Genomic DNA, 72089 nt, shown 5'->3' on the forward strand with positions numbered 1-72089 from the left:
CAACCTATCCACAATGAATGGCCCCTCCCAATTTTCAGAAAACTTACCCGAGCTCGGGTTATCAAAATTCTTGGCTTTTCTGAGGATCCATCCGCCGGTTTGAAGACCGTTCTCGAGTTTTTCTATCATGATTGCGCTTCATGTTTTCTGGATATTTGACCAATTCTTTGAAGAGCTATATCCCGGCGTTCATCAATAAGAGCTTTGTCGTAAGCTAAGACTTCATCTTCAACCCGAATTTTATTGCTTGATTCTAATTAGCTGGTGCCATGATCTCTGTTAGAATCGCTTCTGCACCATATGCTAAAGAGTATGGTGAAAAGCCTGTGGACCTTCTAGGAGTAGTCCTATATGCCCATAGGACCAGGCGGCTGGACGAACCCAGTTGCCTTTAGCTCCAGTAAGCCTTTTCTTAAGGGTATCCAGGATTACCCTATTAGTAGCCTCTGCTTGGCGTTTGCTTCGGGATGGTAAGGAGCAGAAAAATTGTGCTTTATGCTCATAGACCCACAGAAATTGTTACATCTCGTGGAGCCAAATTGGGAACCGTTATCTGATACTAATTCTGAAGGTACTCCGAACCTGCAGATAATATCACGCCACAGAAATCGTTTTACATCAGCAGTAGTTATTGAAGCCAAAGCTGTGGCTTCGACCCACTTTGTAAAGTAGTCGGTAGCCACCAACAAAAAACGAACTCTTCCAGGTGCCCTAGGCAAAGGTCCCACGATGTCGAGTCCCCATTTTGAGAAAGGCCAAGGGCTGAAATTAGGTGCGATTCGTGGTTCGTGGTAGTTTTCCAACTTTAAGCGTGTTTACGCACGGCACACAAATTTGAGTGATTCGTTTTATGCCTCTTTGCATATCTGACCACCAATAACCCCGTGTTAAAGCCTTGTGGGCAAGACTGCGACCACCGGTGATTTCCACAAACACCGCATGAATTTCTTTAAGTATCATTTCGCCTTTGCGGGGTAAAGACATCTTAATCGCGGGGCCCGAACCCCATTGGTCTTTTGTAAAGTCGAGCAACTCTTTCTTTAGTAAACAATACTGCGAATTTCCATGCTTCTCGCTTAACCTTCTGAGATAAAGCTTTCTCTATGGGGAGATTTCCCGAGTTCAGATACTCGATGAAGGGAAGCCTCCAATCAGATTTTTCTAGTGCCAAGATTTCTAAGTCCCTTATCTCCAAATCATCAAGAGTTTCCTCTTCAGATTCTGCTTCAGATTCAAACTTTTCGCTTTTCGATTGGGGATTATGTAAGCCCCGATATCTTCACGGTTAAGCCCCAATCTTGCTAAGGTTACGAGGGTTCATTCCTTGATCTGAATCATTTAATGTGGGATGCTTTCTTTTGAGTTGTTTGCGCAAGGATGCCAAAGTCTGATGATCCTCAGCATCAACTGGATCTATAGATTCTGAAGATGCCCGATCCGCCTGTTCTCTTTTTCTTCGTCGAGTGTTAACAACAAAGACTTGCAATGCGTTACACTGTATAACATATGCCTCATGAAGTTTCATTGGTTTTACATTGATGCTCGGCTCTTGCTGGAAATCAATCTGGATTTCTCTTGGTTCATCTAACTAGACAGCTGCAGAGAGGTAAGCTAGTGCATCAGCGTGCCTGATTTCATTCCTTGGCCTTTGACTGATGGAGACTTTGGCAAATTGCACAGCCAATTGGTGAATGACTGTTAAATATGCTGCCATCCTTTCATCTTTTGCTTGGAAAGTACCACCAAATTGATTAGCCACCAAGCGAGAATCTGTTAGCATTTGAATGTTCTTTGCTCCCAGCTTAAGTGCGGCATTCATACCATAGATAACAGCTTCATATTCGGCTTCATTATTAGAATCCGAAAAGCCTAGTCTGACTGACCTTTCAATTTTGTGTCCTTCGGGGATAATAAGTTACACAACCTAGACCCGGATCCGGATGCATTTTTGAACCGTCGGTGAAGATGGTCGAGAGCTTGATTACCGTCAAGAATTAAGCTCGCCCCCCCGAATCGGATGTCTTGGGTGAGAATTCCTCGGTTTGTTCAGGGAACCGAGCGTAATGATCGAGAAGTTGTTCTATTTCTGGCTAATTTGGGACTCGGTTGGATGTCATCCACAGGAAAATCTGCCATAAGAGAGGCCAGAGCATGCCCCCTTTTCTGCAGTCCTTGGCTCATAAACAATATCATATGCGCTAAGGTAACTCGACCATTCAATCAGCCTATTTGATTCCTCCTGTTTGCCGAGGGTCTTTCGTAGAGGATACTCAGTATAAACCCTCACCGTTCTCCCCTGAAAATATGGCTTCAACCGCCGAGCTGCATGTACTAAGGCCAACGCGACTTTCTCAATTTTGGAGTAACGACTTTCTGCTACGGTTAGTGTTTTGCTAACAAAATGAACCGGCTTTTCTTCAAAATCATCAACAAAATGATCGCGACCGCTGAGTCGATTCTTGACAAGATAAAAATTCCCTCTGAGGTTCTCCAGCCTTTGGACTAACCAAAATTGGGGGAGAAGTAAGGTAGGCTTTGACTTCAGAGAAAGCCTTTTCACAGTCTTCATTCCAGGTGGATGCACCTTTCAGAGTCTGAAAGAACGGCCTACATTTATCAGAGTATCGAGATATGAAACGACCAAGAGCCGCAAGACGACCTAAGAGCCTCTGTACTTCCTTTCTGCAGGTAGGGGGTGGCATGTCGAGAATAGCTCGAATTTGCTCCGGGTTAGCTTCAATTCCCCTGTGGGTCATCATGAACCCTAAGAATTTTCCTGAAGATAGGCCAAATGAACATTTGGCGGGGTTAAGCCTCATTTTGTATTTCTCTAGTCGATCAAATACTTTCTGCAGGTCAGCAAGATGATCGCATTCTTCGCTTGACTTCACAACCATGTCGTCAATATAAACCTCCATAATAACCCCAATGAGATCAGCAAAGATAGTATTAACCAGCTTTTGGTATGTGGCCCCAGCATTCTTTAGGCCGAATGGCATAACAACATAGCAATATAGGCCTCTGTCTGTTATGAATGATGTATACTCCTGGTCATCATAGTGCAGTACAATTTGATAATATCCTGAGCTTGCATCCATAAAAGATAGTTTATTGAAGCCGTATGTCGCATCCACCATATCTGAAATTCTGGGTATAGGATAAGGATGCAGTGGGCAAGCTTCATTCATGTCTGTGAAGTCGACACAAATTCTGAGCTTCCCATTCTTCTTTGGTACTGCTACAATGTTGGAAACCCAAGTTGGGTATTCAACTGGTCGAATAAATCCAGCCTCCAATAACTTGTCAATCTCCTTATTCACTAAGAGTTTCCTGTCTGGGGCCATTCTCCGCGATTTCTGCCTTACCGGTTTGACTTTTGAGTCGATGTCTAATCTGTGACAAGCGACGCTGGGGTCAATTCCGGGCATATCTTTTGGATCCCAAGCAAAGATAACTCTGTTACTTTTCAATAAGGCCACCAAAGCTTCTTTCTCTGTTTCAGAAAGTTCTTCAGAGATGAAAGTGGTCTGACTCTCTTCTTTTCCTATCTGCACTTCTTTCAGCTTATCGACTGTCGGAGGTCCCTTAGTTGGTGCCTCCCGAGGTGCTTTGGCTACCCTCATTGGTGCTCTGGTCCAACCCTGCTGTAATTGCTATTTCTGCTCAGTGTTGAGAATGGTGTGTCCTCTGACCTCAGACTTTTTATAATCATCCATCGCATGCTCATGGCATTCAGGGATGCAATCTGGTCACTTCGGATCTTACAAGTTCCCTCTGCTGTTGGAAACTTAACAGCTTGGTGATAAGTGGACACCACCGCATGCATTGCATGAAGCCAATCTCTGCCTAGAATGACATTATATGTGGATGGGCAGTCTACCAGAACAAAGTCGATTCCTACAACCTTGGGACCTACCGTGACTGGCAAATTAATTTTACCAACCTTTTTAGCTGGAACCCCATTAAAGCCGATAATTGGAGTATCATCTTCCTGAATAAGATCATCGCCGAGATTCATGACAGAATAGCATCCAGAGAATAGGATACAGGCAGAGCTGCCAGTGTCTATCAGAATTCTTTGGACTCTGCGGATGCCAACCCATGCTGTAATCACCACAGCATCATTGTGAGGATAGTAGACTCCTCGCTCATCTTCTTCGGTAAAAGTTAGTCCTCCTTCTACCATAGTCTCAGCATAGAACCCAGATTTAAAGTTGATACTGTTTATGTGATTCCAATTACCAATTTTTTGAATCTTGCGCTTCATGCTCCATTTTCTTTCACGGTTGGATGAGCAAACTGCCGCCTAAGCATGACATACAGCTATCACATCGTGCTCGATCAGATTTACATGAGCTATCTTTTGAGTACCCTTGCTACTTGTACTTTGAATCTTCCTGAACAGTAGCATACCTTTCTGCTCGCACCAGCAAATCCTGAACTGTTTCTGGAGGCTTCAGAGTGAGTGAGTTGTATAGACCAGACTTATCAAAAGGAAGAGCATTTTTGAAAGCTTGCGCAACAACGTTATCTGGGACATTGCTTTGACCTCCTTGAGCAAGACTCGAGTTTTCTCGACAAGGTCTCGAATGCTTTCTCCTTTCTCCATGTGGAGGTTGAAAAGAGTTCCAGAACCTTTTATGGTCTTCCTGTTGTAGCGATAATGTTTTGAGAACTTGTCGGTGAGCTGCGGAAATGTATGGATTGAACGAGGATGGAGCTCGTTAAACCATGTCAAAGCTTCTCCGCTAAGGGTAGCTTGGAACATTATGCACATCAACGCATCATTGTTATTAAAAAGAGCCATAGACGATCTGTATTTCATCAAGTGCTCATCTGGACAACCATCTACATCATCGTAGGTTGGGACTGAAGGTTGTTTGAAAGAACCAGGGGAAATATAATCTCTGATTTCATCTGTAAAAGGAGATTCTTCAGGTCCTTTGATTGCCAATTTGTGTCGTTTATCTTCCCGAGTAGCTTTGGAATCCATAGCAGTTTTAATGAGCTCTTGGACTCGCTGCTCATTCAAGCTGTCGCTATTTTCCTGCAGAGCGACATTGTTCGTGCCGACTCTGTAGGTATGATTTCTCCTTCCAGGGCTCCAGCCAGGCTCAACAGAGTCTTGCCTATGTTGCCTGAAATTTACTTCCGCCCTGCGGGGGTTTAGCTCTCTGGTTTGAGCGTAACCACCCACAGAATTGTGGAGGGCTCCCATTCTGTGGCTTCTGGCCCAATGTTGGCTACCTCTTCTATCTCCAGCTCTCTGATAACCTCCATTAGTCCTCCGGTGAGTGTTCCTCGAACCATTGTGTCCTGATTCTGAGGACTCTGAACCTCCAGGACTACGATCAAATCTTCTGTTGCCTCGAGTTGGTCCGTGTTGTCCTCTTTGTAGTACCGGACTGCGAGAGCGTTGCACGTCCCGCTCTAGATTGATTTGAGCCGCAGAGGAATATCCGGAAACTGACATTGATTGTTCCTTGGGGTACTGGGAATATCTTGACACTGATCTGCTTCGGTGACGCTGTGGGCTACGAACCCGTCCTAGTATAGCGTTAGCTCCACCTAAACGCTCCACAATTGGAGTTCTGTGGTTTTGGGTGCTGCTGGAGGCATGGCTCCTTGGATGATACCTCATCTTTTGAGACCTGCTATCCTTTGGTACAGAAGATTCCTGCTGAGAGTTTTCTTCCCTAGGCCTTTTGTCGTCATTTCTCCTAAGCTGATTGTTTTCTCTGGTCAGCTTAAGCAACATAGACATTAGAGTTTCTTCATCAGATGGGTGAGCATTGTGGCTTGGATCCTGAGGGCCCGATCCATGCCCTAGGCGGCCTTGCAAACGCCTAGGCAATATGGACGGTCCAGATTGGGTGGAAATAGTACCTGACCTAGGCCCAAGGCGTTGCTGCAGACGCTGAGGCAGCATTGACGGTCTTTCCCCAGCAGATGCAAATCCGTCTCTATGTGTGACAACTCGAGTACCTCTAGTTGCATCTTGTTCCCCTGCTGGAACAGTAATTCGCAGGGTCTCCACCAAATCTTCTTCTTCATGCTGGGCGTCTAGATTTTGTGAGGGAATCTGACGTGTATATTTCTTCTGAGCATGAACCTCGTCAACAACTATGTGTTGTGCTGTCTCAGCATTAGGAGGCAGGTTTTGTGCAATTTCTGGAACTTGACTAGTGTCAGCCACCTTTTGATTTCTTTTTGGTCTACCAGCAGCCATTGATCGTGATATTCAATATAATAAAAGAGAAGAACGTAGTCGTGGGTTGATTTTCCCCACAGATGGCGCCAAAAGATGTCGGGGCAAAAACTAAAACAACACGGATCTACCCAGACACTCTTAAAACAAAAACTGACCTTATGAATATCACCACCTTCTGAAGGTCACCACCTACGAGAGTATCACCGCTACTACCAAACAATTCCAGAACTCGCGCACCTTGTTGAACTTGTTGCATGAGAAAGAATGTTCTTGTTGTTGAGACCAACCACTGTTTAGTTCGCTGGTCTGCCTACATACCCCCCGGAGGGATCAAGTCTCCTGAAAAATCTCCGGAGTATAGAGTTTTTCCAATGTAGTTCTGTTGCCCCAAAACTTTCCAATATGTAACCATCCCAAAAACTAGGGAATATCTGGATATGGATCCTTATCCCTTGTTTTCAGTTACATTGGATAGAGTCAAAATCTATCCCTAGTTTGGAGCTGATTATGGGCTTATAGTGAGGCTTGGCCCACATGCCATGTTGGGCCCTGGCTACGAACCAGGGCAAGGCCTGTAGATATGTAGGGTCCAGGGTGTCATGTCCAGAGATCATGCCCAACTGGTCCCTAGCAGCATTGTGCTGCTGAGCATTCCGTCGAGTTGGATGTCTCACTGCATAAGTCGATCCAACGAGGCCACAAAAGAAGAAGATCAGGTAATGCCATGTGGACCATTTATGAGGGTCCACACATTTAGAACATCTTGGATTATGGAATTTAAATTATGTGCTAGGCTTCAAAGTATTGGGACATTGTTGGTTTTGCATGCAATTTGTAAGTTGAGGTAGAATTTTCTTTCTAAATAGTCAAATCTTGTGTGGATTTTTTAGTTTGGTTGTCTACTTAATTGTATGCCTTATATTGTATGGTGTGTATCACAACTCCCCATGGTGTTGTTTGGATTGTTTCCAGATTGTATGTTGATGAGGCAGAGGATGCAGTGCCCAACAAACAAGAATCAACGAGCACCAACATGCATTAAATTTCCTCTTGTTGAAGTTTTAGGGTATGTAGTCTTTGATTAGTATGATTAATTCATAGTTCATTTGATTTTTCATTTTGTTGCTCACTATATGAAGGGCATGCACGTGTGTAAAATTTCACTTTTCAATTGGTAGGTAGCTTTCACAGTGGAGATACTAACCAAGGAATGTATAAAATAATGCATTGCTAGAATATACATGAACAGTTTAAAATCAGCAGAGAACTAGTTTTGATGTCCAAAGACCTGGAAATTAATTATTTGGGAGTGGAAAGCTAATATTTGACTTTGATTTACTACATATATCAACACTTGTGAGTGTAACTTGCTTGTTACTACATACATTATTTGTTCTTTGCAACATGTTTCATTCACAAGCAGATGAAATGTATTTGCTTAAGATAGTTTGATCTACTTGATTTTTTAAACTTGAATTTCATAAATACCTTTGGGAATTGTTTTGTTTGGTGCTAGTATTCATTATCTAGTGGCTAGCTAACATTATAAGCTTTGGAAGCTTTAATATTGTATTCCATTGCAGTTGCTTGTACATTGCTTTCTCCTATTCTTTACACAAATGGTTCTTATCCTTTTAATAAATTGTTATTGTGCAGGCTTGATTGAAATGAATTCCCATCCTCACTTATAATTGCATGTTTTTGTCCTTTACATCCATATTACTCCTTGTTACACATGCACCATCAGCCCTCCGTTTACATACTGTTTAATTTTTGAGTGGGCATGCATGATGGACTTACAAGTTCTTAGTTTGTATTACTTTGGACCGGTTCTTAATACCGGCTGTTATTTTTTTGTCTTTAGCCATACTATATTGCTCTTAATAACTCTACTTCCATTCTATAGAAACTAAAGTCATTTAGCATATACTATTTTGTCTTCTTAATTAGTTGACTGTTGGAAATAGTACAACGAGTTGATCACCTGATTTATGACGGATAAAATTTTCATTATAGGTGAATTGGAAAACATTATGGGATGGTTTTAGTCTGACCCAAAAAGTCTTCTTGTTTATTTTATTGTTATAAAACATGAAACTATTGAATCAACTTGGTTTGGCACTTCATTTTGAATGTTGTTCGGATTGTTTACCAATATTATTTCCCTTAGCATACATATTTGAGAAGAGTTGGTCATAGTGTTGCTCCTCGCTCACTAAAAAAGTTGATTGCCTTGACCAAGTTGATGTGGTAAATTAAGCTAATTTTGCTACCATGCTAAAGGGTAGGAAATCTGTTTATGTATAAGCTAATCTTGCTGCCAAACTTCAAATACTAAGAGCCTGACTTTGGCTTTATGCTTTTTGAGGTGCTTCTGGGAATGGGGTTAATCAAGTGTTGATTAGTATTCCGTCACAGTGGATGGAAGCCTCGGTTACGTTCTATTGCAACATCGAATTCATGATATATCCTCGCAAATGATGTAGCAAATTGAGATTGAGTGATGGGCTTAGCTTAGAAGTAGATCACAGATTTGGAAAGGCGTAAGCTTGAATAACCAGATTAATCAACAGGTAAATGCTTCTACCACTAGAATATGGTAATAACAAATTTGAAAGGGTATAGTAATATACCATCCTTATGTGGCAATAGGAAAAAGCGAACAGGCTATACATGAGTCAGAGCTGAAAAGGAAAGACTTTCAAGCAATCAAAACTGGCAGGGAAGCAATCTAGGCAGCATGCTTGTTTTGGATTGTCTTTCCACTTACTTTCATGATTTTTCTCATATTTGGTTAAGCTTCTTGGTCGGGTGGTCTAAACTTTATCTTGAATTTGAGTTTTTTTTTTCTTTACTTAATGTTGTGGCAGACTTGCCCTAAGGACTTAATAAAGGAACAAAACAAGGAGTTACTAACCTATAGGTATGTTGATTCACACAAAGTGCTTAAGTATGTATTATTTTCAAAACTTTCATTAAATGAAAGAGATTAAGAGTTTAGAGTGTGTAATGTGATTAAACTAAGAGTGACTAGTGTGGGTCATCTTGTATTAATCTTGCTGCTATTTGTTTGTATTATAGTTTGTCATAATGCCTAAACTCTTTGAGGGTTGACCTTGTCATGCCCTGTCCATTTGACACTTTCTAGTGAAGATGGTAGTGCTCGTGGGATACTAATTGGATGTTCTGGTTGTGGTTCAATTTTCTAAAGCTGAATTACTCAGTTCTGTAGAATTAGTTCCTTGGTGATGACATTGTGCAGGTATGATTGAAATGAATTTCCCTGCTCATTTATAATTGCTTTTATTTAGCCTTTATATCTATATTATTCCTTGTTGCACGTGCATGATCAGCTTTCTATTTATGCACTATATAATTTATGTATGATGGACTTACAAGCTCTTAGTTTGTATTATTCTTTATTGGTTCTTAATATTTGGTTGTTATTTTTTTGTCTTTGGCACCAAACTATATTAAAGTATGTAAAGAAATATGTTTTTTATTTTTGTTTTTTGTTTTTTTTTGCAGATGAACTTGTAAAATTGCTGAAGGTTGGTTTGGCTATTATAAGAGACGGTTGCGGTTGTTCAATCTGGGCATTGATGTGACGTTCTACTGTTTTATTGAAGCGATTTAGATTAAATAAAATTACTTGGAGGATGTTAGAGTATTTTCCTATGTTTTGACCATGACAAAACTTTTATACAGACTAATGTAAATTTTCCTTTTTATATTTAATAAATGTTTTTGTCTTGTTTGATATTTGATCGATGTTTTTTTGTGTTTCAATTGAATATTAGCAAAAAATAAAAATGATACATGGATGTGACAAAATGTTAGTAAAAATGGTTTGCATTTGGACACGATAATCACGATATTAGTGCTGAAAAAATCAAAAAAATCAAATAGTTTAGATAATAGAAACGTTGTTTATTTTTTTTAAAAAAATTAATTATTTTATCTTTAGTGACGCTAAAAACGTTGCTAATAACACCTATTTTTTTTTAAAAAAAATTAGATTTGTAGCGATGATTATAGCGTCGCTAATAACACTAAAATTTTCGAATTTTTTTTTACCTTTACTGACAATATAAACGTTGCTAATAAGGTTTTGATAGCGACGATTTTGAAGACGTCGCCAAAAAAACCATCTTTTGCGATGTTATTGTATAAAGAATGAGAAAATGATTTAGCGACGAAATTAAAACTTTGGCAACAATTATTATCGTCGGTGAAGATATCCTATTTTGCGACGTTGTAAAATCGTCGTTTTGTATCTTTGCCGACTATAGCTTTAGCAACGATCGAGTGACACTCCAAAAAACGTCACGAAATCTAATTAACGACATTTTTGCAATATTTAGCGACGTTATTTTTTGTCACCAAAAACCCTATTTCTTGTAGTGGAAGGGGTAGAGCGACCTCTGGGGTCTGGACTTCTGGAGGGACTTTTTTTACCGAGCCCCCAGTGTTCTCCTTTGCATGTTTGCTGCGGGGGGTCTTGGTCAAGGTCTTGACCTCAGAGATGAAGTCTTTTGCCAACTTGGTTTTGGCGATCTCTCCCTTGTTTATAAGTGAAGCCCCAGTGGGCTTGCTGACTGAGAGGATCTGATTACAGTTGTGAGCATCAAGCTGGTTGCTTTGGAGCTCCATCAAGCCTCTGGGGCCGGGGAAACGCAACACTTGATGAAGTGTTGATGGAACTGCTTGCATTTTGTGGATCCAACGGCGTCCTAGTATAACAGTATAAGATGAGTTGAGATCCAGAACGCTGAAGCGCGTGTTGATGTTGACCTTGTCTTCATGCGACCCCACTGAGATAGGTAGAATGATGTTTCCTATTGGGTCGACTCGTGATCCGTTGAAGCCATAGAGGGGGGATATTGGGCATGTTCATCTCCTTCAGAGTTCGATAGAATAGGATATCGCACGAATTGCCTGAGTTGATCAGGACGCGTTTGACAGTCCATTCGCTGATTTTGACGTGGACTACCAAGGCGTCATTATGTGGGAGGCACACCTTGTTGAGGTCGGCCTCAGTGAAGGTGATGTTTCCTGAGCTGCGGCCATTTGTGCGTGGGATGGGGGCCGCTTGTGAGGAGAACTGGTAGACTTCTTGGAAGGCGCCTACTCGTCTTGGAAGGTAATCATGTTGATGGTTTTGTTGTTGTCTCTGTTAGAGGAGTGCTGGCAACGCTCGTGAAGAGATCGCTCACTTGAATGTCCTCTAGCATGAAAGCGAGCTCTGTTGTTGGGGTGAGGTGGAGTTCGGCTTCACTCTCTGCAAGCCATGAGTTTGTGATGCAGATCGCCATCGGGTATATCAGTATAGTGTTTGATATGCCCTGACTCAATGAGGTCTTGAAGGTAGTGCTTGAGCCCCCAGCATTCGTTGGTCTCATGGCACTTTGCTTTATGGAAAGCGCAGTATGACTTCCTTGGTGTGTCTTCTAGCTGTTTTACCTCAGGTCGGTAATAGGCCGTGTTTTTTATTATCTCCAGTATGTAACTTGGAGATCTTGTAAGCACAGTGAACTTTCTTTTGATTTGGGTTCGAGTGTTGGATTGCTGACCCTGTTGCCTGGGTCGCTTCTTGGAAGACGGGGCGCTATCTGAGATCACAGCGACCTCGCCTGCTACCTTCAGTCTTTCTTTCTCGAGGCCTTCAGCAAGCTTGATGTACTTCTCAATGCGTGCGTACAGTTTAGCCAGTGTTTTAAGGTGCTCTTTCATGAGCGACCTGGACATGTCAGTGTTCTTTATGATCGCGTTGGTGAAGGCCACTATGGCGAACGACTCCTTGAGGCCACTCTCCATGGACAGTAGCTCTGTCTTGAAATGTCCCAGGAAGGTGCGAATTGGTTCGTCACTCTTCTGAGACAATTGGAAGAGTGAATTGAGGTCGACTGTCTTACGTCTGTTGTGGATGTACTGGCTGGCGAACTGGTCAATGAGCTTTTCGAAGCTGGCGATTGAGTTCGGTCCTAACGAGTAGAACCAATCGAGAACTCCATCTTTTAAGCTTGCTGGGAACAAACCACACTGCAGGTGGTCGAACTCCTGCACACTATAGAGTGCAAGGCTCTGAATGTAGCGAGCTACGTGCTGACCAGGGCACGTGTTGCCGTCGTACATTGCGAACCGAAGTTGAATGAAATATTAGGGGGAGGGTTTATTGAGTACCTCGAGCATGAAATGTGACGCACGGTACGTCTTCAGCATATTTTGGACGACCTGAGTGGCAACCTTCTTGCCAGTGCTTTGTTCGGTCCGTTGGGAGAGGCTGTTGATCTGCTGGTTGACCTCATTGATCCCGTCCTCAGTGGTAACTCCATTCGGGTTCTGGGACTCGACCTAGGTTTTGAGAGTTGCATTCTCCTGTCAGAGCTGGGTGATGCTACCGTTTCTGGCTTCCATATGGGTAGCCATAATCTTCAGTTGATCCTGGAGGCTTCTTATGCTTCGTGGGCTTGAAAATTGACGATTCTATGAAGATGGTTGGAAGAAATGGAAATTTGAATAGATAAATTTTCAAGTAATTCGACCCACAGATGGCGCCAATGTAAAAGGTCTGTTTTGGATTAACCTTACAGACGTAGGCAATCAGAGAGAGATGTGATAGTTGGGTTGGATTTGACCGAGTTCGTATGGATGAAATGCCTACGTATCAAGTTCTCTCTGCTGGGGGGGAGACTTGAATTAGGTTAGACGTAGTTCCTCCTCTTCTTTATATAGGTGAGGGTGCTCGCGCCTCCCCCTCTCCCGCGTCTAGTCAAGTTCTGGATTTGATGACACTTAAAGAGCCATAAAGGCGTCCTGCGGTGGAGTGATGGCGAGCGCATTTGCAGCTCCGGTCTTTAAGGTGACAGCCAGGCCATACGTTACTAGCCGTTGGGTGATGGCCAATATGAGCGTTTTGGATGCGGACGATCTGAGGGAATAGCGTTCAGGGTGCTGATTAGGTCGCTTGACTTGTGTGAACTGATTCTTAGTGACCTGGACGCTTAGATGAGTGTTACCATCCTGTTGTGCTGGACACGTGCTTAATATTTACTGAAAGTGTATATTACTCTCTCACACTGAAATTGTGGGGCAACTAACAGTGGGGAGTGGAGTACCAGTTTCACCTGTTCTCTAACAAGGTTTGGTTAGAGAAAGTGGATTCGATCGTGCTTTTCCTTGATTGTACTAATTACTACTTGGGAGGATATTATTTCCCAAGTTGCCGCTCTTTGAATTGTTCCCCGCTAAGAAAGCAAGCCCGACTTTTCATTGAATCTTAGTTCGGAAATCAATTACGGCCAAAATGTTGCTACCATCGCGATTTTTGTACGCAAAATCAAACGCAAGGTCTTCCGCAAAGACGTAAATGAATATAGCGAGAAAGATTGCACATTGCCGTGTTTATATATATTAAGAACTAAAGTATCTTTTATTTTTTAACTTAAAATAAGGGACCATATGTATCTCTAGGTGGTGGTGGTATACTGGTATCAAGTTCTCTCTGCTGGGGGGGAGACTTGAATTAGGTTAGACGTAGTTCCTCCTCTTCTTTATATAGGTGAGGGTGCTCACGCCTCCCCCTCTCCCGCGTCTAGTCAAGTTCTGGATTTGATGACACTTAAAGAGACATAAAGGTGTCCTGCGGTGGAGTGATGGCGAGCGCATTTGCAGCTCCGGTCTTTAAGGTGACAGCCAAGCCATACGTTACTAGCCGTTGGGTGATGGCCAATATGAGCGTTCTGGATGCGGACGATCTGAGGGAATAGCGTTCAGGGTGCTGATTAGGTCGCTTGACTTGTGTGAACTGATTCTTAGTGACCTGGACGCTTAGATGAGTGTTACCGTCCTGTTGTGCAGGACACGTGCTTAATATTTACTGAAAGTGTATATTACTCTCTCACACTGAAATTGTGGGGCAACTAACAGTGGGGAGTGGAGTATCAGTTTCACCTGTTCTACTGCGTTTGGTTAGAGAAAGTGGATTCCGATCGTGCTTTTCCTTGATTGTACTACTTACTACTTGGGAGGATATTATTTCCCAAGTTGCCGCTCTTTGAATTGTTCCCCGTTCTGGAAAGCAAGCCCGACTTTTCATTGAATCTTAGTTCTGGAAATCAATTACGGCCAAAATGTTGCTACCACTGTGATTTTTATACGCAAATCAAACGCAAAGTCTTCACAGCGCGTAAATGAATATAGCGAGAAAGATTGCACATTGCCGTGTTTATATATATTAAGAACTAAAGTATCTTTTATTTTTTTACTTAAAATAAGGGACCATATGTATCTCTAGGTGGTGGTGGTATACTGGTATCACCTTGCAGATTCTAAAAAATAAATCTGACCAATTCTCCATGTCCCCCCCCCCCCATAAAAATAAATTACAAAAAAACAAAAGCGTGGTATTGACACCCCATTTTATTAGACTGACACCTTTTGACAAAAAGTAAAAAATTTCCTCAAAATCTGACCAACTCTCAATGTCGCCCAAGTTCAAAAAAATAAAAATAAATAAAAAATAAAAAAATAAAGAAGAAGAAAGTATGGTATTGACACCCCGCTTTATAGGATTGGCACTGTTTTGGCAAAAAGTAGAACAATAATAGTTATTCCTTATATGTCTTTTTACACCTCACATGCCCGATAGTTTTATGATATCGGATTGCTGCGAGATTCCATATCCCATGGTAGGCGAGAGATCACACAATCCATGACATCGGATTACCGCAAGATCCCATATCCCATATTAGGGAGTTGCCGCAGAGAATTTTTTTGAGTTTTTGTTTTTTTTTTTTCACTTCAAATTTTGCATATTTAACACATGACAAATGGATACCTCATTTTCTTCTTTAGAATTTCTTTATACACTCCAAAAACAATACCAAAATCATGAAAAAAAAAAATATACAATCGAGACATAATTTTACTGCCTCGCAGCAAATATTTTCATATGTTATAAAAAAAAATTTGTGATCAAATTAATAAATAAGAATTTTGATAATTAACACAAGCTAAGACTCTATTTTAGTGAACACAATCATCTAGCGGTAACTAACTTATTTTGCAGTGGGTATTAAAAAAAATTTAAACCAAAAAAGACCAACGGTAATAGCCTTCCATGGGATTAATGGAGAGGTGTCAATACCTTGGAATTGATCAAAAGAGTGCTAATCCCATAAAGTGAGGTGTCAATACCCCAAACCAAAAAAAAACCCACGCGACGTTCCCACTGTTGTGTAAATGTCGCACTAAATTGAAAAAATAAAAAAAAAACAAAAAACTCACGTGACATTTGCAATGGCGCCATTACCACTGTCACGCCGCATCCGCATCCGAAATCGCAAATTTACATCCAGAGATGCAGCTAGACAGGTGATGCGGCCAGTGATGCGGAATCCACCGAAATTCCGAGAATTGGAAGCAAATCTGCAGGTGATGCGGTCACCTAGAGATGCTCTAAGTACAGTATCTGTATTTGTTACTAGATTTAATGGCATTCTTATCACTTGGGATCAATCACATTTCTCATTTGCAAAATGCATGCAAATCAACCTGGTCATTGATCCCCAAAATCCTAACTGAAACACATAGCTAAACAGATCCGCTTATCAAAAAACTCAATTGACTTGAATCCATCTACCACTGAACTAGTCGAGTATGCTACTTGACTGTGAGTAATGAAAAGGAATTAACAGTAGGTTTGCAATATAAATCCATTTACTGAAGCTTCTTTATCCCCGGAAAAGATGGAAGAATTTCCAGAAGAGCATCACCGTATCCAACCGGTTCTGTCAAGTAAAATACAGCAAATGAGAATATCCCACCATACACATTATTCATTTTGTTTATTGGAAGGCAAATGATGTAGTAGTAAGTGTAGAAACATGAGTGAAACTGTCTGAAACTTACCGCCATCTTTCCTGAGAATCTTGACTACTTCCCCGGATACATCAGACTGAAAGAATGAGAAAAGTCAGTATCAATCACCAGAGAAAATCATTAATTTCACAACATAACTTGGGCAACAATAGAGTATTAGACCAACTCCCGGTCTCCCCTTAGTTGTATTTTCTTCCTAAGGGGCTACAACTGAAGTAGTTTAACTTTTCACTAAAACCATTGCAAGTTTCAACTCCTGAGACACCATGGACAGGAGAGAAGTTCCAAAATATATGAAGTAAAATGAACCAAAAATAAACTGAAAAAAGTAGCAACTTCCGGGGGATTGTTTGTAAAGGCAGCCTAAAACGAAAAAGCAAGGGGGGGGGGGGGGCACCTATAAGGGTGGAATTTGAGCCGAGCGGCTTAGGCTTGTTCATTTAATAAAGCTCGTGTAATAAATGAGCATGACAAAGCTCGGCTCAACAAGCTCAAATACCATCTCCACAGTGTAAAATTTAGCTCACTAAAAGCTCAGCTCGGGCTCGCTTAATAAACAAGCCGAGCTTGAGCATAGTGAAGCTCGGCTCGAATTCCACCCCTAGCCAGTAGCCACCAAGAGGAATCAAGAGTTGTTCATATCATTCAAAATACATAATTGCCCATGTAAGTGCTCAAGTGATGACCCAAACCTCTATTGGGATCTCGCCTCCAAGTTGTTCAATGTAGCAAAGCACTTGACCCTCCTTCACAATCTGGTTCTGTTTTACAAAATATCAAATCCGGAGATCAGCTTAATTTTAATGACAATCACACAACTGAAACTAGAGATTTCAAGAGGAAAAGCTAGAGATTTCGTTTCTCACGTAGAAGTATGTGTCACAAAGAAAACCTAATGCTCCACATCCATAGGATGAACCATGTGATTACAATATTTTCCTTTAGAAACAGTACAAAGGAAAAAGATACTCTTAAGTCTTAACACTCTAAAGCTAGACCTCTCGATTGCCTTACTTTTTTAAGTTTTTACAAAAGGAAATTGAAAATTCTGAATTGATATCCAAAGCTATACAAATTACAGAGAATATTCCACCCCACAGTCTAGGTGTGTGCCACCTATGTTTTATCCCCACCTAAACAAAGTCCTCTCTACAAATTCGAACTTTTAGAGTAAATGGTGATTTAATGCGGAATCAAAGCAGAGGTTAGAAGTGGTCTCGGGTTCAAGTTTGTGCAGGTGTAGTTGCCAACGCGTTTTTCGGTCGAGGAAGTGTCGAGATTATTCCAGTTGTAAGTGTGTCACTCCTAAGTTCTGTCCCGCGCCTCCTCTTGATATTCATAAAAATCTTCCCTCTCTACAAGTTTGAGGTTTTAGAGAAAATACCAATCTTCTTTAAATTACATACACTGCTGAACACGGATGGTGTTATCTCTGTTAGTCATATAGAATAGCTAGCGGCTATATACCTCTTTACACGGCGGAGGAGCACGCTTCCCCTTTATGGTTCTAGATCTCCTAAAAAAGCCCACCTGCAACACGTTTGGCTTTAGCATCAATCAAGCCTTTATCAGGAACAAAAAAGATAAGTATTTCATCTTAAGATTCTCACCCTCGGAGAATTCAGTATCACCAATCCCTCATCTGTAGCCTTTTCAAGCAATGTCCGAGTTTCTCCGGTTGGTTTTGAGATTGCTAAGGCATGTGTAGTAACTGAACCATTTGAATCAGGAGTCTGAACAGTCACATTTGTACTGACTGTTGGAGAGGATGGAGGAGGTGAAGGTTTGCTTTTTCCAGCCAAGTCCCTTGTCAGGTATAGCCTAAAACCACCAAACTAGCCACAAAAAGATATAGGGAGATTAAGCAATTTCAAGCAAATATCATTTGAAAGAAATACGACCAAGGATGAAACAAATGAATTAAGCAAAACATTTCTCACTTTTAATTCGAACTCTGCAATTGCAGCTGTATCACAGATCTCTAAAATCAAGGATTCCACCTGGAAACATTATTGAAACAATATAATTGTGAAACTAATAAAAGATACTCACCCATTAAGCAGCGCTTTCCGCAATTCCTAAATATAGACTTGGAAACTAAATGAAATACTGCTAGGTGGAATTAATATTTCTAGAAAACATATCTCCATCATTTCTACTGAAGGTTACCTTTCATTTACACTAAGCAAAGCAAACAAAAACCATGAAAATGAGTTCATATGATGTTTGATAGGTAAGGTAAACATACACTTGAGAGTACTGAATTACAGATTACCTAGTTTTCCAAAAATTATGAAAAACAATTTGAAAACAAATTTGCATCAGAATGAAGTGTAGTGTGTTCGCAACGAAAATTAATAAATCTAGAACTTAGACCAACTAATAACAATAACCGAAAAATCTAACAATGGTTTTCTTTCTTTTTTTCTTTTTTCTTTTGGATAGGCAAAACAATAGATTTCATTATTGAAGTACTGTCCTTGAGAATGTCAAAGTACATGCCAAAAGTACAATCAAGCATGTGCTAGCTTTACTTTCTCCGGCCCAAATACAATGTCCCCATATCTCAGCTCTTTCAACTAATGTCCGAAAACCTACAAACCCACATTAAACATTTTACTTTGACAAATAATTGACCAAAAGTGAAGGACTTGTCTTCCAAAACTCTGCAAATTCCTTCATTCCACAAGCATGAACTAGTATCGCTTTGCTGGTTAAATTTTAGTACAAGTTCACATACCTGCATGTTGTATGCGTTTGGCATGCCTTACTTTATAGTACTTCTCGTTGGTGCAAAAGGATTATTTATTTACTTTGTTTCACAACTTTGTTTTCAGCGTTGGTTTCAATTTGAAGGTCTTCTTGCAAGCTTTTCACGAAAAAACAGATACCATTGAAAACCAACTAATGGATAAAAAGGTAATGGACAATTTGAAATTCAGAAAACTAAACTATCTGTCTGCCACATAAATCATCTCTCTTCCCCACATGCACCTTGCTTTTGCTTCATTTTCTTTGCCCTTTCACATGCTATGTATTTACACATCCCGTAGTTGAGTCAGAGACCTAAATCCAACCCTAAGGTCTATGACCACACTTTACTAGATGAACCTTCAACCACTTAAAAGTGTATTCCCCTGTCAGTGAATGTTAGCCATTTCTTGTCTTTTCCCTCCAAAACCTTCCTAATTTACCATACAGGTATACACGCAGCACACACCAACCAGATTTACCACTCAGATCATAGTCTATTGAGTGTACACTCCTGTGACACTCTTTAGTCATGGCATTAAACCTTACAAGTTGCAACAAGCGGATAGTTTTTTTTTACTACCAGCTAGTACTAATAAAGAGGCTAACAAATCTAATGCCACTATAGTCTCTCTAAGAACAAGAATGTTACATAAATCAACATCTGCATCAATGTCCCAACTCCTGGGCACAACATTGATAAACTTTTAAGTACCCTATTCCTTCTTGTTAATAATCCTTGTTTGACCCAAAACTATATGAACAGAGAACTATTCTGCTAATTACGCTAGTAACCATATCTAACAGCCGTTTCTAGATAACCTGAATTTTAACAGGTCCGTGACGGAGAAGTATAAATAATGAGTTTGTTTACCTATGAATGCTTGTGCAGCCTAATTTACTATTAGAAGAAACTCACTTGAAGGAGCTAGTTAAGACGATACAACATAACACAAACTTCGTAGTTGAGAATGCACATTCGAAGGGCCCAACCAGCCCTTAGTCCATTCTTCAACAGAAAGATTTTGCCTAGAATGTCTCGCTCAAGAGAGAAATCTAGGTCAAATGTCAGAACAGTGGTGGTGAGAAAGAATTGTTATTTTAATGATTTGCCTAAAACGGGATCCAAGACATAGATAGGAGTTGCACATTTTTCTTTCTTTATATCTTAAACTCCAATCATCTTCATTGACACCTACGCACTGGTTGGAGAGTAACTTATTAACCGGGTCTACAACTCTACCAAACAAAAGACCGTGATCCGAGGTTTGACCCCTAAAGTTTCTTTTCATAGGTTTATCAACCATAAGAATCTGCTCCAAAGAAGCACACCACACAAAGAAAGCAATTCTAGGAGGTACCTTCGAGCCCAGATTTTAGAAGCTGAAAAACCACGAAAGGATATAACACCACCAGTGGGCGGAGACCAAGAACCAAGAGTAATAACGAAAAACCAGACAGAGAAATGACCTTTATTACTAGGGTGCCATAACAACGATTCAGGGTAACGTCGCTTCAAACTTACAATGTTTTGAACCTTGCCATAAGGGAGGCTAATTTATTAATCATTGAAGGCCCAGTGAATGCCAGGATTCCAAGAAATACCGCTGCTAGCTCTTATCATGCATTGCTAACGTTATGCCTTTTGAGTCATGCTGAACAAAATTTTAAACTCCTCTCTAAGTGGTCTACTCCCTCACCAAGGATCTTACTCAAAGAATACGATCAGCCAATAGGGTATACAAACAGAGCCATTTTGAGAGAATCTTCATAATACCCTTCCAAACCCCACACCAATAGTGTATACAAAAAGGGTCCTTTTCCCAAACATGGTGATCCTCACCAAAACACAACACCATTACTCTCCACCACACTCTGACCCTCTCAAGACCACATCTCCACAAGAACTTGCCTAACAGCCAGGTTAAAGGTGTGGATGTTCCTAATCCCCAAACCTCAACCTTCTTTGGCAAACGAACAGAGTTCAAATTGACAAGGCAGTACTTATGCTGCTCTTCCAACTTTCCAAATCGTCCTACAGGAAGATATAGATGATCGAGAAAAATTCTATGAGCCCCACTTTTGGGCATAAAGAATAGGGACATATAGTAAACTGGAAGACTGTACAGTGTGCTCTTAATGGATAATTGACATTTAACAAGTGTAGCATACTGAGATAATTGACATACTTACCTACATCTACAATGTTTTCTAAAGAGAAAAATTAGAAAGGTTAAACATACACCAAATCGGGCTTCAACTTCCAAACTCCCAACTTTAAGTCATGTGGACCCATTCTTAACGATATTGTAAAACCGATACTTTTAAGCTCTAACACTCCCCTCAATTTTAAACATCGAAACCCAAAATGTCCATACCGGAATACCTTTTTCTTTCGATAATGCATACAGGAATACCTAAAAAGATAGTGCAGGATGGAAACAACAAAGTTACTTCATTATCCAAACAATAATCGATTCTGTACAAAAAGCACAAATTTATAAGTCATTGAAGCATGTGCAGGGAGCAGCAAGGACAAACATGTTCTTCCAAAAGTATCTCTTTCTTGCATACGCCAAACCACCACTATATATGCTTGTTACTCCAGCATACACACACATGATGCGGCATTTCAATATAAACAACATTAAATGCTTCATCTATATCCCCAAAAAAGAGATGGATGAGGCGAGCAAGACATGTAAATCGCCAATATGAAAAAGACATCCTAAGTTTGAACGCTAGATTGAATCATGAAAGATTGTGTATGGTCGAAATATTCTATAAACGAAATTAGTAGCTCAAATCAGACTTACAAAGATACTTGCACAAAGTAGTACTCACCTCGAACGAACTTGGGACGGTTTGGCTTGCGGGTTCTGCAAAACCTTTCCCTTCCAACTCATCCTCCAAGTTAGTAGCAGCTATTTTTCATAAAAAGACAGACATATAACACGATGTACGATGTTAGTTACAGTCATTTTTTTTATAAAAAGTAGTCCACTATTCATACTGAAACATTCAAACAAAAAAGAGCTAACAATAATGTAATATACCCATTCGGATAATCTTATTAGTCAATCGCTATGTTACATGGACACACCATATTTTGATAATAATCTGTATCAGATACGTATCCACGGCAAACACATTGCATGTGATATATCTCAATTAACCACCATGAGATTCTCCCATTTATGAAAAAAAAGGTATATCCCTTAGCTTCTTCCCGCACTTTAAACCAAGGGAAGATGATACTTTTGATAGAGATAATCAACTCATCCAAAAAGATAAAGCTTTTATCTCGAAATGTCTTCTATTCCATTCAGGGAATGCACTCTCAATGACCAAGCATTTAATAGATCCTTCACCTGGGGAAACCCACATCACCCTTGACTGACGAGGGAAATAAAACCAAATCTTCCACGAATAAGTACCACCGATTGGAATCCAATTTAATCCCTAGCCAAGATATAGAAAGAAGATACATAATTCAATTTTTCAAGTCTTTACATCTTTACCGGTAAAAAAAAGCTAGGTTACATGGACTCGCCATATTTTGAAAAAAATCCATGTCGGATACATATCCACGTGTCCGTGTTGGACACATATTGTATGTAATTTACCTTGAATTTTGATATTTTGTTGTGTCCGACAATTCGTATCTGTGTCCGATACGGACACACCTACTCGTGCCAATGTAACCTAGAAAAATAGAGATAAAATGGAGAATAATCCAAAATAAGCTCCTTCTTTCTATTAAGGATGTCAACTGTTACGATCTTTCTCCTTAGTCAACTCACTCATACACCACACAAACAAAGAGATTTGAGAAACTAGCTTCGATCACTAATATTGTGTTTCACTTATTCATCTTTGTCAAACTCTTACATAATCTCCAAAAGCAACCTAAAATCTCCATAATTGCCATTTTCTAGTTCAGAGTTGAGATCATATAGCAGTTGGAATGTAGAACAAGTTAATTTCCCATTCCCAGGTTCAGTGAAGGATCAATTAAATGCTTGGTCATTAAGAGTGCATTCCCTAACTGACGAAGGAAATAACACCAAACCTTCCAAGAATAAGGGCAAATGGACAATTGAATAGAATCTGATAGAGTGAATATCTACTAACAATCCTATATCGTAAGTTATGTTAGCAAAACAGGACATCCAGACATACACAACGAAGAATAATTTACAATAAGCTTCATCCTTGTAATAAGGTTGTCAATGGTTAGGATCTTCTCCTTAAGTCCTTAGTCATCTCACTCATACACCATATTAAAGAAGGAGATTTGAGAAACTAAAGCATCAATCAAGATTTTTGTGTTTCTCTTAATCATCAGTATCAGACTCTCCCAAATTCTCCAAATGCGACCCACAAGCTTTACTCCATAAGTGTCGTTTCCTAGTTGAGATCATATAGTAGTTCAAACGTAGAACAGGTTAACTTCCCACATATTATTTGCATCTCTCAGTGCCAGGGTAGAAGCAAGTCTGTATAAGTGTACAAGTTAGAAGTCTGCTTCTGTGGTGGAAGGCTATGTTGTTTGGAAATGGAGGAAGATTGAAATTATAAAGAGCACCCTCCAAAATACACCTGTATGTTATAAACCCCAACCCCAACCCACCCACCCTCCACCCCCCCTAATAGGGTGGACAAATACATTGGACGTCTTAGAATTTTTTTCAGCAAAGGAACAACACTGCTCATTTTTAATGTGTTAAGTTTGTAGCCTTCAGGGTTCCCTAATGAGCACATTGCTAAATGGTCCTGCATTAATATTCAAAGCATTTTGTTATCATAATCTTCCTTGCAATGGAAATCTTTATAACCTATTTAGAAAATAATTTAAAATATAAAGGACACTTATTAATTAATTATTGCAAAATTAATCATTATAATTGTAATTCATATGGTACTTTTTCATTAGAAAACTTAATTTTGTACTTTTATGCAAGGCTGTTTTTAATAGATAAAATGTTTCTTTTATGCAAAAAAGGTATAATGCAGGTACTATTATGCATAGTACAAAATATCATAGTATATCGCGATAAATATCGAGATTTCAGCAATAGATACATAAATATCGCGATATGTTTAGAGATATATAAAACTGCAAATATTGGTGATATTTCGATGATATTTGGAGATATATGGCAATATTTGGCGATATTTTGTGTAGGTAACAATTTTATTTAATATTAACCATTATATTTCAAATAAATATAAATGATATATCATGATATATCAAGAAATATCCACAATATCCATGATATTTTAGATATATCCACAATATTTGCATATGAAACAATGTAAAATATCCTCAAAGAGAGGGATATATCCACGATACATATCAAGAAATTGAGTTTCGATAAATACCCATATCCCAATATTTTATACTATGCTACTGTGTCAGAAAGAATATAGATTGTCTATCACCCTTTAGCATTGTATTTAAGATATGAAAACTATGATCTAGGAACCAGAGATCCCTTAGCTATCGGATGAGATGAATGTGATAAACTGGGTCGTTTTAATGCAGTTTCCTCTGAGGCTTAGAAAATAGACCTTACACCAACAACACACTAGTCAGTAGTCATGTTTATATTCATTTTCAGACAAGTATTTTCTTTCAGGTTTTCTAATACTGGAAAAAACGAAGCCAAACAAACTTATATGGAACTCTTCAATTCAACCAAACATTTGTAGCTGTATGATTTTACTACTTTTTTTATGTGTCCATAAACATTTAGCTGATGAGATTTATATGAACATGTTACGTTGGCATTTGGGGTCTTATAGAAACAACAAATTTGTGGTAGTTGAGCATAATCCATGAAGATATACTTTTGGGAAGTGATCCGTAGGTTTCTGAAGTTAAAAGTGAACTAGGTTACATTGACACGGGCACGCGTGTCGGTGTCCGATACGGCGAGCAGTTGAAGATCGACACGGGGACACGGATATAAATAATTAATTAATTTTTTAATAATTATAAATTTATTAAATTAGATGGTAAATCAAAAATTCGAGGAAAATTAAATATAATATGTATCCGACACGGACACGGACACGTGGATACGTATCCAACACAATTTTTTTTCAAAATATGGCGTGTCCATGTAACCTAGAAAGTGAACTATAAGACCTTCATACAATGAAAATATAGCAAAGATAGTTTACTAACTTGAGAGAGAAGAGAGAGATATAGTGTGAGAAAGGACATACATTCAATCTCGGAAGATGGACCACAGCTGACAATAAATGCATCCGAAGACCTCCTTGATAGCACCAAACCAGTAAATTGTTGTGCATTTTGCATTTTCCAAGGTCTTATCCCATACAATGGATGTAAGTTGCCAAATCTAGACCTTGTAAAGTTTAACTTTGAGTGTTGAATAGTTGAAGTTCCTCCTAGATTACCTGAATCGACAAACAAGATACTACAATATGATTTTATATTTTCTTCTCATACATGCACACTTCAATAAAAAGCTAGCAAATGTTCCAAACAGAAAAGCTTGAACTAAGAAACTGTATCAAAAACGGTATGACAAAATAAGGCATACAAAGGATAAATGCTAGGAAAAATGCAACAGCATGAAAATATCAACCCACAAAGTCAAGGGAAAGATTGGCATATACTAGACACATGGATAAGCTTGATAACGACAAAAAAAAAAGTTTACAATGCAAAAAGTTTGACATACACTCATACACCACATTGGACATATAAAGTTATCAGTACCAAGATTTAATCAATTTTCTGTTAGAAGATCAAAAGTCTAACGAAACAAATGTCTGTCATGATGTGGTTCATACAAACCATATGAGACATTTAGAGACTTACTGCACTCATATTGCAAACATGTAAATCTCAAACACCACTTCCTTTGTGCATCATAAGTTCTCAGTCAATGTGAGAGTGGTGAAATCAAAATGATTATTTGAAGCTGGGTGCAGAGTTGGAATTATTATTCAAGAAAACTATTGGAGGCAGTTTTAAGCAAATCACGATTTCAAAACCTTGAGATTCGTAGAATCATAAGCTTCAGATGTGTAAGAAGCTTGTAATTCATGGAGTTCTCACTACCTAATATGGACTTATTTATCAGAAAGTATCTCCTCCTTTTGACGTCTCCTATCTTCCGTCTTCACAAACACTTCGCACGGGTACACCTACCAGCCCCCTCTGGTCACTCTCTCGATCACTTTTGAGCTATGATCCTCACTGCAATTCCAAGCTCTTTCATTCTCATGTCCCAACCAGTTAATTAAATCAAATTATCATCACAAGGAACAAATTTCAAAATCAGCTCTTCGAATTACTGAAGCAAGAACTTAACTGAATGGCCCTAGAATATGGACTGACCTCTCCTATTATAGACAACTTAAGGATGCTAGTGGCCTATGTTGCTGCAAGTACAAGTAATAAGTTTGAAGATGGTCCAACCCGACATTGAATGGGGAATCACAGACTTAGGCATGGTATGAGTCCAATTTTACATCTTCCTACTATTCAACTTTGATATCTTACTTCTGCTTAAAAGTTATAGATGGATGGCTAGCAAATTACCAACTTATCTCCAAACAAACTGAGGTAGAGAGGGTTTGGGACATCTTGAAGGCACACAGGGCCTTATTGTAGCTCACCTGCCTCCATCTGATAATCATTGACCACGATGAAGATTGTCGGAACCTTAATACTGTAAGTAGGGATTCTAGTCTGGTGGATATAGCCTTCAAGCTTTAGATTCATAACAATGTATCAAAACTATACCCGACCATAAATTGATTATCCTAGATTATATATGCATATATGTCTCCAAGCAAACAAAGTACTGTAAATCTTTATCCAAGAAAGAATTGGGTATTTCCAATTTTAATTCCATGCCTATTCCCCAACAGACACTACACAGATTCCTTGACTCAATTCTCGTAGTAAAAAACAACCATGTTGAATCTGTTTAATCAAGTATGTATGCCATCTAAACCTTAATTTCATTCTAAAAATAAACAGACCAGATCATCTGCTCCTGGGTTTTAAGCATGCTCCCTCTTCATTTCACCATTGGGAGCCCCCACTATGAGGGTTCATCTACGAATAGTCGAATATCAATGCCCATTGCCGATATCGCAGGAAAATGACTTGAGTCTTGACGATGAAAATTTTCCCACTAACTCTAATGTATACCTCCTATCTTTTTGGCAATCCAAAGACAATATTCAGGAAGGTTAATTTGCTTGGTATTGAGATCATCAGTTTCTTCCTATTAAAATTCTCCTCACAATGTTGTTCCCTACTTCTGGACACTCCTCTGTTTACGTTGTAGTTTAGTTAATGATCTCCCAGGACAAATCAAGCTCATTTGAGCCTTATGGGATCTCACATCTTGGCACCTTCAACATAGAAGCATGAAACACCAAACTTTCCCACTTTCATCTGGTAACTAAACATTTGTCTCAAAAGTATTGGCTGGTAACTAAACATTTGATCTTTATATTCATTTTGTTTGTGCAGCATTTATATTCGACGAAATGCCTCAGAGGTACTCTGGTAATACATTAATTATTCGACATTCAAGTAGTTCAATCACTAACATTAAAAAAAAATGACGGATTCATTACAAAATTAGAATCTAAAGATACAAATTTAGTCATGCACAAGAGATGAATGTGAGTGTCTAGATTAGTAATTTAACAATTAAAGACATGCATTTGTAGGAGAGAGAGAGACTTACAAGTAGCCATTATTGAAGTGTGATGAAATGTTTTTGTTTCGGAGATAATGATGAAGTGAGAAACTGAAGTTGAGCTTGTGCCTTTTTATAGTTTAATATATATATATATATATATATATATATATATATATATATATATATATGTGTGTGTGTATGTGTTAAAAACGGCTGTGAAGAGTTGTTCAGCTGTCTTCAGCGACATTTAAAAACCGTGGCCCCATAAAATCAGGGCCCAATAAGAAAATTATAAATATGGATCTAAAATATGGGATATATTGTTGGACCATACGTACTCCCCTAGTGGTTCAGTTACCAATCACCATAAAAAACCTATTCCTATCATTGTCACCAAATTCGGCGTTTTGAAAAAAAACGCGTTTAAAACTCGAGATATTGGCAAGGCGTCTGGTTCCAGTTTAAAACCCGGGTTTTTAAAAAAAAACCAGTTTTAAATGTTTTAAACGCATTTTAAACTTAAAAAACGTTTAAAACCCGAAATTTTGAAAATCTCCCGTTTTAAAAAAAAAATTTTTTTTTTTTTATAAGTGGAAATTTTATTAATACTGATAAGAAATTTTACAAATAATTAGGACAAGCGTGCAACAAGCTGCGCCGCAAGTCCTTTCTGAATAGCAAATCCTATTCTTCTAAAAACAAATTCGTTAGAACCAACCGTCATAACGCTATCGTCCCATAACTTTCAAGTCTCTTGGAAGCTCAATGATCAAGTTGTTCCAAGAAATCGAAAGTGTCGAAACTAAACGGAATGAAACAATCTTTGGTTAGGCGTGCAAGCTTCCTCATGCTTCTCCATCTTCCCCTCGTCACCGCTTCTCTTGGTCGCTTCTCCTACCTCAAAGACTCCATTCTCAAGCCCTACCAATGGAGAGGCTCCAGTTACATCAACACATGCATGTCTCCCCTCGGACCAATCAGATATCAATACATCCAGCAGTCGAAGTGTAGCTCTTCCCTCATTCGGATCCGGTGAAAAAATTCTACGGGGAGCCTCCTTCTTCACTTATACCCCAACCCCAAATGCATCACATAAAATATCTTTGACATGATCATGTCGGTATTTGAAACCGGAAAATGTCTACAATGTGCCGCGATGGTCCCCGAAAAGCATCTAGTCTACTTTTTTGCAAACGGGGCATAGACCACCCTCGAGTACAAAGGAATCATGAGGCGGTGCCGGAGAATAGAAACGATACTCCACCGACGACATCACGGTGACCAAGTCCCTCCATCGAATAGCAAGTAGAAAATCTTTTGCGTGTTACGACCGCAAACATCCAATGATCGCTTTACGACGAAAGCGGATAGCATAAACTCCCTCTCTCAAGACCAACAACAATCTTACCATAGAACGCTTCCGCCAAAAACTTTTGTGGTTTTGAGGGGACGGTAACATTCACGACCATAGACCGAGGTCAAAATCGGGTAGACAAAGACTCAATGCACTGCTAGCAACATCCAGAATCTCATCCAAAGGCACTGGCCCACAACTCCTAAGAATGTGATTCTGAAGCTCAGAAGTCTGACAACGGGAGGCCACAAAAGCAAAAGTAGAGACATCAGTGGCACAATAAATACCTAACCCACCAAGACGTAATGGGAGTGTCGATAAACGCCACTAAAAATCACCGGGTTAGGACCATCGAAAACCACAATACCACGGAGAACAACTGGCGGAGATGCCGATCAAAAGTCTTTGCTGCCTCTCTAAAAAGGGATGGTGGACAAGTACGAATCGCAAAGACCAACTTAGAGAGCCCAGCACAAGCCCGTAAGAGAGCTAACTCACACTGTGGATCTTCCAATATAGATAAACGGCTCATCAAAGTCACAACCTTTTCAACACGCTTTACGAGAGCAAGACCGATGACAAAAGATGAATCGGTCTTGACGCACCTCCAAGCAACGACTCCTGGCGAGGGGCCGGGACAAATCTGAAGGAAAAGACCGAGTGGAGCGGCGTGGATCAAGTGATGGCCAAAATATCTCGGTTTAGCCACATTAAGAACCAACCCGTAAGAAGGTCCTTCTTCCCCGAATCATACCCAAAGCTGTCGCCACCTGTTCTGTATCTCCGATCAGAGTTCCATCATCTAGATACCAAGCCTGTAGCAACAACTGACAACTGGACTGAACCCGCAGAATCAGGGGATGCAACACCAGTGCAAATAGAAGGGGACCCAAAGGGTCGCCTTGTCGAACCCGATGCTTGAGACCATATGTAGCCATCCCCCATATATAACCTCGCGGTTGACAATACAAGTACTCAACCCAAGGGGCAATAGCTGGGCAACGGATACGAACCTCTCTTAACATGGTAGTCCGATCAACCATGTTAAAAGCATTCTGAAAATCTACAAGCAGCATCGAAAGAGAGGTACTGTCACTGTTAGCATACACTATGTGGTTGACAACATTCAGAATCACCTCTGCTCCACCAGAAACACCAACCTCATACTGAAAATCCTGTAAGTATCCTACCACATCTTGGGAAACTCCTTTCATTGCAATCTTGGAGACCAGACGATGCCAAACCATCCCCACAGCTATAGGACGAATACTATTATCCGGTTTAAGAAGTGGAGTAAGTGGGGCACTCGCAATGAATTTTGCTAACAGCTGTGGGCATCGTCCCTGTAACCAAAGATTCACCACAGGGGTTAATGCATCTAGCAAATCAACCGATATAGCTGCTGCAGCACCACTCATGGCATCCAACAAATGCTGAGCTCGAAGACCATCACGACCACAAGAAGTACCCTTCGTAAATGACCTAATACAAGACAAAAGGGTGTCTCTCTCTACCACTAAAGGGGGCTCAACAACAGGAATAGTTGGCCTTACAGGTGGTAGTCGCATCGGATGCTTCTCCTCTAATGCACATATGGTATCTGCAGTATTGGGGGCAACCCCTGATGATGACAACACCTTTACCGCTGCAGCAAAATGTCCATCAACAACTTTCTGCAAGCATCGACGCACATTCTGAGTAGGACCAGATCTCTATGGTGGATGGATTGAAGGAGGCTCTATAGCAGATTCTAGGAGACGAAACATCCCTCCAGGCTCATTCCATGTCATCAAAGCATGGAGAATTTGTCTCTGTTGAAGGTTTTTCCTGTTACCAGAACGACGTTCCTGATGATTCTGGGGTTGAAAAACTTGCAGAGTGCAACGTGGCAAGAGAAGGAGACGAACCCAAGGCATAACTGAACCAGTATCAGCCGTAATATCCCAGAGAGCAGATTTCAGTGCACCAGAAAAGGCCAAACGACAAGCACGTGGTATACTTTTCACAGTTCGAAAGGGTATATGAAATGCACTATCAAGTAACATCTCATCAAGAGGGATATGCGGATTAGGGGTATCACCGTCACCCCTGTGTGTCGTGAGGGTAAGATCTGTAGTGTTAGGCTGGGGGAGCGGCTGGGGGATGCCCACAATGACATATGCAGGTTCCCCATTCTCCATCAAAACAGGAGGTTCAATGGTATCATCTGGATGACGACACGGCATACCATTGGCATGGATGCAAAGAAAAAGGCCACAAATCCATTTACCTATTGACTTTAACGAATTCTCTACTGACATATACAATTCATGATCACCCTTAAGTTCATCCCTCACCCTGTCAATACTCACCTGGCAATCCAAGTGTTGTTTATCGAAATGTGTGAGAATGTAGGAAACAGTGAACCCAGTACCGTTTACCCCATTGGTGCATCCGCGGACGACCTCGAAAGGACAAAGGAACACGTTTCTTAAGTGGTGGAACAATGAAATCGAAGAAACAACATGGGTCCTTTCTTTCCCCTCATGGAGGTGATCAGTGTCGAAACGTGACCTCCTTAACCCACCAAAAAGCACTAAACCAAACACCGAAAGCAATCAAAACCGAGGAAGGAAATAATGTAAAATTTGTTTCGCCCATGTTCAACTGTTCAATGGAATCCACAAATACCCATCAACATATCGACCAAGCCATATACCATAAACCAAATTCAAACATACAGTTCTCAAAACCAAAAGGAAACCGACTAATAAACAACAACCGTCGAACCGAAAAACCAATCCAAGCACCAAAGAAAACCCACAAAACCAAATAGCAAACCAAAGAAAAGAACAAAGCAAAATCATCCAAACCCCAAACATAATTAACGTAATGAAATCACATTCACTTCTATTTTTGTTGGAAGATGGTGGTGGCGGCGGCGGTGTTGTTAGAAGTCTTATAGGACAGTGATTAATGATGGTGGTGACGGTGGATGGTGGGGTGCGTGACCGATGGCGTGGCATGGTCGGGGAAGAAGGCTTGCGGTTTTTGTTTGTTTGTTGGTTTTTTTTTTTCTGATCGGTGTTTTTAGGTAAGGGTCAAGTTTAATGGATGTTAAAGTTTGAATGCATTTGACAGAGGTGACGGTGGATGGTGGGGGACAGGGGGTGCAGCACGAGTGGTGCTTGAGGGAGGGGGAAGGGGGACGGTGAATGGTGGGGACAGTGGTGCTTGACGGAGGTGACGGTGAATGGTGGGGGACAGTGGTGTTTGATGGAGGTGACGATGGATGGTGGGGGACAGGGGGTGCAGCACGAGTGGTGCTTGAGGGTCGGGGAAGAAGGCTTGCGAGAAAAAAAGTTTGAGACCAGTGGTGTTTGATTTTTTTTTTTTTTTTTAAAGAAAACAGAAAGAAGAAAAAGGGGTTTTGGAGTTTACCTTTTTAAAGAGTGGGCGTTAGATTGACTTATTGAGACAGTTTTATTTTGTTTTGGACTATTAATAATTAATTATAAATTTTAAAATTATTAACTTATTTGTAGAACTTGATTATGCCATTATGGTTGGTAATTAGTAGTATCTTATTTAGAGTCGTGTTTTGGTACTGAATCTAAAACTTCTAGTATTTGGATGAGTAATGATAATTTGATACTTTCATGTATTTGAATTTTCTTTCATTTGTATTATTTTTATTTTTATTTTATGTGTCAATTCTTTTTTCCATTCTTATAAAAAAATCAAATTCTTTATCTATTATATTCTTTATCATCGGTTTTTACCGTTTCTTTTACATATTGTACGTATTATACGTTTTAAACCCGTTTTACCGTTTTAAACCCGTTTTTTATGTCCCACGTTTTTTAATGTTTTTTTGTCCGTTTTTTTCCCGAGACGTTCCGTTTAAAACACAAACTAAGTTTTTTTTTTTCAAATACACCGTTTTAAACCCGTATCGTACTTGGTGACAATGATTCCTATTATGTCAAATTTGACTTCCACCGACCACGTGCTTAATTAAGCGTATATGGTACAACAGTTGGCTGGTGTCGCAACTTCTCAAAACTAGAGTTTTCTTTACTGAAACTAGCATTCTGGGTACGCTCGATGAGCGTGAAATCTATTCTGGCATGCGCGATGCGCCTGTTATTTTTCACACTTATTTTATGCTACTTATCTAGAATCAAAATCAATCGGATTAATAAAAAAACCCCAATTCCAAAATTCAAATTTGAATCCACGACCCGATTTGTTGCTCTAGATGTAAGGAGGTCCTACTAACCATAGTTAGCATTTCGGCGAATTATTCGTTTAATTTGGAAAACGTTTAAAAATATCGTATTTATCAATGATACGGAATAATTCGTTAATTAGGCATGAAATCATTAATTTGCGAATTATTTTCTCTCCTTTAAAGAACGCGCCCCCACCTACAGTTGGTATGTGACCCCAAAAAGTATTTTGGTTAGTTTTTGTCTGTCCTCATTATTGACCAATTTCTCTTTCACTCTCCCTCTCCCTCCTTCCTTCTCAACCAAACCTAACTCTCTCTTTCTCCCCACCACAAACCCATCTCTCCCTCTCTCTTCTCTACCTCCACTCACGCCCCCACTGCTTGCAGTTATCTAATAATAGTGTGAAAGTTTGTCCAGAATTTTTGATGAAATTGTCAAAATTTTGGATGGCATGGGTTGTAATAATAGTGTTTGACAATGGCAGAATCGGATCCGATGAAATTGTCGAAATTTCGAATGGCATGGGATTGTAATAATAGTGTTTGGCGAGGGCAGAATCAAAAAAACGAAAAAACAATGTATGAAAAAAAAACTGTAGGTGGGGGCGCGTTCTTTAAAGGAGAGAGAGAAAATGTAATAACCTGTAGCCGTATAGGGGAAAGAAGCGCCTAACCCATGCTGTGTTGGTTGCACCCGCATGCATTCTAATTTCTAGCACCTAGGAAGTTATTCGAGATCCGGACATAAGTAATTGATCAGCCAAATACAAATGTGTACATCCTCAAAGTAGTAGTGGCGTTACTGGGTGCATTTATTTAATTAGCTGTTGATTTTGTGTGTGGGAACTGTGAGGGACATATATTGTCACCAATATATTTGTGACACGTGTTATTGTCATTGATCATATCTTGAGACCAACCTATTGGATCACTACAATCAGTCATCCCAGGAGTCAGGAGTATGTTACCAAATGGTTACAAAATGAACATTAATACATGCATGAAACAAGAATGCAATACTAAATGTCATTAACCGATGGAGCACCAAGGGAGGAAAAGTTCTATATATTTGCTCTCCACTCTCCAAGAAGGGGGCTTCTTCTCTTTCTCCACGATCAATCTCCATTTCCCATCCAAAAGAGCAATCAAGAAGAACTACGACAGATTTGATTCAAGTTCACTAGAGACTGGATACGTAGGCAGTTCGTACCGAACGCGAGCTCAGTCAAATCAATACTAAACCTCCATCTTCCCCAATTCTCTAGAGTTGTAAGGTCCTGACTAAAATGCACATTTACATTGGTGCCGTCTGCAGGTCAAATCTCTTGGACATTCATCTACTTTACTCTATCAGTCTTTCTAAAAATTTTAATTTCCAAGCTCATGAAGTGTGTAATCGAAGCGGAAATCTACCAGAGTTTATAAGGGTGCAATGTCAATTGAAGCGGCAATTGATTGAAATAATCTGTCAAATTGAGGAATGGCAACCAGTTCGCTGATAAGCAATCAGATAAGTACTCCTTTCAAAACTCCTTTACGATCAATTTTGGAATCATTTGTTTATGGTCGAATAATATAATTTTTTGTTGCCAACAAAGTTGTACCAATCTTAACTGGTCATACATATTCCATTAGCTTCTAGTTTTGTGCACCTGTTATTTTCCATTGAATTTCACATGGAGGCATTAGCTAACTTCTTGCGACCTCCTTCTAATTGGATGTCTTGCACATGATCAGTGGCTTATGCATTGCACTTGCTACTTGAAAATCGTCTTTTACAAGTATTGTTCTTGAACATTAGATCTGAATCTATTCATTCATTTCGCAATTATTTCTTATTGAATCATAGCAATTAATTTATACAATGAAACTTTTTTTTTCTCAAATAAGCAAGGGTTAGGCAGACCCCACCTGTATTAATTCAACTTTTCCTTACATAAATAGCTAGTACCACTCTCATCCTCGTTTACAATGTTCTGTACAACAAAATTTAGAGGATGTGTAAAGTGTACAGTAGAAAATTCAACATTTTGATGTTAACTAGAAAATAATCAGCTACTCTATTCACTTCTCGAAAGATATGTGTATACAATGAAACTTGATTGAAACTATTGCCATCAAGTTTAAGTTTCCATTAATTTTGGGTTCTGTTACATGCAAGTCGCAACGGTATATGCGTTACCAACTTACTACTTTTGGTGAAATAACTTATTCAGCTATAGCTTGATGTGAATGCAATATCTCAAAGATCTAGTTTTACATATCACAAAAGATTATACCAGTCATCATTAGACGAAGCTTCACATGAGTTCCACTAGATGGGACTACTTAAGAATGGCGACCCGGGCCATTCATTTTATAGCCCATTTATTAATAGCGGTTCAATGACCATTTGATCTCGAGTGAGCAAAAATTTTGTAGAGTCCATTTACAAATCACTACGGTTATCCCACAACCTCAAGCTTGCAGTGCTAATAATTGCGAACAATGCATTTCTGATGGTGGGGTTGAAATCTTATGCATAACTCACCTCTTTTGATTCATCATGAGACCATAACTGATACTAATTTCACCAATGCTAATAGTTTTTTTGGCTAAGGCAATTCAAATACACAATGAAATCAGAAGGGTGCACTGAGAATTTGAACTAGCTCCAAGCCTTTGACCGAATTCGTTTCCGCTTGAAACATCCATTTTTGACAACTTCAGTTCGCTGGACATCTTATCGGGACGGCATATTCTGATGCATACGCTTTGTTATATATTCATGCATGTTGTTGTTAATCAACTTTGGTCATTGTTGCCTGAACAACGTTTGGCCAGGATAATTCTTTGGCTTTTTATGCATCCATGCACTTTCAGTATTGCTTTTAGAAGAATATTTGTCCACATGTGAAGCACATAGTGGCACCAAACCTTATGCAAACCATACGTCTTATGTTATCTTCTAATAAGTAAGGCATATGCAATTACCATTGATGTCTAGTTAAGCATTGGCTTGCAGGCACATGATAAATTTAGACAGAATCATTCCTATGGCCATCCAATCAGCTCAACTAGTGTAGTAGCTATCTACCTAAGAATGGTTGTGCACACTTGTAGCTCGATGGTGGTGACATGTTGTTAATGTCTCCGCTCTCGAGTAAGATTACTATATTGTACATCCAACCGTTCTAAACGGAGACCATGGCCAATATAGCCAGTAAAGGAAACCAGGAACTCAACAATGTTTCTATGCTGAAGCGAGTTTCAGACTATCTCAACAGAAAGAGAATGTGACTATTTCATATACATTAATTCAATTTTCTATGTTTGGCGATAGATAGATCTTTTGCAGGTCGGCTATACTATGAAAATACAGGGGGCTGCATTAGTTGTGCAGGTCTATTACACTAAGAACTGCAGACTATCTACAACCGCATCCATGGATGCTCAATTCAACTCAGTTTTGACTTGAGTTCAATGCGCCGTACATCTCCATAATTAGTATTACCATTCATTTGGTTATAATTTCTTTTTAGTATTAGTTCGATCTAGTGCAGGTCAATCAAGCTCCACACTGGGGCTACCTACAATATCTCCAAGTTAGGGGTTGGCTATAACTATCTACGAGCTGGGGCTAGTTGATAAGAGCCAAAAACTGTAGTTTTAACCCCTTTAACAATATTGCTTTAGACTAATTATATGATTAATAAGTAAGAGTTAGCATTATTATCGTGCTTTTATGTATTTCAGGCTTCGGAGTTGAATAAATGTCAATTCGTTACTAAGTAGGAGCTAAAAGAAGCTAAAGTGATTGCTATGAAAGTTCTATGAAGAAAGCCCAAGTTTCATGGAGAAAAAGCTCAAGTCAAAGCTGTTAAGTGAAAGTCAAACCGGATTAGAAAGCTGAAGAAAAGTCAACAAAACTTCAAAAGGCCATATTTTTGGACTTAGGCCTCAGAATTAGGTCCATTTTATATCAAAATGACCGGCTCAGAAAGCTCTTTCCAATGGTCTAGGCCTTGACTCGATCAGAATAGTATAAGTTAGTGAAATCGTGTGCTACAGTAACACGACCAGAATTGGAAGTCTTGGATTTACCCAATTGGGTTATGGACTTGATTTATGGGTCCATAACCTAGCCTAAAAGCCTATGCACGAAATTGTAACCTAACTCTCTCCTATATAAAGAGGGTTAAGGCTAAAACAAATATTGACTACTCCCTCTTTGGTTTAGAATAATTTAGGGCTCTCTCTCTCTCTCTCTCTCTCTCTCTCTCTCTCTCTCTCTCTCTCTCATTTTGTAGTTTAGTTTAGGTTAGAATAATTTATTTTGTAACCTCCATTAAATCCTTCAATAAAAACCCTTAGTTTAATATTCAATTCTTGTCTCTTTAATTTAATGTCTTCATCTTATTGTTTTAATATTGTTTATCCAATGAAGCAAGGCTAAAACCTCCATTAGAGGAGGTTAAAGAAGCCATGTGAGAATAATTGCTTGTTAGAATATTATTATTTAGAATAGAATTTCAAGTTCATTATTATGAGTGTTTAGAGATAAACCTCATAATGATGAACTAGAGTTTAGAGCCACCATCAAAGAGATTTGTGGTGGAGCTAAACTCTCATGCTAGTGGAACCTTGATTCGAGAGGACTTGGTATTCACTAGAGATCAATATTCGATTCGATGACTAACTAATAGCCAATCGAATTGCATGGTGGAATTTCCCCCCTCTATGTTCTTCCAATTTATTAAATTCACCTTTTAATTGCTTAGTTAAATTAGTTTAATTTCTAATTAGTTTTAATTTAAATAAATCACAACACTACTCTCATTGTTCTCACCATTGGTTCCTTGTGTTTGATTAATTGAATTCATTTATGTCTTGCTAGTTTAGGAGTGGAACGATTCCGTACTTTATATATTGCTTGAATATATATGTGAGAGTAGGAAATAAATAATTAATACCGTAAGAATAAGGTTATAGTAATCTAGTTGAGTTTTTACAGTTATCAAATGGCGCCGCTGCCATCTTAAACTCTTTCAGGACAAGAATTTAATTGCTTGAATCCAAGGGGCAATCCCCCATTCTCTACCCACCCACCCTTTTAATTTTTCTTTCTTGTTTCTCATGTTTTCGTTACTGTTCATGCTTGAAATTCACTGTTTTAATCCACCCTCCCTTTTGCCTTGCACAAAGCGCGCCCACGCTCCCTTAAGATTGCAGAATCACAATGACAAATACTACGGTAAAGGTATTTCTAGATTTTCAGAAATTCTGAAAATTTTCAGACATAATATTTAATATGTTGTTGGTTTACAAGAATATTTTCAGATTTTTCCTAGTTGGTTTACCTAGTGAACTATTACCATCTTTACACTGCTATAATTCAGCTTTTACACCGTAAGTGTCTGGAAAAACTGTCGAGTAAGGTTACTTAGGAAGTTCTAAAAATTCTAAAATTTTTACGGAAGTATCTATAATAAGTCAGATGTTTACAGTAAAAGTTTGAAGAGTTTTTGATTTGTTTTGACCATCAAACTAGTGGATTGTTTCCAGTGTGTTTCTGCAGTTTTGCAACACTTAATTTCTGGAACAATAGCCAATAAGGAGGATTTGTAGAACTCCAATTGCTTTAAAATTTTTACAGAAACACGCATGATCTGTCAGAAGTCTCCAGTAAAAGTTTGGCGATTTTTGTCTCTGTTTTGATTGGTTAACCATGCGGTTGTTTGTATTGTGTCCGAAAACTGTTTCGCAAACTTTGCAGGGTAGTAGAAGAACTTTTATAGCTCCGATTGTTCTGAAATTTTATAGGCTACTTACTGGACGTCTTAGCAAACTACTGTAAAAATTTCAAATTTTTTGGAGACCTCGACCCATGCCCTAACAAGGCAAAGTTTGAGCGCGACCCGCGCTTAAAACACTGTAACTCGAGCTAGGAAGGAGTGCGACCTGCGCCCATACAAGGCAAAGTTTGAGCGCGCCCCATGCCCAAAACACTGTAACTCGAGTTCCTCTTGAGCGCGACCCGCGCCCTACCAAGGCCATTTCTGAGCGCGACCCGTGCCCTCTTCTGTACCAGCCCGATTTTCACAGGTTAGTCTAAATTTCCATTGCTTCAAGTTATTTAGTGTTTCTAACTTGTTAATTACACTGAACTCGCATATACAAGACGCTATTCAAATACGTAGCAAGGAGGCATTCAGGTACTCCTTCCACTCCTCGTTTCTTCTGTTAGAGGAGTTTAATTCTAGTATAATCAGGCTTCTTTTTCGTAAATGTCAACGCACATGCCTATCTAGAAATTTATAGTTAGAGTTTTGTTTGCCTATTAATTGTCCTAGAATATATTTTTAAAACCAATATGGCATATCAATATGTAGACGAACAATCATGTGATTATTATGTAAACCCTTTACCATGTTCATGCTGCGATAGTCCTTACCATTGGGCTTCTCGTTGCCCATCATACCAACCAGAACCACACCACCAAGCTTTCCCTCTGCTAACAACATTTGATAAAATAATGGCCCAAAATAAAATAATATTTCAGAACCTAGAACGGACAAGATTGATGCTAACCTCACCTACGCCAGACCTTTCCACCATGCCAGAAATCACCCACCCATCTAGCTTGCCACCCTTCCCAGACTAAATTTCCCAACAAATAGCCAACAATGGAAAAACGTTTAGAGAACAAAATGCAGAAACCCAAACTATACTTCAGAATCTAGCCAAAATGATTTCCATGATCCTCTCAGCTAACATAGAACTTTCAACCTTGCCAGAGATCAACACACAAGTAGAACAACCTATTCCCATAACCAAACCATTCGACCTAGTTAAGACCTGCCATGAATTTCATAAACCATTACCTTCCCATGACCCTCCCATTAACCATTATATTAACTCCACACACAACCTGGATGAGGAAATTCTTGAAGACGACTTTATAGGACTTGTTTCGGATGACCATGATGCCATTGAGGAAACTTATATTGTTTTAGAGGACGAGAGTGACGAAATAGAAATCAACAATTCTAATCTAAGGCATGAACAAGGTAATGTGCAAGAATTAAAGGAAGTAACATCTTTAGAGCAATGTGAATCTAAATTTTGTTTGGCAGTTGAGGAAATAACAATGGAAAACATAGATGAAATTCTTACAGATAAAGCCATGAACCACAACTTTATAGATTTAGCTAAGCTAGATGAAGAATTCTATGATTTCTTAAGAGCATGTGAGGATCCACCAACTGATAAACCATCAATTGACCACCATCCACTTGAGTTACCACCTCCTACAATCCAACCATCTACCACAACTAAGCCATCCATTCACCCACCATTTCAGAAGAACCTCGAATTTGCACTTGAGCTTATTGCCTCAGAGACCCTCTATAATTTTTTCAACCCTCACGGTGAAGAGTGTTTACCTAGTACACAATCCTATGAGTACACCATTCCTGTAGTTGAGAGCCAAGCTTTGACCGAGTGTAGTGAGAAACCTAATTTGTCTTATTTTTCCTCATATAAGCCTCATGAAAGACATCAAAATCCATACTTCATTCCTTTCTCACTTAAAATATCACTAATTCATCTTTTGGGTCTTTTTAACTCTTTAAAACAACAACAACATGATGGTTTGCATATGTTTTTTGATGGGTTACATAAGTTTTCTTTCATTCTTCTACATAATTGCTTCCAATTATACAATTTCATTCTGTTTGGGGGTGCATTTAGTATCATGTTTTTATGGCTAGACACCCAACTTTTTTGGCTATTAGTTTATAGTTGACCACACATCATCCATTTTGTGTCACCCCAGTTCTTACTTGTTTGGGGGGTGCGCACAGTCTAGGAGAATCTGACTTAAAATGACCCCACATTAAGTCTAGGGAAATTTGACTTTAAAAGACCCATAGAATTTCTTGTAAAATACCACCTTAATGGAGTATAGGCCACAAAAATTTTCAAACTTCAAAAGAGTTTCAAATTTTGTTTCGGGGTGGCGTATTTTGGTATTTCATTTCAAATCTTTTTGCCACCCTTTGCCTGTTATGTTTACTCTAGTAGAGTTTGTGTTAGTTAGTACGAAACAGTTTAATTGTGTTTCATGTTATCATATCTTCTTTACAATATTTCTGTTACAGGTACTACCAATTTGTTGCCACGTTTCTATGGTAAATTCTTTCCTTATCTCTTTACACTTTGAAGACAAAGCGTTCGATTGTTTGGGGGTGGGATAGAAATATTTGCAAAAATTAGACACTTTTAGGATGTAAATTACGCACTTTTATTCATAAAATGTTAAAAATCATAAAAATTAGTTAGTTACATAATTTAATTATGCTATTAAATTGTTTCATGAACCCCCTTCTCCCAAATTGTTTGGGGGTGGTATAGAAACACGATGTAAATGTTTAAGCACATATTAGATTGTATATTATGTATTATTTGTCTTATAAAATTTCAAAAATTCAAATAAAAAGTTTATGTTATACACTTAGTTATAATGGTATTGTTCCCTTCTCTATGATGATATTAGTCTAGAAAGCTCACGTAGTACTTGAATTGGGATTTAATTTTTGAAACATAGATTAATGCGTAGGTAATAGTGATTGCATTTTTTCACGAACATCTCGTATGAGCATCTTTGATTGTACTTGGTAGTATTTTTCTGAGACCTAGGTTAGAGTACTTAATACATATCTTGTGAGCATCTAGCCTAAAAGCCTCATAAGAGTGAAATATCTGAGTGATGACACAAGGGAGAAGTAAATTCCGAGTAGAGAAATCACACATCCACTTGCTTGATCACCACACCATATTCTAAGCGAGAATTTAGGCCCTCTTTGGATCGATATAACAAGAAATTCACACCTATATGAAATTTATTATCCGCTGGTTGCCCCACTGAGCTTTTTATTAGCCTGTTCACAAACCAGAAATCCTTTACCCAATAAAACAAAATAAAAAATAAAATTAGCCTACCTATCTGGATAAGTATGAGAAATAGGATGAGTGAAGAAAAGAAAAGAGAAAAACTTGTGTAAACAAAAATTAGTTAGTTGTTTCAGAAAAGAAAAAGAAAAGAAGTTTCCATCCAAAGAAAAGAAAAGAAAAGAAAAAGAAAAATAGAAATAAAATAAAAACTCCAAAAATAGAATCAAAAGAGTCAAAAAGCCAAAATAAAAAGGCTAAGGATGGAAACAAAGTGTAGAAGAAAAAGAACAAGGTTTTCTCTACTTACATAATATGAAGACCCTATTTTCTCATACTTGTCTTTTTGAATATCTATTTCCTTCATTCTTTAACCAATACCTACGCCCCATATCACCTAATAAAGACCTCTAGCTCAATTAGGAATATGTTAGTGTGATAGTAAGTGGTAGATGTGTTTGATTGACCTCGGTTTCCATAGATTGTCATTGAGATTGTGAGGAAATGTGTGCCCACTACACACTGGAATTAGCAAACTTTAGTGAAAAAATTAGAGTGTTATGTGTTTTGACACATTCCTTATGAGAACCTACTTAGGCACGCTACCCAAAAGTTTCAGAAACGGACTTGCCATTGCATTTCATATCATAGTTCATTGTATAGTTGTTTATCTTAAGATGATTTGATTATTATGCATGTATTAGTTTAAGTTTTAGAATGATCATTCTTGTTTAAATACTATTGAGATGTATAAATCATTGAGACATAAATAAGGAAACAATAGTTTTATTTCTCAGTCATTGTAGTATAGATGAAGTTTGTGAGTACCTTCATTGGAGAACTCTCACGATGCTATAACTCATCCACTAGGGAATTTCTAGTAGTTTAAGGCCTTGTTGCATATGGTCAATACAATCGCACTCGGCGAAATGAGATTAGTTAGAACTCCATTTTTGGTCACTTATTCTAATTTCTCATATTTGCTTGAGGACAAGTGTCACACCCCAAATTTCGACAGAATTCGGAAAAACAATATTTGTTCCCGACTCTTCGATCTTCGAGGTGTACTGTGACGCACTCTCAACTACCAAAAACCCATAAATAGTTTAAATACGCGGATAATTAAAACCAATAAAAATTTCAACTTAACAAAAGTCCTCTTCATTACAAAAATTTACAAATAAGATTAGGTTACAAATCTCTTTTCAATAACTCTTTATTTAAAATTACAAATGAAAAATATAAAACAACATTTGTCTCAACTAAAAATCTATTACACCTTAAGGGAAAACAAAACATATCCTGAATGCGACGCTAATGTGACCACAAACAGCAACCAACCTTCTTCAACATGAAACCTGTCAAGACTTATCAACTATGTTCATTTAATGAACACACCCGATAAGCAAACATGCAAATTGGGTCAGCATTATAAAAATGCTGATGTGAGTTGCTCTAAAATACAACCTATATTTATACATATACATACACAATCCATAAGGCAGTTAGTTCCTCCACCGAGGTGCCTTAACTCCCAACAACTAATACGACATTCTTAACTACAATAAGTAAGGCAGGTAGTTCCTCCACTGAGGCGCCTTAACTTCCTACTAAGCACACAACAAACCATACGCATAATAAAAGACATTTAGTTCCTCCACGAGGCGCCTTAGGTTCTAACTAGACTAATAACCAACCAAGCATGTTCTATACTTACCTCATTTCATGCTCAATTACAGAGTGGGCCGTCTCTACCCAAGTAATTAGTCTGACCCACCCTTCTGCAAAGCCATATACAACCATATATTTAAAGATATATAGTTAAACAACATATTGCCATAATTATATTAATTAAGGCTTTCTTTGCGTGTCCCTAAAATCATGTCGTAACTATGTCTTACCTAGTTTCCCTGGCTACCACAATCGCTTCCCAACGCCGAACATGTACATCCACATGCCTCCCCTTACATAATGAACCACTCCGTGCGTAACTACCCTGAGCGGGATGCCGCACACTAGGTAACCCTCACACGAAAGCCATTATGTAAGTACTGCCATTATTCGGCATAAAATATCGCGCGTCTCGTTCTAATTTTGCGAACGGAATAATCAAGCCACTATTCAGCTACGATTGCCCAACACATGGGTCAATCAACATCTTATATATACACCTTATACAGGGGCCAATCATATCACATACGCCCACACAGGGCAAATCACATGAGTTGTGGTAGTTAGGTTCTAGGGTTTTCGTTACGTAATTTATTCAGGTGTCATACATTTATGACTCATAATAATTCTTATTCTATCCCATGCCAGTATAGTTAATTGTACTGAAGCTCAATGTTTCTCGTTATAATACAATTCACATTATCACGTGCCAATACTATTCATTGCACGATACACTACTAAAAGAAGGGCTTTCTGTGTCACTTTTTAAGTGACACAAGAAGTCACTTGTGTCACTTTTGAAACTAATTCTGAAGTGACCTATAAATGGAGACACATAAAGTTTTACCAAAAGTGACACAAAAGCCTTACTAAATGTGTCACTTTTTGTTAATAAAAGTGACACTTAAGAATAGCCTCTTGTGTCACTTTTTAAGAAAGAATGTCACGATTGCTTGTCTCAAAAGTGACACTAGTTGTATCCGTTTAGGACGAGAGTGGGACATAATTTAGTTAAAAAGTGACACATTAAGTATACTAGTTGTGTCACTTTTGGACCGAGCGAGACATAAATCGTCAAAAGTGACACATTAAATATACTAGTTGTGTCACTTTTTAGACTAGAGTGAGACATAAAATCGTCAAAAAGTGACACATTAAATATATTAGTTGTGTCACTTTTTGGACAAGAGTGAGACATAAATCGTCAAAAGTGACACATTAAATTATACTAGTTGTATCACTTTTTGGACCGTGAGTGAGACATAAATCGTCAAAAGTGACACATTAAGTATACTAGTTGTGTCACTTTTGGACCAGAGCGAGACATAAGTGCGTCAAAAGTGACACATTAAATATACTAGTTGTGTCACTTTTTAGACTAAAGTGAAGACATAAGTGCGTCAAAGTGACACATTAAATTATACTAGTTGTGTCACTTTTGGACCGAAGATGAGACATAAATGCGTCAAAAGTGACACATTAAATACTAGTTGTGTCACTTTTGGACCAGATGAGACATAAATGCGTCAAAAGTGACACATTAAATTATACTAGTTGTGTCACTTTTGGACCAGAGTGAGACATAAATACGTCAAAAGTGACACATTAAGTATACTAGTTGTGTCACTTTTGGACCAGAGTGAGACATAAGTACGTCAAAAGTGACACATTAAATATACTAGTTGTGTCACTTTTGGACCAGAGTGAGACACAAGTACGTCAAAAGTGACACAAATGCCCCTTACTACTTCTTGTGTCACTTTTGGGAGTCAACTCCATATAACTCGTATGAAAAAGAAAGCGACACATAAGAGTAGTCAGTTGTGTCACTTTTAATAGATATTATGTCACTTTTTCCAAAAGTGAGACAAATGAAAATAATTTTTTTAAAAAACATTTTCTCATTTTTGTATTCGATCGTATTCATTTCTCAATCTGCATCCTATACGTCATAAACAAAATCCCATTAACCTGTTTTATGACAAACAACATCCACATACATTTATCAAAACATCACAACCAAAATAACTTTAACCTGCTTTATGATACAGAAACAACATCCACTCGAGAAGAAAGAAACAATATTCAAAACAATTAACTTCTATTGATTTCATCGATCAAACCAAGTATTTATCATCTAGTTTGACTCCCAACAAAAGAAGTCATTCCAATACCAAAAGAATCACAATTAAAAAAAAAAACTACATAACGCCAATACTATCCTAGCAATATCTTAGCTTGTTGTTAGGCGACTTCCAACACCAAAAAACCTAGCTGCAATCTATTCATATGTTAATCGATCCATGACACCTACATCATATCATGAAGTCGCATTCCACTATGATTAGTATATAAAATTAAAAAGCAAGTGAATCAAAAAAGAGTATATTGTACAAGTAAGAAAAAAAACGATAAGAAAAGTATATATACATAAACAAAGGGAAAATATGGAAGCCCACTTACCCAAATTAACTACTCGATAAATTGTTGGATAAAGTCGATGAATTCAAGACGAAGTTCATCTATTTCAATGGTGTAACTCTTCTTGCTAGAGAACTCCAATACCTGTTCGAATTTAAAAATATATTATAAATATTATGAAAATGAATAATGCAGGCAATGCATTGCCTACCATATTTACAAATGCACCAATTTATAACTACCTCAGAACTATACTCCAAAGGAGGTGCATGGTCTTCATCATTGGACTTGTGTCTAACTGGGAATTAACTCTGAACAAAATGCAATCAAATGTGATGATAGTAATAATGTGGACAATCAAAATTCACCACCTATTTCACATGTAAAAATGGAAAATAGGCATATCGTTAGGGAGTTGGAAACAATCCGCTCCATCTTCAATTCATCTCAAGTTGCAGTAGCTCAGGCCTTCTATTTGTTCATTATGTTGCGACAAGTCAAGCATAAAGACTACAACAAGTCTTATAACCAAAATTTACATAAACGTAATCAAATGGTCAATGCAGCGGAGGCAACTTACATTGCAGCTCAAAGTTTCAGACCAGAAACTCAAACCTTACTTGTATTCAAGGAACACCAGCCATACGAGAAGTGAGTCAAGTGACAGAAGGTGTAGTTTTATTATTGATTTAGCAAACAGTTACAATCAAAAAGTGACTTCCATAAAGGGACGCGCGGTTAGCTCAAATCTAGGCTTCTGGAGAGGACCACATTTAATGTAACGTTCATCATGCAGCTTAAAACCGGTTTCAACCTTTTAATAAGTCAACTGAAGAAAACATAGAAATTTTTTGTCCACTTAAGCACCTAAGCTTAAAGGCACTTTTATTATTACTCTATCAAAATTCAAAAGTATGGACGTATGATGTTTGCTTCTTCTCTTTTCTTTTGTTTCACCACAGGTTATTGGTTCTTAGTTACGCACCCCAAATGATAATTTTAGCTCTATAAATAATTATGAAATTACATTCCGTGATTCTTGATACAATATGAATGAAGAAAATAGGAATGTTAAAACATACTGCTTTTCTTGATACAAATAGGATTGCTAAAAGCTACACTTGAAGCAATAAGTGTAATTCAGCTAGTCCTTGGTGCATGCATAATACCACACGACTCTCATTATTAACACTTCGTTAAGGAAATGCATGCACTTATATATTACTATATATCAATATGAAAAGTTAGTTATAATCTTATGAGGCTCAAGGAAATAAACCGGAAACTTACAGGCAGCAGAAGTCTGCATAACTATAATTTATGCAAATGAGCGGTGAGAGTAGTTAATGTGTGAAATTGAGACTTCGACTTGAGGCAGTCTGAGTGCACAAGGTAACTTAGCTCATTATCACTTGAATTTGATATAAACACTTGTGAAGTCCACTTTATAAAGTAGGTAGGCACCTTCCTACATAGTATATACTAAGATTAGCACGTATTAACACCACGAAAGCCATTACATCCTTATGAGGGCAGATCACAAGGAAGTCTCCTTTACATAATATATATATATATATATATGCATTTGTCAGAGGAACTAACTAGCAACCAATAAGACCAAACTTGAATGAATACCGAAAAGCAAAATTTTGTCCGACATTTTATCAAATAGATATCACGCAACTTGCCTAGCTAGTCAATGCCTTGCATAGTACGCAACACATGAGATCAGTAACATTTATCGGCTCCTTCTCTCCCTCCCTTAAAGCATTCAAGCCCGTATTAGAGGGAATTCTACTGATCTGAAACTAACAAGACAGAAGATACCCTCATTTTTTTTTTAATTCCATCATTTTCTACTGAAATAAGATCAGTAACAAGTATAACTCATACAAGAAACACCCCCCTCATCTTTCTCAACTGTTAAAAAATTAACGAAAGTGTTGATCTTGTACCGATTTCCTAATCCAAGTCAGACAAAATTAAATCAAACTCATAATATTTGCTAAGGCATGGACTATTGCATTCGTTTTATGTACCTCACACAACATATATATGAGGCGAAATAAAAAGGGATACCTTAGGGGCATTGACTTAACTATGCATTCCTCAATGAAAACTTGATTAAAGTAGCATATACATAACAATGGTAAGTAAAGCATACCTGGTTGGGCTTGGAAGTAGAAGGAGGTTTGTGAGAGTAGGAAGTGGAACCGGTGCATCGGATCTTTTATTGGGGAAGTACTGTTTTTGTGCGTATCAAAGTAGAACTTCGGGAAGTTCTTGTAAAGACGCATTACACACCAAAAATAAGTTTTCTTTCAACATAACAAAAGATTAAACAAAAAACAAACTAGTACCTTGTTGTGGCATCTTTCAAACTTTGGCGCGATGTTTGTAGAGAGAAGAGAGAGATTTTTTTTTAAGTGTTTGGAATTCTGGTAAATGGTTAGTTATTACCTCATTACCTTTTCAGCTTCGAGTTTGAAATGAGATATCTCGGTTTTCTTTTATTAATGCATTGGTTTATGTGAATACAAGATTTTTAGTTGCAATAGGTGTCAAAAATTGGTGATGGGACTCCTAACTTTAGGGTATTATTGTGTAAAATGGATTAACTGCCAATGTCACCCCTTGCAACCTCCATATCCAAAATGTAATAAACTGTATTATAAGTAGCCAAACTGAAAGTACAAACGCAAGTCGTAAAAATAAATAAACTGCAAAACACGACATCCTTTCATTCCCATCCCACCAAAAACTCTTGGAAAGGTAGCCTTGTTGGTGCATTCTCTGCATATCTTGGTGAGAATGAAAACTTATCTAAGGTCACTTTTGTTGATTTTGATATCAATGGTTTTGCACCAAAGACGTTAAACATTGGGCTGCCTAGGTTGTACTTCCATGACTTTGGATCGATAAATTGGTCGTTACCACTTACACGCACACATTTAGGATCTATATCATGTAAATTTCCAAACATGGTTGTTCTGAACTTAAAATAAATTACCTAGTGATGATTATTTGTTTGCTCTTCATTCTTGAATCTAAGTGATTTTTAGAAAATTTCTCACTTTGGAATATTTGAGGCGACTTTGTAGAGCTTGATATCCTTGAAAGGAAGTGTTTTAGAAAGGAGGAGAAAGAGTCTATGGGAAAGTGGCTGAACCATGTGATCGATCATAACCTGTAAGTCTCAGAATCGGTTTTGGTAGTCATAAAAACACGGGCGGTGGGTTGCCCGACCGGGCATGTAACGACTTATTAGACAATTTATAAATTTAGTCCCTACTTTTAGCCAGGTTTGTAGTTGTTATCTCTAATCGAAAGAGTAAGTTGACATCAATAGTAGCCAACGCCACATTGCGTTCGGTGACTACAATACAAGTTAAGACAGGATGGGTTAGATCGTCGTGTGTCAATCATAATGTAAGTAGAAGACACCATTGTCTAAGCAACAACACCAATAACCATATTCGAACCATCTGTCTAAACATCTTCAAAAATAAATGCATTTCCCCACAATTCCTTAACGCTCATTTGAAAAGATATCTTTGGTTTTAGCGGTTTCCATCAATCGATTAAGAATATATAAGTAGATATGAAAGAGAGATATTCATTTTACCTATAGTAATTAAGCTAACGTTTTTTTTTTAAGAAAAACTCATATTTTCCACAAAGCTTTGCTTATATATAATCTATTGTCTACCAAACATTTGCTTGTGCATATCTTGAGAAAATTGATTGAAAGGTGAGATATCAAAATCATCGATAGACCCTTGAGACTCTCGGCCCGCTAAAAGATGAAAGGAAAGTTGAAGAAATGGATTGGGCTATGAATTATGATACAAGTCAAGGTAAGTTTTTGCACCAATTACAAGATAATAAGTAACACAAGGGAGTCCTGAAATCAACTATAAAAGCATCATGATATATTCATTAGTGTCAAATAACTAATCTGTAACTTACAAGATAGCGTTGATCCGGGGACGAGAGATGTATCCGTAGAATACCACCCATGAAGCTTTTTGCAAGAATATCCTTCGAACTTTCCAGTCCTTCTCCACATTGTAAATCTTAATATGACTTCCCTATATATATATATAAAAAGGGAGTGAGAATACATAGTCGATATTAAGTTGAATACAAAATGAATAACAGCAAAGAATGAATTAAATTCGATTACTGTGAACCAAAGAACAAGAAGTGAACCATCGCCAGAGAACTGAGAAACATAAGCTCGAGTATTAAACCTATCAATCTCCCAAGGACCATAAACAGGCAAATACCTACTAACAACATGGCGACAATCCGCAAAAGAAAACCTCCCTTTCCGGAATAATTAAACTCTCGTCCCGCCAACATTCTAACAAATCGAAACAGATGGCGAAACCCTCTCGCGGGTAAAACCCGTTTCAATATTTTACACATGAAATATTAGGGCTGACACCATTTCGATATATCATAATATGTCGGAGATATCAAGCCACTACAATCGGTATTTCCTCACCTTAACTAATAGAAAATTGGAGAACCGATTGAGGAGCTTACCAAATTGATCTTTCACTTTTGAGCTACCCACAATTAAATTGCCGAAAAGATCGGAACTCATCACAAAGACTTGAAAAGCAGGGAAGGGAAAGGTTTACCTCACATGCCCGACCCTAACCGAAAGTGAAATAAGGGGTGTTGAGAAGGAGGAGAAGATTCCACTTGGCACTAGTTGGGCAATAAAAAATCTTCCGTGCAGATTGGAGTTTGGGGAGTTAGTGTGTGGGAAGAAGACGGGTAACAGAGAGAGAACTTCGTGCCCTTATTTTATTTGAGGGATCGTGGATTTCTATACTTATTGGGATGATGGGCACTTTAAAGCCCGTGAGCTCTAGAAAACATTTGCGTGTGTCGATTTTTGTTCAAATTCAAAATACGGTAAAAAGTTGACGTGTAGTTTTATCTTTAAGTGACACATTAAATTTCTCTGCTTTCGTGGCATATGACCAAAGTGACACATTAAATATCTCTAAATGTGCCGCTTCTAACCAAAGTGACACATAAACCTGATTTCAATTGTGTCACTTTTTTAACAAGTGTCACAACTAGCTAAATGTTCTAAACAAGTGACACATAAGATTTTGGTGTGTCACTTTTTTTCAATAAGTGACACGAGGCTTAAAACAAAAGTGACACAAAAAGCCCTTCTTTTAGTAGTGATATCCATGTATCTCTATATCAAATCTCGAAACTTATTATTTCACGTGCCAATCATATATTGCACTACACCATATGGAATATCTCAAGCCATCTTACATACTACAATTCATTTCAGTAGCAACTCATAATAGCAATCAATCATGTAACGTATTCATTCCATATATTTATGTGAACTCAATTCACCATCAAAGGCACGCATTATTTCCATTGGTGCACAATATAAGTAGTATATAAATAATCAAAATATAAGACCATTCCACCAAATATCAAAATGAAACGACTTTAAAAGAAGGAACAACTCAAGTCCAAATATCACGCATAATTATTCGAGTCCAAATCACAAGTCAAGTCAAACTGATCAACCGTCAAAAAGCCCAAAACTAAAGTCCATGAATCTAAGTCCATATGTAACTTAATTCTCATAAAAACGTATATATCTAAGTCTTATCAGAATTCCCCTTTTGTTACGTGTCAAACATTATATGCCTTACGCACTACTCACGTCAAATCTTAATTAGATAATGACAAACAAGGTTATACAATATCGACAATATTTTATTACTATATTTGTCCATATTCTTAAATATATGAAAAACTGGAAAAGTCAACATTCCACAATCAACGGTCAAAGTCAAAGTCAACATGTCATTGTCAAAGTCAAACACGTCATTGTCAAAGTCAAACTGTCGTTTCTATGTCCAACAGGTTCATGGTCATAGCCATAGCCATGGTTCGTGGCTAAGGTCAAAGGTGCATGGCTCATGGGCTCATGACCATGGTAATGGTGCGGACCCAACTGGCCAAGCCCAAACCTTAGAACCCGAAAGTCTAAACCAACTTATTATTCAACCTGACCCAATTGGGGACATAAGGACCAACCCACATAAAATTAGAAACCGGCCCAAAGAAAACTAATTAGTTTTGGCCCAAACAAAACAAATAAAACTGGCCCATAGAACTAAAACTAAAACTGGTCCGGCCCAACAACTAATATCAAAACCGGCCCAAAACTAAAATGAAAATGGCCCAAACCAACTAAAATAGAATTCGGCCTAGCAACCATCTAAGGCCCAAGCCCCAGGCCCAAACCGGTCATCTCCTTCCTCCAGCAGCCTCCACCACCGGATCGACCACCGTCAACCTCCACTCGACCCCCCAATTCAACCAAGCAGTTTTAATCCCTGCGAAAACCCCTACCACTTTAATTAAGGCAAAAACCTCAAATCCTAAAATCCAAACTTCACCAAAACTAGATCTGGAAATCATTCCCGCTTAGGATATGGCATAGTGATCAATCAAGTGGACGTGTGATTTCTCTATCCGGATTTTACTTCTCCCTTGTGTCATTTCTCAAATGTTTCGCTCATATAAGGCTTTAGGCTATATTCTCATAGGATTTGTAGAATAAGTACCCTAGCCTAGATTTCAGAAACTTACTGCTAACAATCATAGATACTCATGTAATATATTTATAGATAGATGCAAAGATTATTACCTACATATTAACCTAAGTTTCTAACAATTATTACGATGCAAAAGCTCATTGAGACTTCTAGATTGTTAAGAGCATAGAGAAAGAAAACAATACCAATATTCCTAAGTGTATAGCATATAAAGTTATTTATTTATATTTTTGAAATTTTTAACTTGAAAACAAATGCATATTATACATATCTATATCCTAACAGATGCCTTAATTACACGCGTTTCTATGCCCCCAAAACAAGAAGCATGCTTTGTCCTCAAAGCATTTAAATAAAGAGGGTAGAAAAATACCATGGAAACGCCGTGAAAATCTGAACATCTGCAAAAACAAGGTTAGAACATACTAATATAGGAAATAAAAAAAACCCGACCAACTCTATAAAAGTTCCACCCATTATGGGGTTAACAGAATTAAATTGCTTGGGACATAAGCAGACACTAACTGAAACTAAAAACTTACCTCCACTCCAGCGTTTACTCGTCATCCTTCTCTTCTATAAAGAAGTGAGGTTCCTTCGCATCCCCGCCATGCTATTATAATTTGCCAAGTTTGCAGCCATTTATCATCTACGGATGCTAACACTGTAAAAGCGCCACTTGGTGGGATGGGGTGTAAGGTGCAACCTCGATGAGGTTGTATCCTCCACCCTTGCCAAGTCATTGCGCGGAAAGATCGAATAATAGAATTGGTGGGTCTCACAATGTCGACCCCAACCCAACCCAAGGTGAAACGGGCACAAAAAATAGGGAAGAAACATAGCATAATACGGCAAACTAATATAGGCATAAGAAGATACTTATGCCTCATGCTATGGGCTCGTGCTAAACTAGACATTAAGGTCTTAGGAAGGTCATATAGCAAGCGTTCCTCAGCTAAAGCAAGGAAAACATAGCAAGTGGCATCATTCGCGAAGAAAAAAATGCCACTCCCCTAATATGTTTAACATGATAAAGAACATTACCGTATCACATTAAGGGACAAGCTACCAAGGGCTACGTTATATGTCCCTTGGTCCTCTACACGGAAAATGCCAGACCCATAATTCTCATGTAAAAGCTCATAGTTGTAGGTAGAGAAATTATCAACTATGTAGCCCCATGGGTCTTGAATCTTAGTAGGCATAGGAATCTCAATAACAAAAGCCAACAGGGACTTAGTTATCTCCATTGTTTCGTCATTAATGTTGATGGAGAACATCCATCCATCTGATAAAAGAATGTACAATGGTTATAAAAATACGAGGCAAGTGCAGGGGAGTAAAGTTCATCAGAACTTACCATTAAAGATTGCCATCCTGCTTGTATGATTACTTCGCGAAACCAAGCACCATAGGTGTCACTTTGGAACAAGTCTTGAAAGACTGTTTCAAGATGATCTGTGAGGGATGTCATCACAAAACTACTCTCGGAATAGCTACAACTATCCCGGAACAACCCATAAAAAATCGGAAATTTCACGCCTATCGAGTTAAAGGCGCAGTGCGCTTCAATTGAAGCGCAGTGCGCTCGGGTTTTTGGTTCTGATGTTTTGGGCGTGAGTCGCTCAACTTGAAGCGCAGTGCGCTTCGGGGTAGAATTTCGGCGATGATTATTAGGCGGAGTCGCGCCCTCCATCAGCCTTGAGTGCTTTCGAAGTCTTTAAGTGCGAAGTCTGAAGGAAAATTAAGCGAAAATTGGGAGTGAAAAATGAGGGATGGATGTGAGAGATGTGTGTGTGTGGAGAATGAATGAAATTTATATAGGGTTAGGTTTCCAAAAACGAATTGGGAAATTTCCAAAACGTTTTAAGGCAATTGCCGGAAACAGAAATTTCCAAAACTGAAAACGGAAACAACCCATATTCTTGATTCTATAACAACCCTAATATCTTTTATACTGGATTTAGACTAGTAACTTCTAAACTCTCTTAGATTTCATCCTACCACCACATCTAATCATAGGTATGCCAATTACGGCAATATTCTCAACCTTCACTCCAAAACAAACTCTAAAATGGAGGATCTTTTACAAATCATGATAGAATAAATAATACCAACCCCAAACAATTCGGGAATGTGGGATTAACAATAAAATCCATGCACAATTTGAAAAGAACCACATTATATTAAAATTGAAATTCAAACAACATTTAACTACCAAATTCAAAGTTAACTACAGAATTTTACAACGTAACATCCTATCTACTAAAAATAATAAAAACAACATCAAAAACAACAAACAAGAAGAAATCTAGCTACTCTTCAAGGAGCGAGGTGGGGGTAAGAATAGAATTTGAGTGATCAAGAATGGAAAAACCAAACACCCCCCCCAAACAAATTTTTGAAACAGGGTTTGTAAAAATTTGTTTTAAAACGTCAGGTCTTTTAAAGTCGATTCGAGACTTAATGTGGGGTCATTTTACGTCGATTCCCCACTAGGCTTGCACACCCCCAAACAAGCATGAAACTGGGGTGGCACAAAGTGGATGATGTGTGGTCAACTATAAACAAATAGTCGGAAGAGTTGGGGGTCTAGCCATAAAACATGATACTAAATGCACCCCAAACGAATAATAATGTTGTATAATTGGAAGCAAACATGTAAGCCGAAGGAATGAAAACTTATGCATCCTATCAAAGAACATATGCAAACCATCATGTTGTAATTGTTTTAAATAGTTGGAATGACCAAAAAGATGAATTAAGCGATACTTTAGGTGAGAAGGGAATGAAGTGTGGATCCCGATGTCTTTCATGAAGCTCATATGAGGAAAAATAAGACAAACTAGGTTTCTCACTACACTCGGGTCGAGCTTGTCTCTCAATTACGAATGGTGTACTCATGGGATTGTGTGCTAGGCAAACACTCTTCACCTGTGAGGGTTGAAAAAATTATAGATGGTCTCTCGAGGCAATTGGCTCAAGGGGCAAAATCGAGGTTCCTTTTTAAATGGTGGGTGAATGGATGGCTTAGTTGTGGTAGATGGTTGGATTATAGGAGGTGGTAACTTCGGTGGATGGTGGTTGGTTGGTGGTTCATCGGGTGGTGGATCCTCACATGCTCTTAAGAACTCTACATCTGGCTTAGTTGAATCTACAAGGTTGTGGTTCGTGGCTTTATCTTTAAGATTTTCCTCTATTTCTTTCCTTGTTATTTCCTCAGCTGCCAAACTGAATTGAGATTCACATTGCTCTAAAGATGTAACTTCCTCGTTTTCTTGCACATTAACTTGTTCATGCCTTAGATTTGAATTGCTAATCTCCATGTCCTCACCCTCTTCCTCTAAAACACTACAAGTATCCTCAATGGCCTCATTCGAATGTGTCGAGACATCATCCAGCCGAGTGCGGTTAGCAAACTCAAAGGCCTGGACATGCTCAACAGGAGGGTCCATATTACGAGAATGCCAATAGTTATCAAATTCTTCCTTCATCACACCTTTATAAATATCTTCTAAAGTGTCATCATTATATTCATCGTCGGTGGATCGATTGGGAAGTTCCTCGGAGACATCGCTCAAGTTTGAGTGGTCATTCAAACTAGTCCTAAAGAGTCGCCTACAAGAATTTCCTCATCCAGTGGGGTGTGGAGTTAATATCATGGTTAATGGGAGGGTCTTGGGAAGGTAATGGTTCATGAAATGTAGGGTAGGTGTGAACTAGGTTGGACTGGGTTAGTTATGGGAATAGTGTCGATCTCCTCGCATGGTAGAAATGTTCCGGCGTAGGTGAACCTAGTATCTTTAGGTTCCGGTTTATTTCTGAAGTATTATTTTGTTTTGGGCCATTATTTCATCGAATGTTGTTAGGCGAGGGAAGCTTGGTGGTGTGGGTCTGGTTGGTATGGTGTTTGATAGTCATAGTTATTGGCGTTTGAGTGACTCTAGTTGATGTCGTCTTGTGATGGGTTAGGTTGAAATTTGAATGGTTTGGTTGATTGTTATTGGTGGAATTACATGAATAGTTTGGATGACTAGAAAACTCTTGATTGTATGAGTCACTATAAAAATTTGAAAATTGAGGCTCATAATTATTATTATATCCTATAGTAGGCTCAGACTCTTGATATGATGGGCATTGAGAAGCCCAATAGTCAGGACTACCACAACATGAACATGGTGAAGGGTTCCCATAATAATTACAAGATTGCTCTTGATATGATGGGCATTGAGAAGCCCAATGATCAGGACTACCACAACATGAACATGGTGAAGGGTTTTCATAATAATTACATGATTGCTCTTGATATAATGGGCATTGAGAAGCCCAATGGTCAGAACTACCACAGCATGAACATGGTGAAGGGTTTGCATAATTATCATATGATTGTTGGTCTACATATTGATATGCCATATTGGTTTTTCAAATATATTATAGGGCAATTAATATGCAACCACAACTCTAAGCATACATTTCTAGATAGGCGTGTGGTATTTCGTTTTAAGAAAATAAGCCTGATTATACTAGAATTAAAACTCCTCTGACAGAAGAAACAAGGAGTGAAAGAAGGAGTACCTGAATGCCTCCTTGCTTCACTTACGAATAGCGTCTTGTATACACGATCTCAGTGTTTGTATGAAGTTAGAAACACTAAATGACTTGAAGAAATGAAAATTTGGAACAAACCTGAGGAAATCGGGCAAATTCAGCAGTTTAGGGCGCAGTCGCGCTCTGTTTGGGCGCAGGTGCGCTCAAGACACTTGAAGTTCCAAGCGTTTGGGTGTAGGTGCACTTAGGTCAATTTTTGAGTTTTAGGCATTTTAACGTACTCTTAAAAATTTGAAATTTTTACAGTAATTTTCTAAGACGTCTATCAAGTAGCCTGTAAAATTTCAGATCAATCGGAGTTATGAAAGTCCCTCTACTTCCCTGCAAAGTTTGTAAAACAGTGTTCGGACACAATACAAACAACCGAATGGTTAACCCATCAAAACAAAGCCAAAAATTGCCAAATATTTACTGGAGACTCCTGACAAAGCCTACTTATTTCTGTAAAAATTTTAGAGCAATTGGAGTTCTACAAACTCTCCTTATGAGCTGGTGTTCTAGAAATTAAGTGTTTGCAAAACTACAGAAACACACTGGAAACACTCCACTATTTAGGAGGTCAAAAAAATTCAAAAACTCGTCCAATTTTTACTGCAAGCTCCTGATGTAGGATAGATACTCCTGTAAAAATTATAGAATTTTTAGAACTTCCTAAGTAACCTTACTCGACAGTTTTTCCAAGAACACACGGTTTGAAAACTGAAATGCAGCACTGTAAAGATCGTATTTGTTCACAAGGTAAAACAATTAGGAAATTTCTGAAAAAATTATAGTAAATCAATAACACATTAAGGATTACACCTGTAATTTTTTAGAATTTTTAGAAATTTACAAATACCTTTACTGCAGTGTTTTCCTTTGTGAATCCGCAGCCCCTATGCCTAAAACAGTGAACAGTTCCGAAAATTCAAGAAATAGGAATGAAAATTTAAAAGGGTGGGTGGGTAGAGAATGGGGGATTGCCCCTTGGATTCAATCAATTGAATTCTTGTCTTGAACGAGATTAAGACGGCAGCGACGCCATTTGATAACCCATAAAAAACTGGAATCAGCAACAAGAGCGATATTACCCATTGAGAACGAGATAGATGACTTTCTCATGGAATCCCATGAGAAACAGGAATAGCTCCCATGTTAATATCGCTCCTACTCTTTGTTAAAAAGCTCTTGGAATCAGCTTTTTGTTCCTCCTAATATGGAATTTGTTTAAAAAATCATAGATGAGAGTACGGAATTAGATTACTCAATTAAAGAGTAATCTTGACCCAATCAGAGGAGTAGAAGTGGACGAAAAGTTTGTCAAAGCCAACTCCAGCTGAAGAGCCCTTTCCGGACTAAAAGAATTGGGTTTTGGGCCCGATTTTCTGGCCCAAAACATGGCTCCAAGCCCATTCACGATTTTTGGATTTGAGCATATAAAAACAAAAGCTTAGCTCTTTGTTAATGGTAGCTAATTAGACCTAAAACTATAGATAATTCTAGATCTAGTTTTAATTGTTTTTAATTAAGTTTAGTTTAAATCCAATTCTTGTTTTAGATTAAACTCTTAAATCATTGATCTTCATTGATTAGATAAATAAATTAGTAGATTCTTATTCATTTTGATTTTTGTCATTTACAATTGTTTAGATCTAAATTCCCTTATTACTTGTTAGTCATTTCCTATTTATTACCTGAGATTTAATTATTGTTTAGATAAATTGCATAAAGATAGAATTTTTATATGATGTCTAGTTTTAAATCAATGGGAAATAATAGTAGTATGAATCAAGGCTAAACCTCCATTAGAGGGGGTTGAAAAACCTTGCTGAAGCTTGATTTCGATTAGCGTAGAATAGTCGTAATTTCCCATTCAACTCTAGAAGTAATTAGTCCACCATGAGAATGAGGTTGAATACTTCATATGCTAGATGTTAGTTGGTAGAGATTACCATGAACACTAGGGATTAGGAAGAACCAATTGTTCTGCGTAGCAGTTCAATTCGGATTACGACGATTCGTTGTTAGTAAATTAAGTCGAGTTAAGGTTCAGATTACGACAAACAAGTCGAGTTAAGGTTTGATAAACGAAAAAAGAAGAATAGTTTTACTAATGAATAAAGCGATGAAACTCTAAACGTAAGTAAAACTAAAAGAAATTACATGCCTAATTTATCAAAGTTTTCTACTCTCAATCAAATTAAGATATAGTGAAGTAGAAAGTTCGTTCCACTCCTAGTTCTTTAGCATGCGATAGTCTCGTGTCAACTAATCAATCATAAGTCAAATAAGAGATTTACGAGGGGAATTCTATACTACGAGGTGAATTCAATTAACAAGTTAAGAATAACGAAAGGAGAGAATGCTAAGGGTTTGAATCTAGATAAAGAATTAAAGGGAATTGAATCTACCTTAACTCGACTTAATCCTACTAACAAAGACTCGTCGTGATCCAAATTGAATGCTTCGCATATCAAAATAGTAATTATAATCCCTAATTATACATGGCATTTCTACCAATTCATAACTAGCATGTGAGCGATTAAACCCATTCTCATGGTGAATTAATTGTTTCTAGAGTGAAATAACTATCATGACAATTTCTAAGTTTAACAAAGATCAAGCGTCATCAAGGCTTCTTCAACCCCTCTAATGGAGGTTTAGCCTTGATTCATATTACTATCATTTCCCATTGATTTAAAACTAGACATCATATACAAATTCTATCTTTATGCAATTTATCTAAACAATAATTGAATCTCAGGTAATAACTAGGAAATGACTAACAAGTAATAAGGGAATTTAGATCTAAACAATTGTAAATGACAAAAATCGAAATGAATAAGAATCTACTAATTTATTTATCTAATCAATGAAGATCAATGATTTAAGAGTTTAATCTAAAACAAGAATTGGATTAAAACTAAACTTAATTAAAAACAGTTAAAACTAGATCTAGAATTATCTATAGTTTTAGGTCTAATTAGCTACTTTTCTTATCCTAACCTAATTTATTTTCTAACCTAACTATCTACCATTAACAAAGAGTCAAGCTTTTGTTTTTATACTTTCAGATCTAAAAATCGTGCATGGGCTTGGAACCATGTTTTGGGCCGGAAAATCGGGCCCAAAACCCAATTTCTTTAGTCCAAAATGGGCTCTTCAGCTGCAATTGGCTTCAACAAACGTTTTGTCCACTTTTTCTCCTCTGATTGGGTCAAGGCTTGGACCATTGAAAAGCTCTTTCCGAGTCGGTCGTTTTGACGTAAGGTAGGCCCAATTCTGAGGTCTAACTCCAAAGATATGGTCTTCGGAAGTTCTGCTGACTTTGTGCACTGTTCTGCCCGCGTGGACTTTGACTTTTCATCTTTTGACCAGGCTTTACAGAGGCTTTGTCTTCTTGAAAATTGGCCTTTAATCATAGAACTCCTTAGCAACCGACCTTTGCTCCTTTATCTCGCTAAAGGTGGCACATTTCTGCACATAATGGATTTTGAAGCCTGAAATGCATAAAAACACGTAATAAGTATTAACTCTTACTTATTATTCACACAATTAGTTTAAAAGTACGATTGTTAAGGAGTTAAAACTACAGTTTTGGGCTCTTATCAAGCAACATGCTCACTCGAGGTCCGAAAGCTACATAGCTCAAACACTTCTTGTTAATTGAGAACCTATACTTCTAGGATCAATTTAGCGTAGAACGTTCTCTAAGAGCAACACACTCACTCGAGCTCAAACTGTCACTAGAGCAACAAACTCACTCGAGCTCAAATGTTCACTAGAGCAGCACATTCACTCGTGCTCAAATGCTCTCTTGAGCTACAATCTTCTGACTAATTGAGGATGACTACACTTCTAGGATCAACTTGGTGTAGAACGCTCACTAGAGCAACACGTTCACTCTTGTTCAAACGCTTTCTTGAGCTATAATCTTCTCACTAATTGAGGACGACTACACTTCCAGGATCAACTCGGTGCAAGACGCTCACTAGAGCAACACTCACTCGAGCTCAAACGCTCATTAGAGCAACATGCTCACTCGAGCTCAAACGCTCTCTTGAGCTACAATCTTCTCACTAATTGAGGACAACTATACTTCCAGGATCAACTCGGTGCAGGACGCTTACTAGAGCAACGCGCTCACTCGAGCTCAAACGCTCTTTTAAGCTATAATCTTCTCACTAATTAAGGACGACCTACACTTCCAGGATCAATTCAGTGCAGAAATTTGAATCAACAACGCTCTCTTGAGCTACAATCTTCTCACTAATTTGAGAACCTACACTTCTAGGATCGATTCAGTGCATAATTATGATGCCACTAACGATCTGGCAGATAGAGCATTACGAACTACACACTCTAAATCTATTTGGAAATCTTCAAAGATAAGATGTATCAATGCATAATACAACCTAACTATTCCACTTGGAACTACATGGAAGTAAAAGCAAAATATTAGTTTACGTACTTCATAACCACAAAAATTGAATTGCCTGAACAAACTCAGGATATATACAAGTTCTTTAAATACCGAACTGCCAAGGTTATCATATGAAACCAGTTTGCCAAGTAGCAAATACATAACTTGAACTACAATACACAATACACGTGTCCAACTTATTTCACTTGTCAGACCGTTCTTAAGGAAACACGACCTAACGAGAGGGGGCTGTATGAGGGACATATATTGTCACCAATATATTTGTGACATGTGTCATTGATCATATCTTGAGACCAACTTATTGGATTACTACAATCAGTCATCCCAAGAGTCAGGAGTACGTTACCAAATGGTTACAAAATGAACATTAATACATGCATGAAGTAAGAATGCAATACTAAATTTCATTAACCAATGGAGCACCAAGGGAGGAAGAATTCTATATATTTGCTCTCCACTCTCCAAGAAGGGGGCTTCTTCTCCTTCTCCACGATCAATCTCCATTTCCCATCCAAAGGACCAATCAAGAAGAACTACGGTAGATTTGATTCTAGTTCACTGGAGAACTAGATACGTAGGCAGTTCGTACCGAACGCGAACTCAGTCAAATCTATACTAAACCTCCATCTTCCCCAATTCCCTAGAGTTGTAAGGTTGTGACTAAAACGCACCTTTACAGGAACATTGAAGTTAAGCATATATGTTCCAGCAGGAGTAGTCATAGGATGGGTGACCTTTCGATATGTTGTTGTTGAAGTGAACCCCCATAGTGACTAAGTATATAATGTTATGAAAACCCATTTTGGATGTGTGTGGAAAGAGTTAAACCTTTGGTAAAACAATAGAAAGTAGATTTTTTGTGTCTGTTGAGTCTGTGTAGAGGTTGAAATATCATCGGAGCAACCAAAATTCTTAGATGTGGAGATGGGTGGAAAAGATAAAAGAAGAATTAATGTTAAGTATAGATGGATTCTGAAGATGTGTGCCAACTACAGGAAATTTGTCCATATTACCTGAGGACTACTACACAGGAAAGCATAGCCATAGCAAAACAGGGGCGACTAGAGATAAAAAACAAGTAATAGAACTTATAGTGGCATCTTATTTCAAGATTGCTAATAGAGACTACTGGAGATAATTTACAAATCTGTGAGACTTTTACTAATGAACAGTTGTTAAATTATCATCGCCAATTATCTTATGACTGATCAAGAACCTTCTGATTGAAGTAAGCAAAAGAAAGAGTTATTTTTTACCAAGGGCAAAACAAAGTATTACTTTTTGGATGATCCATACTTATTCAAAAAGTGTTCAGATCAAATCATTCGGAGATGTATCCCAGAGTCAGAGCAAGAATCAATCCTATCATTCTATCATGATCGGCCATGTAGATGTCACTTCGGTCCCCAATGTACGACAAACAGGGTATTGCAATATGGATTTTAATGGCCTACTCTTTGTAATAAATATTCAAATGCGAATTGTTGAACATGTCTGAGATGTTAATATTTAGGAAAAACCTCAAAACAGCTCCATTGGCTTCAACAACCAATCCTTATCTTAGAAATCTTTGGAGTATTGAATTTATGGGACAATTTCCACCTTCCTATAGCTATATGAAGTAATGTGGTTGTTTGTATTGGGGTTTTGAAGTTGTTCATCTTAGATCTATATGTGAGTAGAGGTGTGATGGAGAAAAACCAAACTTTTCTTATCTTTTCTATTTGTTCTTGGTAAGACTTGGTGTATGAAGATGTAGACAACTAGTTATTAAGGTTTTAAGGATTAAAACATGAATACTATGGTGGATTAAGTGTAAAAGATATGTAGATTTTGATATGTAAAGGTAGCTTGGTTAGCAAGTTATACTCATTTGATTGATTCAAATGAGTATAACCAACTTTGGTTGGGTGAATGAATGAATAAGAAAATGTTTTGAAGAACTACTATGATGAAAAACAAGATTAAACACTATGAATGGAAGAAAACCAACTAGATTTAACAAAGCTTGAAGCTTTAAAACAATGAAAATGGAAAACAATGAATTAAAACTAAATTAAAATAATTAACTAGTTATTATCTCCTATTCCTACTAGAGTCTAGCTATTAGTTAACTAGTTCCCTTATTTTGTAGAGATGTACAAGTTTGCCCTCATCATATCTTATCCAACAAGCAACTTAATCTTGTGCCTTCTTTGAGTGGATATGATCAAGTCTTTGGGAATTTGATCATTTGGCCTTTTGAGGCTTTTGTGCTTAGTCCTTGTCTTGCAAAGGGTTGAGTCCTTGGTCCTTGAAGCCTTGGAGTGTTTCATGAGCTTTTGAGTTTTTGGACCCTTAAGTTGACTTTGACTTTGACCATTGATTTTTTGGTACTTTTTCTCAATTGTCCTAAAAGGTCCTTTAGGCTCTAGAACACGTTTTTTGAGGTATTTGATCCAAAATAGGTTAAAATAGGTTTGTATCTTGAAAAAGCAATAAGAACATGAGTTTTCTACATTATTGATCATATAATTTAACTAAATTGTAGCATTATAAGGGGTAAAAACACATATTTGAGGTTTGATCAATTACTCCCAAACAGTATTTTGCTTGTCCCCAAGCAAAGATGAGAAATAAAAATAGAAGAAGTCAAATATGTGTTTATTATACTAATCTCGTTTAGCAGAGTTTGACTGTATTGACCGTTTACAACAAGGCCTTAAACCATTAGGAATTCCCTAATGGACAAGCTTAAACATCGTGAGAATTTTCCAGTGAAGGTACTCACAAACTTCCTCTATCTAGTACAAAGAGTCTTGTCTCCTTATTTATTCTCCAAAGTCCATACATCTAATTATTAGTGGGGTGAATAATGACAAACTCCTTTGAACTTACGATAACATATGTACAGTAGTTTAATCATCTAAATATAAATGTGCAAACATGAGCAATGAAATGCAAAAGCAGAGTTGTTTCCAAGATTTTTGGAGAGCGTCCTTAAGGTGGGTTCTCACAGGGATAAGTTAAAACACAAACTCTCTGATAGATTCACTCAAATTTTGTTCTCTCAAATGCAAAGGGCACTTATATTCCTTGCATACACGAATGACGTCCAAAGGAAACCGGGGTCGATTGATCACAATTGCCACTTACTATCACACCATTCTATTCCTAGTTGTATTAGAGGTCTTTTATTAGGAGTTACGGGGGTAAGGTGGTGGTTTAGAAATAAAAAAGAAGGGAAAACAAACTCTGATAAGTTGAGAAATCGGGTCTTTAGGATATTTGTAACAAGAGAAGAACCTTGCTTTGTTCTTTGCTTCCGAATTGTGATTCATTATTTAGTTTAACTTTGGTTTTGTGACTCCATATAATGTTGATTTTTGGGAGTTCTAACTTTGCTTTTGTTTCTTTTGAAATCCACTCCATTTGATTTTGAATTTTTGGGAGTTTTCAATTTTTGATATGAATCTTTTTTTCTTTTTCTTTTCTTTTCTTTTCTTTTCGAAGCAACTAACTATTCTATTTTTGTACAAGGTCTTATGATAATAACTTTGTGAATGCTAACATTACTATAGTGAGTATAAATATTGATTTATTTAAAAATGTGTTTCCTGTAAAAATTCGCATTGAGAGGTTGGTTACTCCTAATGGACAACAATCAACAAATCCTAAAATTCCTTAACAAAAAATTTGGAAGAGTAAAAGAGATAGAAAATCCACCAATTATGGTGACAACTTTTACATGTTTCTTGTTATTGTTGATGATAATCTTGTAACGTATAATGAGGCAATTAGTTCTAGAGATGCACCTTTCTGAAAAATACAATAAACTTAGAACTATATTCAATTATATCTAATCAAATATGTGAGATAGTTGATCTACCTCCTGGGGCAAAATCTAACTTTACAAGTGGATCTTTAGAAAGAAACTTAAAACAGATGGTTTGATTGGTAAATACAATGCTAGATTAGTAGCCAAGGGATTCTCCAAGAAAAATGGCTTTGACTGTTTTGATACTTATGCTCCTATAACTAGAATTTATTTAATAAAAGTTCTAATGGCTCTAGCTGCTATTCCTAATTTATTTATTCATCAAATGGATGTGAAAAATGTATTTTTAAATGTTGATCTTGATAAAGAAATATATATGATTCAACATGAGGTTACTATAGTTCTAGGGAATGACCATAAGGTATGCAAATTGGTTAAGTCCTTATATGGGTTGAAATAAGCGCCAAAACAATGACATGAAAAATTTGATTGTGTAATGATGTCTAATGGATATCAAATTAATGATGTTGATAAATGTATTTACCTTTAAATCTTTTGATGTGAATACATATGTGATTGTCTGTCTATATGTGGATGATATGCTCATCATGAGTCCTAGCCTTGATGTTGTGAACACCAAGATATTCTTATCCTCCCAATTCGAGATGAATGATTTCGGAGAAGCTGATGTGATTCTTGGAATTGCACTAGACCTGACATTGCTTATGCAGTTAACAGATTAAGCAGATACACTCAGTGTCCCAGTAAGGAGCATTGGGGGTGTTTTAGAGAGACTATCCAAGTACCTGAGAGGAACAATGGATTATGACATATATTTTAGACGAACTCCACCAGTGATAGAGAGTTATTGTGATGCAAACTGAATATATGATTCTCATGATATCAAGTCTACTAGTGGTTATATTTTCACTCTTGATGGAGGGGCAATCTCTTGGAAATCTTTTAAGCAGACCTTGATAACTCGTTCAACTATGGAGTGTGAGCTTATTGCTTTAGATAAAGTAAGTGATGAGGCTGAGTGACTTAGAAACCTCTTGGTTCAAAATAACCTCCAGCTGTACCTATGCACTATGATTGTTAGGCTGTAATAGCAAAGGCGAAAAGCAAACTATTCAATGGGAAAAGTAGACATTCATTTGAGACACAAGTCTATAAAGCAATTGCTGAAATCTGGAGTAGTGGCTCTAGATTATGTGAGGTCGGAGTTAAATTTGGCCGATTCATTGACAAAATAGCTTAGCAGGAGGCAAGTTGTTGAAACATCGAGGGGGGGTGAGACTTTTGCCTAATAAATAGGGTGACACTGACGACAACCTTACCTATGTGATTGGTGATCCCATGAAGTAGGTTTAAAGGGAAAAGCAAGTCACCTCGTTGTCCTACTGTACTATCATCTTTTATTTCAGAGAAGTCCCACCCTATGGCGAGATGGTACAATAGTATACATTGTATAACTAGAATTGTAGTGAGTAAGGATGAGTTGTTTAACTCTTATTGGATTCCATAGTTTTTATGAGATAGTGTATTATTTAAATTGCAATACACACTTGATGAAAATCCACCAATATGAATGTAAAAATGGGTCGGTTCTTATGGATATATGGGCATGTATTCTAGAGCAGTATGTCATGAATCACAGGTAGGGCAGGGCCAAAAAGCGCAACACTACAGAACAAATAAAATAATTAAATAGCAGTGTGGGTGCATGTTCTTTATTTCACTACAAGGGAATGTTGGTTTAAAGATTTTTATCTACCACTTTCATGTGAGATAAGACTTGTTATTCAATGACTGGTTCAAGCCCGTAAGGCACCAATATCTTATGCATTGTTCTTCCATTTCTCTCTGGTATTTTGTTAATCTTTTTATGTCATATCCTATTCCGAAATAGTGGGTACAACGACTATAAGTATTTTGAAACAGTGGGGGATTATTGGAATTCTCATGTTGTATTTCAAACTACTTGTGTGTGTACAAAGTGGAGAAGAAGAACATTGAATGTTTCTCCACTTTGTGTTTTTGTGATAGTCCCATACTGGTAAGTCACACGCGTTGTTTTAATGGTTGAGAATGGTATGTGGGATAAGATTATGGATGATGATGGATGATGGATGTCGTTGACCAAAACTACGCAAGATCAAAACCTAATTATCCCTCAATGAGTAAAGGTTGAGTAGGATATCATTCCACTTTTAAGTTGTACTGTGAATATGGACAAGATTGGAAATGGGGTTTGAGGGATTAAACACAATGGTTGTAGAGGTTGTGAATTACTAATGCTAAATTAAACTAAACTAAACTAGTGGTTGATTATATGAGAGGGATCAGAATTCAAGACATTTGAATCCACCGATACCTTTGATCCACGACCTTCTGCTTTATATATGGTTGTTCTCACAAGTAGACTACAATTAGGCAATCAAGCGAGTGTTGATGCCCTCTTGGATGAAACATCGCTAACATTTATTTCTACTTAAGGTTGTTTCTATGTTTATGCTATTAATATCTTCTTTCCTTTTATGTAAGCTCGGGCATCCATTCAATGTATTATCGAGAGCAACATCAAGGAGTACTTCCTAATTAGGCAGCCATTCAATGAATTACCACTTAAGGCAAACATAAAGAATACTTTCCCTAGGTAGCCACTCTCTGAGCTACCCCTTCTAGGGCAACAAAAAAAATACTTCCTTAACTCTAAAGAACTACGCTACAAGAAGAAAAGTAAAGAACTCTAGCATGATATTAATATTGCAAAACATAAACCACGCCTATTATATGCTTCCATCCCCTAGTGTGGGCATTGGAACTAACAACTAAAAATATAAATAACTAACCTGATTGGAGAACACCATGAACCAGAAGAATCACCGAACCCTAAACACTGACTTCATCTCCTCCCTTGAATGAGAAGATTAGCTTCCATCAAGAAGGAAGAACATGAAGAAGAAGAAAAAAAGAACATAAGACTAGGGATATTAATTTATTAAGATTTGGCTAGTGAAAACTGAATATTTTATTATTAACCTCTCTTTGCCTCAAGTTTTAGAGACAAGAATAATGTGTATTGGCAATTACAACTGGCACTGAAGTGCTCTTTATATAGGGGTTACAATGAGCTATAGAAACATCTCAAAACATAGGCTTTTGGACCTACTATTTCATATCGACCTCCTTCCGATTCCAACTTCTTTTCCAAAAGTGTTAAGAGGTGGAGTTTGTTATGTCAGTTCCATGTGTCTGGCGACATGGGACAATATAAAACCATGTATCCCACACACATGAGTCTATTTTCCTTTTTCCTCTATCTTTCATTCCTCTTTTGCGGGCTTTGGTCTAAGTAACGGGTCCTTTTTCCTTGGGCATCCAAGTAAGCTCTAAAATAGGTTCAAGTCATATATTTTCATAGCTTCAAAACCTTGGGCCTTCTTCATAATTATCCATGAGTTTCCATGTGATCCTTAATGCTCCAAATTGCTCCTTTTTGCACCTTTAACTCTAATATTTGGCAAAACTCTCTTTTTCACCTGTAAAGTCATAAAACACAACTTACAAAGTACTATTAGTCTAATAAGATGGCTAAACAAGAGGTATAACTGAGAGTTAGATTACACTTTTTGAGTACTTATCATAACCCCCAACTAGCCTTTTGGTAGTCTCTTAGCAAATAAGATAAAAAAGAGATAAGTGATTGAAATCACATCTTAATAAAATAATCCTAACTCACTTTTATAGGTATCATGACTGCATTTACCTTATGCAACAAGACTTTAAACCTTTAAGTTCCCCAAAAAGAATGAGTTATAGTCTCATGAGGGTTTTTAGGTGATATACCCACAAAATCAATCAATAACATGTTCAAGAATGATAGCATTTTTCAGAGAGAGAAATTCCTTACTAACTTGGTGCTCATTCCAATGGACGGGTCTCCATTGCTAACTTCATTGCTGCAAAAACTCATTGATTATGCTGGGAGATAGTAATAATTGACGGAACTCTCGATCAAGGCCTATGTGTATACTTAGTCAATCTCCTATACTCTCCTATCCAAGAAATGGAATCCCTAGTTTACCTTTAGATAGATAATCTCGACTTTCAATCCTCACCGGTCATACTATCAGAAAAGAATCTTTCAGAAGATGGTCTACTATTTTACCTCATGCATGTATGTGGGGAAAAGAATAAGAAATATGGACATACTACATACTACCTTGAAAAATAGACTTATAGATGAAAGTAGTCTCATGGAAAAAATGCCAATCACATATGAAGTGTCGGGTCTATCGCTTTAGCATCCTCTCACCTATTCTAGAATTCGTACCATACTGTAGTGATAAGTCATGGGTTATAATTTGGCATAGGATTAGTTTATGAAGGAAAAGTAAAAAGGATTCAAAGGGTTTCTGAAGAACTCTAAGGGTTTTGCTTCTTTCTTAGAAGATGTCTTAGATTTCTGTATTGCAGAAAAAATTCTTCCTTTGTATTGGCTTCTCCATCAATTCTGCTCAACTTTTTATTTTTATTTTTCTTTTTTCTAATTTTTTTTTTTTTTTTTTTTCTATTTTTTATTTTGCTCAGTGATATATCCTTGATTAGTACCAGATATTTCTGTTTTCCACTAGCTTCTTTCTTTTAGAACAAAATGATGGTCTTCATTATATCTCTATAGTATTTTCTTGTAATATTCCTTTTGGGCTCTTTCTTCCTCTTTGTGCCCTTCACATTCTCAGAAACATATAGGTATATGATGAGTGGTGGGAGGAATGATGTGAAGACAGTAGATTAATGGTGGGAAAATAGTAGATAAAGATGTAAAAATAGTAAATTGAATACTCTCTAAACCATATTGATATATAGGAGTAGTCGTGTTTGATCCACTCTTGCTTGCACGTACTTAAATGTTTGTCTAGGTTAACTAAACTAATTCATTATGAGAGAGTAAAAATATCAAAATAGTAGATTTACGATTTTTAAACAATGATTTGATGAATGGTAAAAGGTATAGAGAAGATTTAATCCACCACGCGATTCGATTGGCTATTAGTTAGTCATCGAATTGCTTTTTTTTTTTAATCCCTAGTAAACAATGTACATCTCTATAGTTATTATCTAACTAGCATGAGAGATTAGCACCCCCACAAATCTCTAGCTCTTTATTATGAATTCTATCTCTAGAAACTCACAACAAAGGACTTGAAACTCTATTGCAAAAACAATGAATAATTAATTACTAATCATCCTCACGTGACTTTATAAACCCTTTCTAATGGCGGCTTAGACTTGTCTCATCGGAATCATACTAACTAAACAATTAATAGAAGACATAATGTAAAAGGCAATTGAATTGAATTGAAAAACTAAGCTTTTATTGATAAGGTTCTAATGGAGGCTACAATGTTAACCCTAATTCTAAACTAAAGACTAAACTAAATTAATGAGAGAATAATAAATAAAAGTAATGAGGAGGAGGAGAACTTTAGTTTAGCCTTAACCCACTTTATATAGGAGAGGGTTAAGGTTACATTTCTGTGCATAGGCAAAAAGGGGGGACTTTGGGCCTCTAATGTGAGCCCAAAGTCCATTAGGTCTAAAGAGGCCACACCTGTTGGAAATTACTTCAGTACCTTTTTGCATCTACTTTTGTAGCTCCGATTGGGGCATAGTCGGGTCCATTGCAACGCTGGTTCTAATCCGGTCGTTTTGACATAAGGTAGGCCCAATTCCGAGGTCTAAGTCCAAAGATACGCCTATTTGAAGTTCTAATGGCTTTTCATCCTTTTTCTACCAGAATTAACTTTGGCTTCACAGCTTTGACTGGGCTTGAAAAAGGCTTTTCTTCATGGTTCTTGGGCTTTAAATGTAGAACTTCCTCAATAATCATCTTGTCTCATTTTCATGCAAAAATGGTGTCTTTAGTCACCTAACAACTTTAAGTCCTGAAATACACAAAACACGTAAACAATACTAACTCTTGTTTATTATAAACATAATTGGCATAAGTAGAATACTATTATGGGGTATAAACTACACTTTTGGGTGCTTATCACACCACCCCCAAATAGCATTTTGCTTGTCCTCAAGCAAAGATGAGAAATAAAAACAAATAAGTGGCAAAAAATGTGGTCCTAACTAATCTCGTTTTGCAGAGTGCGATTGCATTGATCATATGTAATAAGGTCTTAAACCACTAGGAATTCCCTACTGAAGGAGTTATAGCCTCGTGAGAGTTTTCCAAAGAAGGTACTCACAAATTTCATTTATATTACAATGACTAAGAGATAAAAGTAATATTTCCTAATTAATTTTAGATATCTATACATCTCAATAACAATATAATAAGAGTAATTCTTTTGAAACCTAAGCTAATATACACATAATAATCAAATCATCTAAAGATAAACATGCATGCAATGAATTATGCTATGAAATGCAATGACAGGTCCGTTTATGAAACTTTTGGAATAGCGTCTTTAAGTAGGTCCTCACAATGTGCCAAGACAAAAATACTCTGATTTTTCCACTCAAGTTTTGCT

The 72089-nt window shown here is 37.7% G+C and overlaps 2 protein-coding genes and 3 long non-coding RNA genes across 6 annotated transcripts in view; 2 read left to right on the forward strand and 3 right to left on the reverse strand.

The window, feature by feature from the left end:
- The window catches only part of LOC147510316 (uncharacterized), a 13390-nt gene extending 4684 nt beyond the window's left edge, over positions 1-8706 (forward strand). Inside the window, exons 2-3 of the long non-coding RNA XR_015216762.1 lie at positions 7184-7277; positions 8580-8706. This is a non-coding gene — a long non-coding RNA (uncharacterized LOC147510316). The remainder of the gene's footprint in view (positions 1-7183; positions 7278-8579) is intronic.
- Positions 8707-8756: 50 nt separating this feature from the next.
- Positions 8757-9870, forward strand: LOC147510317 (uncharacterized). The gene is made up of 3 exons (XR_015216763.1): positions 8757-8784; positions 9082-9134; positions 9740-9870. It is a non-coding gene; the product is annotated as an uncharacterized LOC147510317 (long non-coding RNA).
- A 968-nt stretch (positions 9871-10838) lies between these two features.
- Positions 10839-12346, reverse strand: LOC147510318 (uncharacterized). The gene is made up of 2 exons (XM_086598084.1): positions 11619-12346; positions 10839-10944 (listed from the first exon to the last, which is right to left on the reverse strand). The coding sequence occupies exons 1-2, from the start codon at positions 12344-12346 to the stop codon at positions 10839-10841; spliced, it is 834 nt and encodes a 277-aa protein (XP_086454210.1).
- A 3405-nt stretch (positions 12347-15751) lies between these two features.
- Positions 15752-27717, reverse strand: LOC147510319 (Single hybrid motif superfamily protein). 2 transcript variants are annotated; one of them, XM_086602318.1, is made up of 9 exons: positions 27592-27717; positions 25079-25273; positions 21689-21768; positions 18034-18093; positions 17704-17928; positions 17561-17623; positions 16786-16854; positions 16124-16169; positions 15752-16002 (listed from the first exon to the last, which is right to left on the reverse strand). In XM_086602318.1, the coding sequence occupies exons 1-9, from the start codon at positions 27599-27601 to the stop codon at positions 15932-15934; spliced, it is 819 nt and encodes a 272-aa protein (XP_086458444.1). In that variant the 5' UTR covers positions 27602-27717; the 3' UTR covers positions 15752-15931. The 2 variants fall into 2 exon arrangements, with proteins under 2 accessions (XP_086458444.1, XP_086458445.1); XM_086602319.1 differs by having other exon boundaries at positions 25079-25293; positions 27592-27709.
- An 18082-nt stretch (positions 27718-45799) lies between these two features.
- Positions 45800-46875, reverse strand: LOC147510320 (uncharacterized). Its single transcript, XR_015216764.1, has 3 exons — positions 46379-46875; positions 46179-46280; positions 45800-46025 (listed from the first exon to the last, which is right to left on the reverse strand). It is a non-coding gene; the product is annotated as an uncharacterized LOC147510320 (long non-coding RNA).
- Between the last annotated feature and the right edge of the window lie 25214 nt (positions 46876-72089).

Source organism: Coptis chinensis, chromosome 3 (assembly GCF_015680905.1).
Source record: "Coptis chinensis isolate HL-2020 chromosome 3, ASM1568090v1, whole genome shotgun sequence".
NCBI lineage: Eukaryota > Viridiplantae > Streptophyta > Magnoliopsida > Ranunculales > Ranunculaceae > Coptis > Coptis chinensis.

What these genes read in the sequence shown, in the direction of transcription:
- LOC147510318 (XM_086598084.1), bottom strand. Translation starts at nt 12,346, where the DNA reads ATGTACGACGGCAACACGTGCCCTGGTCAGCACGTAGCTCGCTACATT. An exon ending in TGCGCTTTCCATAAAGCAAA is followed by an intron (nt 10,945 to 11,618) that starts GTGCCATGAGAC and finishes CTGTTATACTAG; the next exon opens with GACGCCGTTGGATCCACAAA.
- LOC147510319 (XM_086602318.1), bottom strand. An exon ending in TCCATCTTCCGAGATTGAAT is followed by an intron (nt 21,769 to 25,078) that starts GTATGTCCTTTC and finishes TATGAAAAATAG; the next exon opens with CTGCTACTAACTTGGAGGAT. An exon ending in GAGGCGAGATCCCAATAGAG is followed by an intron (nt 16,170 to 16,785) that starts GTTTGGGTCATC and finishes TCATTCTTTCAG; the next exon opens with TCTGATGTATCCGGGGAAGT.